The sequence below is a fragment of the Bos mutus genome, chromosome X, assembly GCF_027580195.1.
Source record: "Bos mutus isolate GX-2022 chromosome X, NWIPB_WYAK_1.1, whole genome shotgun sequence".
Taxonomy (NCBI): Eukaryota; Metazoa; Chordata; class Mammalia; order Artiodactyla; family Bovidae; genus Bos; species Bos mutus.
This window is the reverse complement of record NC_091646.1, coordinates 64,357,133-64,429,221: the sequence shown is the minus strand read 5'-3', so window position 1 is coordinate 64,429,221 and position 72,089 is coordinate 64,357,133. Positions and strand designations below refer to the sequence as shown.

Here is a 72,089-nt window from a genome sequence, read left to right as displayed (position 1 = left end):
CTTTTGATGAATTTGTGGGGCAGAAAGTGATCTCCCTGTCTTATTCTTCCACCATCTTAGGACCACCTCTAGAGAAATTTTATACTTTGTTTTCAAAGTTTTAATTTGAAGTAAAAATGAAACATACAAATAGTCTAATAAGCAATTCATTTATATGTGTGTGTGTGTGTAGAGCTCAGGAAATAGATGTAGGTTTAAGCTACAAATTTGAGAATCATGAGCTTATATCCAATAGTTGAAGATATAGAAGTAGATAAGGTAGTCTAGAGAAAGCACATAGACTGAAATGAAAGGCTTAGGGCAACACCCAGGGAACACCATGATTTATGGAATTATCAGAGGAATTATCAGAAAAAGATAAAGAGTAATCAGAAAAAGAGGAGTTAAAAAAAATGTGAAATGACAGAAACCAAAAGAAGAAAGTTTTTCAAGAATAAGAAGTAGTTGGCAGAACCAAATGCTGAGCAGAAGTCAGATATTATGAGGTTATATATAAATTTACTGTATTTAGCAGTGAAAATATCACTAGGGATTTTTATGAGAAAAAATATTTGAAATGAATTAGGTTATGGCTTTCAGTTCAGTCAGTCACTCAGTCGTTTCTGACTCTTTGCAATCCCATGAACCACAGCACACCAGGCCTCCCTGTCCATCATCAATTCCCAGAGTTTACCAAAACTCATGTCCATTGAGTCTGTGATGCCATCCAACCATCTCATCCTCTGTCCTTCCCTTCTCTTCCCACCCTCAATCTTTCACAGCATCAGGGTCTTTTCAAATGAGTCAGTTTTTCACATCAGGTGGCCAAAGTATTGGAGTTTCAGCTTCAACATCAGTGCTTCCAATGAACACCCAGGACTGATCTCCTTTATGATGGACTGGTTGGATCTCCTTGCAGTCCAACAGACTCTCAAGAGTGTTCTCCAACACTACAGTTCAAAAGCATCAATTCTTTGGCTTTCAGCTTTCTTTATAGTTCAACTCTCACATCCATACATGACTACTGGAAAAACCATAGCCTTGACTAGACAGACCTTTGTTCGAGAAGTAATGTCTCTGCTTTTTAATATGCTGTCTTGGTTGGTCATGACTTTTTTCCCAAGGACTAAACGTCTTTTAATTTCATGGCTGCAAACATCATCTGCAGTGATTTTGGAGCCCCAAAAAACAAAGTGAGCTGCAGTTGCCACAGTTTCCACTGTTTCCCCATCTATTTGCCATGAAGTGATGGGACCAGATGCCATGATCTTCGTTTTCTGAATGTTAAGCTTTAAGCCAACTTTTCACTCTCCTCTTCCACTTTCATCAAGAGGCTCTTTATTTCTTCTTCACTTTCTGCCATAAGGGTGGTGTCATCTGCATGTCTGAGGTTATTGATATTTCTCCTGGCAATCTTGATTCCAGCTTGTGCTTCCTCCAGTCCAGCATTTCGCGTGATGTACTCTGCATATAAGTTAAATGACCAGGGTGGCAATATACAGCCTTGAGGTACTCTTTTTCCTATTTGGAACCAGTCTGTTGTTCCATGTCCAGTTCTAACTGTTGCTTCCTGACCTGCATACAGATTTCTCAAGAGGCAGGTCAGGTGGTCTGGTATTCCCATTTCTTTCAGAGTTCTCCACAATTTATTGTGATCCACACAGTTAAAGGCTTTGGCATAGTCAATAAAGCAGAAATAGATGGTTTTCTAGAACTCTCTTGCTTTTTCGATGATCCAGCAGATTTTGGCAATTTGATCTCTGTTTCCTCTGCCTTTTATAAAACCAGCTTGAACATCTGGACATTCACGGTTCTTGGCACAGGAGCGGCCGAGAGGAGCTACCCCACGTCCAAGTTCAGGGGCGGCAGCCGAGAGGAGCTACCCTGCATCCAAAATCAGGGGCTGTGGCCAAGAGGAGCTACCCCACATTCAAGGTAAGGAGCAGTGGCTGCACTTTGCTGGAGCAGCCGTGAAGAGATACCCCAAGATATCCAAGGTAAGAGAAACCCAAGTAAGACGGTAGCATTGATAGAGGGCATCAGAGAGCAGACAGACTCGCCAATATGATCACATGGACCACAGCTTGTCTAACTCAATGAAACTAAGCCATGCCATGTGGGGGCACCCAAGACAGACAGGTTATGGCTTTGCTCACTGCTAAATTATAACTTTATTTAGATGGAGTGAAAATTGTAATTGGTCATTTATGTTTTAAAATGAACTACTTCTCTTGAAAGCAGGTTTCAGTAAACTAAAAATAATAAGAAGGCCTGAACATTAGGTGTGTAATAGGGATGAATGCATTATCAAAAATGGAGAAAGGAGCAGCAGAAAGAGTATATGCCAGACCTAAAACCAGCTTTCTATACTCCCTATAGCTTGCTATACTCTCTTATGGCAAAAAGCAAAGAATAATAATAATAAAAAAACTATTGATGAATGTGAAAGAGGAAAGTGAAAAAGCTGGCTTAAAATTCAGCACTCAGAAAACTAAAATCATGACATTCGGTCCCATAACTTCATGGCAAATAAATGGGGAGCCAACAGAAAAAATTATTGGACTTCATTTTCTTGGGCTTCAAAATCACTACAGACTGTGACAGCAGCCATGAAATTAAAAGATGCTTGCTCCTTAGAAGAAAAGCTATAAAAAACCTAGACAGCATATTAAAAAACAGAGACATTATTTGCAGATAAAGGTCCATATAGTCAAAGCTATGGTTTATCCAGTGGTCACACGTAGGTTTGAGAGTTGAACCATAAAGAACGCTGAGTGCTGAAGAATTGATGCTTTTGAACTGTTGGAGAAGACTCTTGACAGTCCCTCGGACTGCAAGGAGATCAAACTAGTTAATCCTAAAGGAAATCAGTCCTGAATTTTCATTGGAAGGACTGATGCTGAAGCTGAAGCTCCAATACTTTGGCCACTTGATGTGAAGGACTGACTCATTAGAAAAGACCCTGAAGCTGGGAAAGATTGAAGGCAGGAGGAGAAGGGGACGACAGAGGATGAGATGGTTGGATGGCATCACCAACTCAATGGATGTGCGTTTTAGCAAGCTTTGGGAGATGGTGAAGGACAGGGAAGCCTGGCATACTGCAGTCCATGGGGTCACAGAGAATCAGACATGACTGAGTGACTGAACAACAGCTCTAGCTTGCAACTTAGGATCTTTAAACTTTGCATGTTAGATTTTATAATGAATTAGCATCTATGCATTCTGAATCTTTATTCAATCCTATGGGATACTTGAGTCGTGAATATGCTCTTACATATTCTGAGACAGCTTTCCAAAGTAAGTATGGTGGTACCTTTGCAGTGTCCCCTAGATACCATTTCATGTGTAACTACTACTATATCCCCAAATGTAATCCACATATTGACAAGTCTCTACCCAGTGTGGCAGCATCCAGACTTGGGGAATAATGTGGACTAACAAGTGTAAAATGACTGTAGAAAAATTCAAATCTGAATAGAATTAAATGTTGAATAAAATGATATAGTAGGAAAATTATGATGAACAGGGCAAGAACTGGATTCAAGACCTGCTTATTTTGGAGTTTTCTGGGTGTCATTGGGCAAAGTCTTTCACTTTCAGGGCTTCAGATTCTTCATTTTAGCACAAAAGTCATATACTAGGTGATCCTTAGGTTCTATTCTGGAACTATGATTCTCTGACTCTTCAGTTTAGCTGAAGAAGTTCTAAGTAAAATGTAAGAAAGGAAAAGTTAACAAAAAGCTTAACACATGACAGTGTCATATTGCTAAATAAATGAAAAAGTATTGCATACATCTTGTATAACCCAGGACCAAGAACTATTCCAGTCACAGAGGCTAGTCTGTTTTTGCCCCAGTCTCTTTATTCTTCCTTTCACACAACTTTACCCAAAGCACAGCCTTTCCCATTGACTTTATAGAAGGATGGCCACAGACATATATGACTGCTAAATACTAATGATAATAGTTGCTATAAATTAAGTGCTAACTGTAAGCTGCTGCTACTGCTGCTGCTAAGTTGCTTCAGTCATTTCCGACTCTGTGCAACCCCATAGACGGCAACCCACCAGGCTCCCCCATCCCTGGGATTCTCCAGGCAAGAATACTGGAGTGGGTTGCCATTTCCTTCTCCAATGCATGAAAGTGAAAAGTGAAAGTGAAGTCGCTCAGTCATGTCCGACTCTTAGTGACCCCATGGACTGCAGCCTACCAGGCTCCTCCATCCATGGGATTTTTCCAGGCAAGAGTACTGGAGTGGGGTGCCATTGCCCATTCTGGACTGTAAGCTAGGTACTTGCAATAAGCCTGTTGTTATTTCCATTTGAAAAGAAGGAAACTAAGGTACATGGAGGTTAATAAACTTACCCACAATTAGTATGTGACAGAGTCAGTATTCAAAATTAGACAGTTTAACACTAAATTCTATGATCTTCTTCAAGATGCTAAATTACCAATGAAATGTTATTCATTTGGTTCCTTAATAGACTACATTCGGGCATTCTTGTGGCCTTGAAAAACAAGATAGTGGGCCAGGGGAGAAAAGAAAACATTTTATTTCACTGTGTGGGCATAAACTACTAATTCTTATGTTTTCCTGCAGTCATGGAACAAAAGTAAAAAAAAAAAAACTTAAAGTTACCACAGAGTATTAGATTCTGTATAGAACACTGGGTTTTTTCTATAAAGTTAGCCACTGCTTTCCTTTCCTGGGTCTTATTTTCCAATGCCACCCTCCTTGAGTGTAAAAGGAGACAGACAAATAATACAATTTGATATAGATAGCATAAGCTTTCGTGTTACTCTCATCAAGAAACAGTAAGCTTTAGAGCAGAGCTGGATTTACACAGGCACAAAATAATTTATTAGTCAATAGTGATGGTTTGAGAGGTGCAAAAAGATCCCTTGCCCCTTTTATCTTTTGATTGTAACATTACTGTTTGAAATTATATCAATTCTTTTTTTTAATATAAATTTATTTATTTTAATTGAAGGCTAATTACTTTACAATATTGTATTGGTTTTGCCATACATCAACATAAATCTGTCACAGGTGTACACATGGTCCCCATCCTGAACTCCCCTCCCACCTCCCTCCCCATACCATCCCTCTGGGCCATCCCAGTGCACCAGCCCCGAGCATCCTGTATCATGCATCGAACTTGGACTGGTGATTCGTTTTACATATGATATTATACATGTTTCAATGCCATTCTCCCAAATCGTCCCACCCTCACCCTCTCCCACAGAGTCCAAAAGACTATTCTATACATCTGTGTCTCTTTTGCTGTCTCGCATACAGGGTTATCGTTACCATCTTTCTAAATTCCATATATATGCATTAGTATACTGTATTGGTGTTTTTCTTTCTGACTTACTTCACTCTGTATAATAGGCTCCAGTTTCATCCACCTCATTAGATCTGATTCAAATGTATTTTTTTAATGGCTGAGTAATACTCCATTCTGTATATGTACTACAGCTTTCTTATTTAAACAAAATTATTTTCCCTTTAATCCTTTACCCCTTAAGTACAAATACTGTTTTAAGCTATAGCCAGTAACTAATATTTCAATGTTAATTGGTTCATTGCATTACTTATTCTATTTCTAGCAAGAGAATGTAGCAGGAGGGCTATGAAAGGCTTTCAGAGAAACCGTCATTAAGAATATACAACTTAAATATAACTTTGATGGGTGAGTATTACTTTGGGGGGCAGAGACAATGGGGTAGATATAGTACTATGAGATTAAAAGCTTCATGAAGCAGAGAGTATGCCTGTCTATATACCACCTTATCATCATTACCTAAAACAATGTCTAACATATTAAAACCATGTTAAAATGTTACATTAATTAAATAATATTTATTATATTTAGAGAGAAAGTTGCATTCTAAGGCCCAGATGGGGGTTGTTTTGTACTTGAATTATACAAAGTAAGCTAACGAAGAGAAGGGCCCCAAGTCCTGTGCGTACTTCAAAGAACGACTGCTATAGGTGGAGGAGAATAGGAAAGGCTAAATTAGTGTAATAAAACATTTCCTCTGTGACAATCTACAGGGATGGGGTGGGGTGGGAGTTGGGAAAGAGATTCAAGAGGGAGGGGACACATGTATATCTTTGGCTGATTCATGCTGATGTATGGTAGAAACTAACACAATATTGTTATGTAGTTATCCTCCAATTAAAAAATAAAATAATTAAAATAAGACAAAAAAGTTCTTATGGATACCCATCCGTCTTTCCCCTGAACCCACGACTCAACTATTCCATGCTTTTTCCTGCCATTAAGTGTATATGTCTTTGGGTAGGTTCATATAGAACTTTCTTTTCTCATCATGGAGGCAGCCAGGTCAAGTAGAAAGATTATTAGAGTGAGAGGGTGATTTCTAGCTACATTTCAAAGTCAACTATGGTGTTCTTTATCCTCAGGCAAGTTACTTTACCACTTTGTGCCTGTGCCTTACTAAATGAGATCATGAATATGAAGATTCAAATTATTTGAAAAGTTTTCTGTGAGTAGAATCCTCCATCATTGGGGCCAATGTGTTGGGCCATGAAGAAGCAGGTAATTTCTTATTGTTAATCTTTCTGGAAAGGTAATACTCTGCAACCATCTCTGCTGGCTTAATTTCTAGAAAGAAACATGAAATTCAGATGAAACCAATGGAGAAAAATAGTGGTGAGATTATTCTGTATCCAAGCCTTTGTTATCTAAAACCAGCAGCTGTGTCTAGCAAGCACTGACAAACAGAGGTGGAAAGCATTCATGGTCCCGTAGTTGGAAAAAAGAGGATGTGGTCTTCAGTCTAGAAGGATTACCATTTGCCTAAAAGATATTTGCAGAGCTAGTATTTCAAGAAGGGCTAAAAACTTTAAATGAAATAAATGGAGCTTGACACTCATAAAGCAATTTTAAGAGTCATAGTCTCTAAACAATATAGTCTAACTATAGGCCTATGAAGGGAAACTGAAGAAATCCTCAAGAGGCCATTGACCAAGCCATGGGTGCTTGCAGTGGGATTTCAAGAGTAAGACTCTCTGCCCACTACTGGTGTCACCTCTGTTTCAGTGAAGTTTAAAGAAGATGTTTGTGAAGGGATCCATACTCATGGATTGAACCCATGTCTTTTATGTCTGCTGCATTGACAGGCAGTATCTTTACCATTAGTGCCACCTGAAAAGCCCCAAGTTTGTTAGATTTTTCTTAAAAATCCATTGTGGTGAATAAAAAGCTTTTTTTTTTTTTTTTTTAAATTTTATTTTATTTTTAAACTTTACATAATTGTATTAGTTTTGCAAAATATCAAAATGAATCCGCCACAGGCATACATGTGTTCCCCATCCTGAACCCTCCTCCCTCCTCCCTCCCCACACCATCCCTCTGGGTCGTCCCAGTGCACCAGCCCCAAGCATCCAGTATCATGCATCGAACCTGGACTGGCAACTCGTCCCAAATCTTCCCACCCTCTCCCTCTCCCACAGAGTCCATAAGACTGTTCTATACATCAGTGTCTCTTTTTGCTATCTCGCACACCAGGTTATTGTTACCATCTTTCTAAATTCCATATATATGCATTAGTATACTGTATTTATGTTTTTCCTTCTGGCTTACTTCACTCTGTATAATAGGCTCCAGTTTCATCCACCCCATTAGAACTGATTCAAATGTATTCTTTTTTAATGGCTGAGTAATACTCCATTGTGTATATGTACCACAGCTTTATCCATTCATCTGCTGATGGACATCTAGGTTGCTTCCATGTCCTGGCTATTATAAACAGTGCTGCGATGAACATTGGGGTACACGTGTCTCTTTCCCTTCTGGTTTCTCAGTGTGTATGCCCAGCAGTGGGATTGCTGGATCATAAGGCAGTTCTATTTCCAGTTTTTTAAGGAATCTCACACTGTTCTCCATAGAGGCTGTACTAGTTTGCATTCCCACCAACAGTGTAAGAGGGTTCCCTTTTCTCCACACCCTCTCCAGCATTTATTATTTGTAGACTTTTGGATCGCAGCCATTCTGACTGGTGTGAAATGGTACCTCATAGTGGTTTTGATTTGCATTTCTCTGATAATGAGTGATGTTGAGCATCTTTTCATGTGTTTGTTAGCCATCTGTATGTCTTCTTTGGAGAAATGTCTGTTTAGTTCTTTGGTCCATTTTTTGATTGGGTCATTTATTTTTCTGGAGTTGAGCTGTAGGAGTTGCTTGTATATTTTTGAGATTAGTTGTTTGTCAGTTACTTCATTTGCAATTATTTTCTCCCATTCTGAAGGCTGTCTTTTCACCTTGCTAATAGTTTCCTTTGATGTGCAGAAGCTTTTAAGGTTAATTAGGTCCCATTTGTTTATTTTTGCTTTTATTTCCAATATTCTGGGAGGTGGGTCATAGAGGATCCTGCTGTGATGTATGTCAGAGAGTGTTTTGCCTATGTTCTCCTCAGGAGTTTTATAGTTTCTGGTCTTACGTTTAGATCTTTAATCCATTTTGAGTTTATTTTTGTGTATGGTGTTAGACAGTGGTTTAGTTTCATTCTTTTACAAGTGGTTGACCAGATTTCCCAGCACCACTTGTTAAAGAGATTGTCTTTAATCCATTGTATATTCTTGCCTCCTTTGTCAAAGATAAGGTGTCCATATGTGCGTGGATTTATCTCTGGGCTTTCTATTTTGTTCCATTGATCTATATTTCTGTCTTTGGGCCAGTACCATACTGTCTTGATAACTGTGGCTTTGTAGTAGAGCCTGAAGTCAGGTAGGTTGATTCTTCCAGTTCCATTTTTCTTTCTCAAGATTGCTTTGGCTATTCGAGGTTTTTTGTATTTCCATACAAATTGTGAAATTATTTGTTCTAGCTCTGTGAAGAATACTGTTGGTAGCTTGATAGGGATTGCATTGAATCTATAAATTGCTTTGGGTAGTATATTCATTTTCACTATATTGATTCTTCCAATCCATGAACATGGTATATTTCTCCATCTATTAGTGTCCTCTTTGATTTCTTTCACCAGTGTTTTATAGTTTTCTATATATAGGTCTTTAGTTTCTTTAGGTAGATATATTCCCAAGTATTTTATTCTTTCCGTTGCAATGGTGAATGGAATTGTTTCCTTAATTTCTCTTTCTGTTTTCTCATTATTAGTGTATAGGAATGCAAGGGATTTCTGTGTGTTGATTTTATATCCTGCAACTTTACTATAGTCATTGATTATTTCTAGTAGTTTTCTGGTGGAATCTTTAGGGTTTTATATGTAGAGGATCATGTCATCTGCAAATAGTGAGAGTTTTACTTCTTCTTTTCCAATTTGGATTCCTTTTATTTCTTTTTCTGCTCTGATTGCTGTGGCCAAAACTTCCAAAACTATGTTGAATAGTAATGGTGAAAGTGGGCACCCTTGTCTTGTTCCTGACTTTAGAGGAAATGCTTCCAATTTTTCACCATTGAGGATAATGTTTGCTGTGGGTTTGTCATATATAGCTTTTATTATGTTGAGGTATGTTCCTTCTATTCCTGCTTTCTGGAGAGTTTTTATCACACCCCAAGACACATATTAATCAAATTAACAAAGATCAAACACAAAGAACAAATATTAAAAGCAGCAAGGGAAAAACAACAAATAACACACAAGGGAATTCCCATAAGGATAACAGCTGATCTTTCAATAGAAACTCTTCAAGCCAGGAGGGAATGGCAAGACATATTTAAAATGATGAAAGAAAATAACCTACAGCTCAGACTATTGTACCCAGCAAGGATCTCATTCAAGTATGAAGGAGAAATCAAAAGCTTTTCAGACAAGCAAAAGCTGAGAGAATTCTGCACCACCAAACCAGCTCTCCAACAAATACTAAAGGATATTCTCTAGACAGGAAACACAAAAACAGTGTATAATCTCGAACCCAAAACAATAAAGTAAATGGCAACGGGATCATACTTATCAGTAATTACCTTAAACGTAAATGGGTTGAATGCCCCTACCAAAAGACAAAGACTGGCTGAATGGATACAAAAACAAGACCCCTACATATGTTGTCTACAAGAGACCCACCTCAAAATAGGGGACACATACAGACTGAAAGTGAAGGGCTGGAAAAAGATTTTCCATGCAAATAGGGACCAAAAGAAAGCAGGAGTAGCAATACTCATATCAGATAAAATAGACTTTAAAACAAAGGCTGTGAAAAGAGACAAAGAAGGTCACTACATAATGATCAAAGGATCAATCCAAGAAGAAGATATAACAATTATAAATATATATGCACCCAACACGGGAGCACCACAGTATGTAAGACAAATGCTAACAAGTTTGAAAGGAGAAATTAACAATAACACAATAATAGTGGGAGACTTTAATACCCCACTTACACCTATGGATAGATCAACTAAACAGAAAATTAATAAGGAAACACAAACTTTAAATGATACAATAGATCAGTTAGACCTAATTGATATCTATAGGACATTTCATCCCAAAACAATGAATTTCACCTTTTTCTCAAGCGCACATGGAACCTTCTCCAGGATAGATCACATTCTGGGCCATAAAGCTAGCCTTGGTAAATTCAAAAAAATAGAAATCATCCCAAGCATTTTTTCTGACCACAATGCAGTAAGATTAGATCTCAATTACAGGAGAAAAACTATTAAAAAATCCAACATATGGAGGCTGAACAACACGCTGCTGAATAACCAACAAATCACAGAAGAAATCAAAAAAGAAATCAAAATTTGCATAGAAACAAATGAAAATGAAAACACAACAACCCAAAACCTGTGGGACACGGTAAAAGCAGTCCTAAGGGGAAAGTTCATAGCAATACAGGCACACCTCAAGAAACAAGAAAAAAGTCAAATAAATAACCTAACTCTACACCTAAAGCAACTAGAAAAGGAAGAAATGGAGAACCTCAGGGTTAGTAGAAGGAAAGAAATCTTAAAAATTAGAGCAGAAATAAATGCAAAAGAAACAAAAGAGACCATAGCAAAAATCAACAAACCAAAAGCTGGTTCTTTGAAAGGATAACTAAAATTGACAAACCATTAGCCAGACTCATCAAGAAACAAAGGGAGAAAAATCAAATCAACAAAATTAGAAACGAAAATGGAGAGATCACAACAGACAACACAGAAATACAAAGGATCATAAGAGACTACTGTCAACAATTATATGCCAATAAAATGGACAACGTGGAAGAAATGGACAAATTCTTAGAAAAGTACAACTTTCCAAAACTGGACCAGGAAGAAATAGAAAATCTTAACAGACCCATCACAAGCATGGAAATTGAAACTGTAATCAAAAATCTTCCAGCAAACAAAAGCCCCGGTCCAGACGGCTTCACAGCTGAATTCTACCAAAAATTTAGAGAAGAGCTGACACCTATCCTGCTCAAACTCTTCCAAAAACTTGCAGAGGAAGGTAAACTTCCAAACTCATTCTATGAGGCCATCATCACCCTAATACTAAAAAGCTTTTTAAAACTTAACCTTTCATTATAGTATTAAGAGAACTGCAGACTTTTAAACACAGGAATCCTGATTCTTTTCTAAAAAATAAACATAATGCAATATTTTTCTCATTCTGTTTGTTTTATTTTACTATCATTTTCTTCTATGTGGTCAAGATGGAAGAAATAATAGAAGGTAGATTAATAGAACAGATCACATTACACAGTTATGAAAGCTAGGTCACAAACTTGTCTGTGAGTTTCCTCATCTATGATGAAAAAGCTATATGATTAATTGACTTACTCTGTTTGGGCTGCTAAAAAAAAAAATCCCATAGATTGGGTGGCTTATGCATTTATTTCTCACAGTTCTGGAGGCCAAGACTTCTAAGATCAAGATGCCATCAGTTTTGGTATCTGATGAGAGCCCACTTCCTGGCTCTTAGATGGCCATCTTCTCACTCATAGAAGGGGCCAGGGAATTCTTTGGGTCTCTTTTACAAGGGCATTAATCCTCTAATGATTTAATCACCTCCTAAAGGCCCCATCTTCAAATACCATCTCATTGTGGATTAGGTTTGAACAGATGAATTTGGAAGTTACATAAACACTTAAACATTCAGTCTATAGCCTTAATTAGATGATTCACAATATTGGTGAGGATAACATATTATTTTTTTCAGATAACACACTGTTTTAGGGCAATGGTTTTCAGTGTGTGGTCCATGCATCACATGGGAACTTATTAGAGATATGTATTTTGGGGCCTTACACCAGATCTACTGAAACAGAAACTTTGTGGATGGTACAGCTCTCCAGATGATTCTGAGGCATGGCCAAGTTTGTGAAGAACTGTGTTAAGGTAGGAGTCGTAAATTCTGTCTGGTTGCTTTGTGCCTAGGTAGAGGTAGTTACTTTGAGCTAGGCCTTAAAGAATGAGTCAGAATTCTGTATACCATATTTCTTCCTTTAGCTAAAAATAATTTGATGCATTTTTAAAACTAACAAATTTGCTATTGTGATGTTATAGGAAATAGCATTAGCTTTGTAGTTTCATATAGTTTACCTTTGTGCAGAATGATTTGGCATTATATATTAAAAACCTAGAAATTCCACTTTTGTTTGTTTGCTTTTTTTAAATTTTATTTTATTTTTAAACTTTACAAGACTTTATTCAAAGGAAATAGTTACTCAAATGTACAAATGTGAGGATACATGAATATTTGCCAAGCATTGTTTATAACAGTGAAAAAATGGTAATCTGCCTCAATGTTACTAAATAAATTATAACACATAAATCTGATGCAATTCTAAGTAACCATTTGTGCAGAGAGAGCAAATTAGTCAAGATGGTATGTTCAGGCTCTCTTGCCCTATGTTTTGCAAATAATGACTGTGTAACAGCTGAGATCACTTATAGTATTTTACATGTATGTCATGAGGTTTATGTAACAAGTGAGATCAATTATACCACTGTGCATGTGCATCACTAGGTACTCCTTTGGTCACAGGCTACTTTGTGCAGTAGGTATATATGAACTCCACCTAGAAAGCAGTGGCATTATTGCTGCATCATGGCTGTGTCTGTTGGGTCACCCACGACAGGAGAGAATATAGCATGTCTATTGCTACAGCTTTGGCATCAGCCAGGAGAGAATAATATTATGGCCGCTGAGCAGCCAGGAGAGAGGTTGTGTTGTGTTAGGTTATGCTATAGCTGCTGCTATGGCTGCTGCCTCGGCCAGGAGAAAATAAACATATCTATAGTTCCTCTGGCTCCTCGTGTCTCCTTCCAGCCTCTTAGCTTGTGACATACCTAGCCTGGGTTCAACTAAGAGTATGTATGGACAGTGTGAACAGCCAGACAGCATCAGGAACAGGATCAGCTATACAATTGTAGAAGTCAGCATGATGAAGAGCAATACACCATTAAATGGCTATTTAGATGTCTATTTATTGACAAGACACTACATTTTAAATTTTTTTTTTTTATTGGAGTATAGTTGCTTCACAATGTTGTGTTAGTTTCTGCTGTACAGCAAAGTGAGTCAGTTGTATGTATACATATATCCCTTCTGTTTTAGATTTACTTCCCGTTTAGGTCACCACAGAGCACTGAGTAGTTCCCTGTGCTATACAGTAGGTTATTATTAGTTATCTATTTTATACATAGTAGTGTATATATGTTAATCACAATCTCCCAATTAATCCCACTCCCCCTTACCACTCCCCTTTGGTATCCATAAGTTTGTTCTCTACATCTGTGATTCTATTTCTGCTTTGCAAATAAGTTCATCTGTGCCATTTTTTCTAGATTCCACATATGTGTTCATATAAAATATTTTTCTCTTTTCTGTTTTTTTTTTTTTCTTACTTCACTCTGCATGGCAGTCTCTAGGTCTCTTTATGTCTCTGCAAATGGATATTTCATTCCTTTTAGTATCTGAATATTGCATTGTATATATATACCACATCTTTTTTTTTTAATTTTTAATTTAATAATTTTAAAACATGTGTTCCCCATCCTGAACCCTCCTCCCTCCTCCCTCCCCATACCATCCCTCTGGGTCGTCCCAGTGCACCAGCCCCAAATCTTTTTATCCATTCCTCTGTCAAAGGACATTTAGGTTGCTTCCATGTCCTAGCTATTGTAAATATTGTTGCAATGAACATTGGGGTACATGTATCTTTGTGAATTATTGTTTTCTCCAAGTACATGTTTAGGAATTAGATTGCTGGGTCACATGGTAGTTCTGTTTTTAGTTTCTTTGAGGAACCTCCATACTGTTCTCCATTAGTGGCTATACCAATTTACATTCCCACCAACAGTGAAAGAGGGTTCCTTTTTTCCACACCCTCTCCAGCATTTATTGTTTGTAGATTTTTTTAATGATGACCATTGTGACCAATGTGAGATGATACCTCATTGTAGTTTTGATTTGCATTTGTCTAATAATTAGTGATGTTGGGCATCTTTTCATGTGCTATTTTTGCCATCTTTATGACAGGGCACTACAATCAGAGCAACTATGATTGAATATAAACTATGATTATAAAACATATATGTATATGAGTTAAAGTGGTAAAAATATCTTTATATACATCAGCTTGCAGATTTACAGCCACAGAATAAAATGTAAATGGTTATATACTAGAATGTTTGCATTGGAATTATTTGTGATAGATAGGTATATATTTTTATTTGTTTTTGCTTACATATATTTTCTAAAGTAAGGGATTCTCTGGTGGCTCAGTGATAAAGAATCTGGCTGCCAGTGCAGGAGCTACAGGAGATGTGGGTTCAAACCGGAGTCAGGAAGACCTGTTGGAGGAGGAAATGGCAACCCACTCGAGCATTCTTGCCTGGAAAATCCCACGGACAGAAGAGCCTCTGGTGGGTTTGCAAAGAGTCGGACGTGACTGAGTGTGCACGCTCACACACAAACACGCATTTTCTAATGTAAAACTCTATTCTTTGTGTGGGCTTCCCTGATAGTTCAGTTGGTAAAGAATCAGCCTGCAGTGCAGGAGACCCCAGTTCGATTTCTGGGTTGGAGACCCCAGTTCGATTTCTGGGTTGGGAAGATCCTCTGGAGAAAGGATAGGCTACCCACTCCAGTATTCTTGGACTTCCCTTGTGGCTCAGCTGGTAAAGAATCTGCCTGCAATGCAAGAGATCTGGGTTTGATCCCTGGGTTGGGAAGATCCCCTGGAGAAGAGAAAGGCTACCCATTCCAATATTTTGGCCTGGAGAATTCCATGTACTGTATAGTTCATGGGGGTCAAAAAGAGTTGGACATGACTGAGTGATTTTCACCCACTTTACATTCCTTGTGTAAAGAAATAATACACATTTCAAAACAAAGACTTTTAAGCAGACTTTATACACAGTTATTATTTGAGACTTGGAAATGTTCATTCTGTTAAAAAAAATGCATTTGTCCTGGAATATTCCTTTTGCTGTAATAATATACTGTCAAGTTTAGTGTTCTAAACTCTGGCATTTGTTTGTTTCTGAAAGTTTGAAGTAGTAGAAATTTTCCAAAAATTTGATTTTCTTCTTAGAAGTTCCTGGAAAATTAGAAATTGTTCTGTAGATGGAGACAAGAGACCTTGGTCTAACATTTGCTGCTAATTTTCTTTTCAAATTTGAAAATTTTAATTTCCCTGTTTTTGGTCTTAGTTTTCTCATCTATAAGAAGTTCTGAGATCAGAAGATCTCAATGGCTTGTAATAGTTTTAATATTCTAGGAATCTGCAATTAACTTAGAAACCAAACTATTTTCAGAGAATTATAAGAGAAGTATGATGTCTAAAAAAATAAAATAAATTCAAACTCTCTAAAATGCCATTTTAAATGTGTTTCTGATGTTACCAGGAAGTTATTGATACTTTTATTCTTTATTATGATTTCTCCATTAATGAAATTTTAAAATAAATTATGTGCTAAAATATCAAAAGATATTTGAATGTTGGCATACTTATGACACCTGGTGGTCAAGTCAAACATCACAGCTAAATTCAAATTCTCCAGATACTTATTTTTATCTTCTGGGTAAGACATTTTGCCCCTGATTCATCCATTCATCCTGTACTATTCAGTCATTCATTCAATAAACACTTAGTGGGCCTCTAATATGTACAAGACAATTACTAGACACTTTATCATGGAAGAAAGGAAGAAATAAGAGAATACATTTTTTATATGTCTGTGGTAGATTGCAGGCTATTCAAAGGAACATAATTAACTGCATGTAAAGGCAAATAATTGCAGCATGCTAGTGAGTGGGCTGCCATCTATGGGGTCGCACACAGTCGGACACGACTGAAGCGACTTAGCAGCAGCAGTGTGTGAAGTGCACTAAATATAATTATCAAAATTAGGGATACTCTGAGGTTGTAGAAGTGATCTGTGGTTTGGAGAGGTCAGGAAAACCTTTCTTGGAGGAAGTGAGCCTTACCTTTCTTGAGGCCTCAGTTTTCCTTTTTGTAAAATACTGGTAATATTTTATTGTTGCACAGGATTGCTGTGAAAGATCTATTGAGAGTGTATATAAAGTATAGCACCTTGTCCAAAGTAGGCATTCAGCGATTTTTAGCAATTATTATAACAAAATCAACGTTGATCAAGGAAGAGTTCATGTATATTAACTGTTCCTTAAGTTTTATTTCAAGAATAATTTTGTTCTACCTTATATGGCTTTTTATTAGTTGAACACAACTGAGAGTACACGCACGCACACACACACACACACCACACATAGAGAACATAAGACCAATTATTTTAGTTAGTTCAGTGACTAAACAAACCACAAAAAAGATAGTATTGGCCCTAGCTACATTTTGTTAAACTAACTGGTCGATTAGCAAAACAATCAACTCAGTGGTGGGGGGCAGGGAACAGCACATTTAAAGTAGCTGTTTATCGGAATGAACTGATTGATTGCAATCAACAATCAGTTAGTAAATACAGTTTATCAGAGAGCCCCATGTAGTCAACACAAATGAACCAAATAGGTTGTTTTGCACTGTATGAACTGTGCATGGGTGGACTGACTTTTTCATTTTTTTTTGACTTTTACATTTTTTAATTGGTTGTGTTTAGGCATTGTCCTTGACCCTATATTGCTTTCAATAGTCAATGTTAAGTCTGTCTTATTTTCCTTTTAATTTTATAAATGTGAAGCAAACTAACTGCTTTTACAAGTGATGAAAATCACAAGAGAGTATTAAGAAAGCATTTATCCTTTTGTCCTGCAATCAAATGCATGTTATATTTCCTAAAAAATCAAACATAGGGGTTCCTAAACTGTCATTTTCATGGGTAAAATAAGCTGTATTGTAGTCTCTTTTGACTAAAAGGAAAATGTTCTGATCCAAAGCCAAGTATAAGAACTATTTCATATCTGGGATGGATATTTAACCTGGATAATGGAAGATTTGAGAAATGACAGAATTGCTATCCTTAGATATTTCAAGAGTTTCATGCATAACAGGAAGTAGGATTTATTTAGTTTTGGTAGGCAAAACTGGTTGAAATGCCAGGGATGTGGGTTTTTGGCTTACTAGAGGGAAGGATTTCTAACAATTATGATTGCTAGAAATGTAACTGTCCACATTAACAACTTTTTCACTGAACTTGCCCTAAGAGCTGAAGTAGAGGCAACCCCTTTTGCTACATCTACCACCAGATATCCTTTAGTCCTTCACACACTCTGGTAGTTGCTTGCAATGGTTGCAAGGATAGTCTCAATAAACATGAACATCTGAAGCTACTGAAATTGTATTAATAAACACAGATCTCTAAAGTTACTGAAGCTTCAAGAAAGTGCAAAGTTATATAAACAGAGCTAATTGTGCTTTTAGACAAATTCTGAAAGAGACAATGGTTATCTGAGTTGCATTATTTTTTCCAAACCCTTATCTTCCCAAGGCCTAGTGACCAGCCAGCTCTTTCCCACGCCTTTATCCCACGTTTCATTCCTAAATGTTCATAGACTCATTTAAGCAGTCATCTAATCCCTGGTAAGGTTGCCACTCAAAATAGGCTGATGATAGGGCAAGACAGATCTCAAATTTTGACAATACAGATAGAATTGTAAAACCAAATGGAAAACAAGAATCTTAAAATATATGTTTAGGGACTATTTGTCAGTGAAGACTTGCTTGTTGGTTATCTCTGCAAGCTTGATTACTTCTTCTTTTGACTACTAAGAAAAAAACCTGACTGAGGCTACTGCCAATATAGTGATTTTTTTTTTTTTGATTCCCCAAAATATCTTCGACAATACTGTTATCCAGTTGTAGATTGGCAAGCTATTTTCAGTTTACATAGAAAAGATCTTTTGAATTTATCAAAGTTCACACTTGGATACCTCTTTGCTAGACAAGTTTATTTGTATACCCAAACATGGACTGATATGCCCTTGACTATATTTATAGACTATTTTCTGCAGAAATACTCATTCTGATGCTTTCCCTAAGGAAGGATGGGAAGCAACAGCACAAACAGTACAAGAGCAAAGTACACTGATCTTCAAATATCATTTCAGTACTCCCTCTATGCAGCTACTTACATCCTAAGATTTATCCCTAGTCTACGGGCCAACAGTATAGCCTTGTGGATTCTGTGTCACTTCATCAGCAAGAATAATAAAGCCATTATTTCCATAATCAACTTCTCTGTGGCTAATTGTGCTCACGTGCTGTCCTTACCCTTCTGGATTTACTATTAAATCAGCCACCATTGGCGTTTCCAGAGAACCCGTTTCTTTCTGTACTTTTACCTGAATTATCTCAATATCTATGCCAGCATTTGTTTCTTGACATGTAACAGCCTTCAGAGATACTTCTTTCTCCTCAGGCCCTTCAGGACCAGAGGCTGGAATAGGTACGATCTGAGCATCAGTGCTGCAATCTGAGTGATGGTAGGGACTGCCTGTTTGCCACTTGGAATTCTGAGAAATGTTGGATTAGATAACAACACTGAACACTCTGAGCCCTGACTTGCTGATTTAGGGTTTCAATACATTAGCATAGCATCTACTATTGGCATGATAATTGTAGTTGAACTTGGAAAGTTTGTATTCTCTGTTGTAATTATTACTTATTGTACAGGGAGAACAGGAAAACTTTTACAAGAATTCCAAGTTCTTCCTCAAACCACCAAAGATAAAAAAGGCTTTGTGTATGGTCCTTATATGTGTGGTAGTATTCACTGTGTGTTTCACACCTTACTACCTCAGTTTCTCATTCTTTATGGTGGTGAAGCAATAAACTCTTTTAAAACTGCTCCTTTCTTAAGAGCACTCTATTTTTCCATATAATTTCCCTGTCTCTTGTAAATCTAAATTGCGGTTTTGATCCAGTTGTGTATTATTTTAAGATCTCAGAATTTTCTGATGGATTTTCAGAAAGTGGTAGTTTGGTTCTTCAGTCATGTGTGAAATGCAAGGATAGTGCTTTGGAAATTCAGCATAGGAAAGAGGGTTTTAAAACTATCTCTCTTGAATTTTGGGACGCTTCCAAAGTAATGTAAGAAAAGAATTACTTTTAAAATTAAAAGAATAATCTATATGCTCTATGAATTTATCTATGTCATCTTGAAGATCTTTCTTTAAAAAAGTTTTATACTTAAATGTGCCTCAAACATGGCACTCTTCCATTCATCCTCAAAATGATGATTCTTAAAAAAAATTAATGCTTATATTTTCTGTCAAAATGGAAGCATTGTTCTATGGAGCATATGTATGACAAAATATCTTTCCTTACAGAAAAGGATAAATAAAATCAATTGTACACCTGTTCCTCAACAATGGGTACAAAATTTTCACCTTCTCTTGTAAGAAGCAAAATGCAAATTGAAAACAGATGGACACAGATGAATTGTCTACACATTTTTAAATGCACAGGAGAGTAACACAATCCTAGCCTTACCAAATAAAATATACAGAGGTGGAGTGGCCAAGGTGACAGAGAAGGAAGACCTGATCTCACCTTCTTCCACAGTTCAGTTAAGTTCAGTTCAGTTGCTCAGTCGTGTCCGAATCTTTGCGACCCCATGAATAGCAGCACGCCAGGCCTCCCTGTCCATCACCAACTCCCGGAGTTAACTCAGACTCACGTCCATCGAGTCAGGGATGCCATCCAGCCATCTCATCCTCTGTCGACCCCTTCTCCTCCTGCCCCCAATCCCTCCCAGCATCAGGGTCTTTTCCAGTGAGTCAGCTCTTCGCATGAGGTGGCCAAAGTACTGGAGTTTCAGCTTTAGCATCATTCCTTCCAAAGAAATCCCAGGGCTGATCTCCTTCAGAATGGACTGGTTGGATCTCCTTGCAGTCCAAGGGACTCTCAAGAGTCTTCTCCAACACCACAGTTCAAAAGTATCAATTCTTCGGTGCTCAGCTTTCTTCACAGTCCAACTCTCACATCCATACATGACCACTGGAAAAACCATAGCCTTGACTAGACAGACTTTTGTTGGCAAAGTAATGTCTGTGCTTTTGAATATGCTATCTAGGTTGGTCATAACTTTCCTTCCAAGGAGTAAGCGTCTTTTAATTTCATGGCTGCACTCACCATCTGCAGTGATTTTGGAGCCCAGAAAAATAAAGTCTGACACTGTTTCCACTGTTTCCCCATCTATTTCCCATGAAGTGATGGGACCAGATGCCATGATCTTCGTTTTCTGAATGTTGAGTTTTAAGCCAACTTTTTCACTCTCCTCTTTCACCTTCATCAAGAGGCTTTTAAGTTCCTCTTCACTTTCTGCCATAAGGGTGGTATCATCTGCATATCTGAGGTTATTGAGATTTCTCCCAGCAATCTTGATTCCAGCTTGTGCTTCTTCCAGCCCAGCGTTTCTCATGATGTATTCTGCATAGAAGTCAAATAAGCAGGTGAAAATATACAGCCTTCATATACTCCTTTTCCTATTTGAAACCAGTCTGTTGTTCCATGTCCAATTCTAACTGTTGCTTCCTGACCTGCATACAAATTTCTCAAGAGGCAGATCAGGTGGTGTGGTATGCCCATCTCTTTCAGAATTTTCCACAGTTTCTTGTGATCCACACAGTCAAAGGCTTTGGCATAGTCAATAAAGCAGAAATAGATGTTTTTCTGGAAGTCTCCTGCTCTTTTCATGATCCAGCAGATGTTGGCAATTTGGCCTCTGGTTCCTCTGCCTTTTCTAAAATCAGCTTGAACATCTGGAAGTTCACGGTTCATGTATTGCTGAAGCCTGGCTTGGAGAATTTTGAGCATTACTTTACTAGCGTGTGAGATGAGTGCAATTGTGTGGTAGTTTGAGCATTCATTGGCCCTGCCTTTCTTTGGGATTGGAATGAAAACTGACCTTTTCCAGTCCTGTGGCCACTGCTGAGTTTTCCAAATTTGCTGGCCTATTGAGTGCAGCACTTTCAGAGCATCATCTTTCAGGATTTGAAACAGCTCAACTAGAATTCCATTACCTCCACTAGCTTTGTTCGTAGTAATGCTTTCTAAGGCCCACTTGACTTCACATTCCAGGATATGTGATTCTAGGTGAGTGATCACACCACTGTGATTATCTGTGTCATGAAGATCTTTTTTGTACAGTTCTTCTGTGTATTCTTGCCACCTCTTCTTAATATCTTCTGCTTATGTTAGGTCCACACAATTTCTGTCCTTTATCAAGCCCATCTTTGCATGAAATGTTCCCTTGGTATCTCTAATTCTCTTGAAGAGATCTTTAGACTTTCCCATTCTGTTGTTTTCCTCTATTTCTTTGAATTTCCTCAATTTCTGACAAAAATGTGGTCCACTGGAGAAGGGAATGGCAAACCACTTCAGTATTCTTGCCTTCAGAACCCCATGAACAGTATGAAAAGGCAAAATGATAGGATACTGAAAGAGGAACTCTCCATGTCAGTAGGTGCCCCACATGCTACTGGAGATCAGTGGAGAAATAACTCCACAAAGAATGAAGGGATGGAGCCAAAGCAAAAAGAATACCCAGTTGTGGATGTGACTGTTGATAGAAACAAGGTCTGATGCTGTAAAGAGCAATACTGCATAAGAACCTGGAATGTCAGGTCCATGAATCAAGACAAATTGGAAGTGGTTAAACAAGAGATGGCAAGAATGAACATCGACATTCTAGGAATCAGCGAACTGAAATGGACTGGAATGGGTGAATTTAACTCAGATGACCATTATATCTACTACTGCTGGCAGGAATCCCTCAGAAGAAATGGAGCAGCCATCATGGTCAACAAAAGAGTTCAAAATGCAGTACTTGGATGCAATCTCAAAAATGACAGAATGATCTCTGTTCATTTCCAAGGCAAACCATTCAATATCACAGGAATCCAAGTCTATGCCCCAACCAGTCACGCTGAAGAAGCTGAAGTTGAACGGTTCTATGAAGACCTACAAGAACTTTTAGAACTAACACCCAAAAAAGATGTCCTTTTCAATATAAGGGCCTGGAATGCAAAAGTAGGAAGTCAAGAAACAGCTGGAGTAACAGGCACATTTGGCCTTAAAATATGGAATGAAGCAAGGCAAAGACTAATAGAGTTTTGCCAAGAAAATACACTGGTCACAGCAAACACCCTCTTCCAACAATACAAGAGAAGACTCTACACATGGACATCACCAGATGGTCAACACCAAAATCAGATTGATTATATTCTTTGCAGCCAAAGATGGAGAAGTTCTATACAGTCAGCAAAAACAAGACCAGGAGCTGACTGTGGCTCAGATCATGAACTCCTTATTGCCAAATTCAGACTTAAATTGAAGAAAGTAGGGAAAACCACTAGACCATTCAGGTATGACCTAAATCAAATCCCTTATGATTATACAGTGGAAGTGAGAAATAGATTTAAGGGCCTAGATCTGATAGATAGAGTGCCTGATGAACTATGGAATGAGGTTCGTGACATTGTACAGGAGACAGAGATCAAGACCATCCCCATGGAAAAGAAATGCAAAAAAAGCAAGATGGCTGTCTGGGGAGGCCTTACAAATAGCTGTGAAAAGAAGAGGAGCGAAAAGGAAAGGAGAAAAGGAGAGATATAAGCGTCTGAATGCAGAGTTCCAAAGAATAGCAAGAAGAGATAAGAAAGTCTTCCTCAGCGATCAATGCAAAGCAATAGAGGAAAACAACAGAATGTGAAAGACTAGAGATCTTTTTTTACACAAGCACACCACAGTTACAAATACTTACTGGTCAATTATTGATGAGAACAACCTGAACACTAACAGAAAAGATATTTTACAACTAAAGATGTAAAGAAGCAGCCACAAGATGGAAAGGAGGAGTGGACACACAGTATAGTCAAGAGTCATATCCCTGGGTAAGTGACCCCCAAACAGGAGAATAACTGCAATTGCAGAGATTATCCACAAGGAATAAGGGTCCAAGCCCCACACTGAGCTCCCCACGCCAGAGACATTTCACGGGAAAGATAAGCCTCTATAATATTTGGCTTTCAAGGCTAGTGGGGCTTACTTTCAGGAAAACTTAAGTGCTGTGGGAAATACAGACTCCCCTCTAAAAGGACACACACTAAATCTCACAAGCTCTGAGACCCAGGACACAAGTAACAATTTGAAAGGAACTTGGGTTATATTCACTTGCTGATCTTGGAAATTCTCTCAGAGAAGGCAATTGGGACTCACTCTAGGGTTATATACAGTGGTGACAGTCATTTTTGGACCTGTTGTCCTGTTGTGGGTGAGGCTAGGTTTTGTGTGTTGTGGTGAACAGGGCCAGTTCCAAGGGATCTCAGGGGTGTCCTGATGTTGGACCAACATCAGCAATGTTGGAAACACCATTTTGAGATTCTTTCTCTAACAGGCTGTTTGATGTAGAACCTCCTCTTAGCTCCCCTGAAACTGGCCCTACTCACCACAACACCCAGAACACAGCCTCACCCCCAACAGGACAACAGGTCTGTGAATTCAAGACCTCAGAGCTAGAGTACTCAGTATCAAGCTCGACCTACCAGTGGGCATGAACTAGCCCTTGGGTCCAGTCTTACTCCTCAGCAGTGGGAATTAGGCCTAGGATGATTGGGTCCTAGACCTTCTCACTTGTGGGTGGACACCAATTCTGGGACCTTTTCATACTGCACCCAGAGACCCCAGGATCCTGTGGGCCAGAACTAGCCCCAGAACTCTTTTGTTCCTAGCTCTATCTACTATTGGGTGGATACCAACTCTAGGACTCCATCCCATAGCCAGAGACCCCAGATCTTAGCTCTGCACATAATGTGCTGGTAGTATTTTTGGGGATCAAAACTTACCCACTAGTGGGAAGGCAGCAACATTAGGATACCCAGAGCACCAGATCCACCCATGAGGAGGTTGACACCAGCCCCAGGACAGCTTCAGCGTCTCAGCCACCTGCCTTCGGCCATGGCCCAGCCCAACAGCAGGTGGATACTAGGTATGGGATCCCAACCCTGCAGTCAACTACCTGGCACCATATACATGACATGGCACCATATACCAGTGGACTGGCACCAGTTTGGGAACTTTCCCGGTCATGCAGCTAACCATGGAAGGACCCTGCCCCATATACCAGAAGCTGGCAATCTCCACGCAAGGCAGGGCCTGGCAGCCAACTAGGTTAGGAGACAGCCATGCTTACAAGTTTCTATAGCTGTCAGCTTATCATAGCAGAAAGACCCACATAACCCATACAGAGGCCACTCCAAAAGCATATAGCTCTGGTGACACGAAGGAAGTATGCTGTTAAGCCCCATAGCATGTCTCCTACATAAAGCCATTTCTCTAAGATAGGGAAATGTAAACAGCTTACTAAATACATAGAAATGAAAGAAAATTAGACAAAATAAAGTGATATAGGAATATGTTTCAAATGAAGGAACAAGGAAAAAAAATCCCAGAAGAACTAATTGAATTGGAGATAAGCAACTACCCAATAAAGCATTCCTAGCAATAATCTTAAAGATGCTCAAAGAACTCAGGACAAAAAAAAACAGTTGGACACAGTTAGAACAGTAAAAAAAAGAGTTAGACAATATAAAGAGGAACCAAACAGAGATAAATAATGCAGTAACAATTAAAAAACACACTTAGATGAGTCAACAGTAGATTAGATAATATTATACTTAGGGATAGATCAGCAAACTGGAAGACATAATAGAGGAAATTATTTTAGCCAAACAGAAAAAGAAAATAGTAAAAAATATGGGAATATTTTAAAAGACCTCTGAGATGGCATAGGGATGAGATATGGTTATATAAATATATTAAATATATATATATATATATATATATATATATATATCATGATAAGCACAACTGAAAATCCATAATAGATGCAGAACGCCAAAAACTGAAAAGAATCCAAACATAACACTGAAGATAGTTACCAAATCATAAGGGAAGACAGCAAAAGTAAAATAAAGGAACACAAAGGAATATGTCTATCGGGAATTACTTTAGATATAAATGGACTTTACTTTCAAATTAAAAGAGAAGAGTGGCTGAATGCATATAAAAATAAAGCCCATATATTGGGCTGAGCAAAGAGTTCCCTTGGAGCCTCAAAAAAACTTTTTGGCCAACTCAGTATATGCTACTTATAAGAGATTCACCTAGGTTTTGAAGACACACATGAACAGAAAATGAGAAAATGGAAAAACATATGCCATGGAGTGGAAATGGAAAGAAAGCAGAGGCAGCAATATTTCTATCAAACAAAATAGACCTTAAAACAAACACTATAATAAGACAAAGAAGGACATTACATAATGATAAAGGGATATATACAAGAAGAATATATAACACTTGTAAGTACATATGTGCCCAGCATAAGTACATAAGTGCCTAAAGCAAATATTAACAGACATAAAGTAAGAAATTGACAATAACATAATAAACATAGGAAACTTTAACTTCCCACCTACACAGTGGACAGATCATCCAGACAGAAAATCAGTAAACACTGGCCTTAAAATTACAGAGTAGAACAACAAGAGAATAGAAATTCTTTTCAAGTGCACATGAAACATTCTCCAGGACAGATCACATGCTAGATGACAAAACAAGTCTTGGTAAATTTAAGAAAACTGAAATCATATCAACCATATTTTCTAACCACCATTCTATGGACTAGACTATAAATCAACTACATGGAAATAAACTGCAAAAATCACAAACATGTGAAGGCTTAAATAATGTGCAACTAAACAATCAATTGGGGAGGGCAGTCCTAAGATGGTGGAGGAATAGGATCAGGAGACCACTTTCTCCCCCACAAATTCATCAAAAGAACATTTGAACACTGAGTAAATTCCACAAAACAACTTCTGAATGCTGGCAGAGGACATCAGGCACACATAAAAGCAGCCCAGTGTCTTCGAAAGGAGGTAGGAAAAAATATAAAAGACAAAAAAGAGACAAAAGAGGCAGGGACAGAGCTCTGTCCTGGGAAGGGAGTCTTAAAAAGACAGACGTTTCCAAACACCAGGAAACACTCTCACTGCCGAATCTGTGGAGAGCCTTGGAACCACAGAGGGCAACATAACTGGGAGGAAAAATAAATAAATAATTAAAACCCACAGATTACAATCCCAACGATAACTCCCCCAGTGGAGAAGCAGCGCAGATGCCTGCACCTGCCACTAGCAAGCGGGGGCTGGACAGGGAGGCGCGGGCTGCATTGCTTAGAGTAAGGACCGGGCCTGAATGCCCTGAGGGCAATCTGAAGGAACTAACTTGGGCTAGCAAACCAGACTGTGGGATATCTACCATGCAAAAAGCCCTAACCTAAGACACCGCCAAGCCCACTCACAGAACAAAGGACTGAACAGAGCTAGCCTGCTGCAGACGATCCCCCTCCGGTGACAGGCAGCCAGAGCCAAGAGGGGGCAATTGCGGCCCCAGAGACACATTATCTACCAAACTGTAAGCAGGCTTCTTTGCTAACTAAGACTTCTTGGGGTTCTGGACAGTCAACATCCACCTGAGATGGTGTGCCGGCTGTACACCCAGAAAACTGAGCGGCAAGGATGGGGGAGGCGATAAGTCACAGTAACCGTGCTCGTCAAACACCTCATCACCTGAGCTGCTTGGACCTGGGAAGGGCACAAAACGGAGGCCCAACCGAGTCTGCACCTCTGAGGCCTACCCGAGTACCTGAACCTGAGCGGCTTAGACCTGGGAGGTGCATGTAGCCCAGGGTGGGCCTGGGATGGTTCCCAGTGGAGCAACCTAGAGCCTGAGCAGTGTGGGCAAGGAGGGCACACACGCCATGAGCTGGGGCACGCTCATTGTGGCTGAGACACTGCGAGCACACGCCAGTGTTATTTGTTTGCAGCGTCCCTCCCTCCCCACAGGGCGACCGAACAAGTGAGCCTAAAAAAGTGTTCAACACCACCCTCTTGTGTCAGGGTGGAAGACCAGCAAACAGAAGAAGTTAAAACTGAGCGAACCTCCTTGGAAGTGACAGATGCAACAGATTAAAATCCTGTAGTTAGTACTGACTACATCAGATCAGATCAGTCTCTCAGTCATGTCCGACTCTTTGCAACCCCATGAATCCCAGCATGCCAGGCCTCCCTGTCCATCAACAACTCCCAGAGTTCACTCAGACTTACGTCCATTGAGTCAGTAATGCCATCCAGCCATCTTATCCTCTGTCGTCCCCTTCTCCTCTTGCCCCCAATCCCTCCCAGCATCAGATTCTTTTCCAATGAGTCAACTCTTCGCATGAGGCGGCCAAAGTACTGGAGTTTCAGCTTCAGCATCATTCCCTCCAAAGAAATCCCAGGGCTGATCTCCTTCAGAATGGACTGGTTGGATCTCCTTGCAGTCCAAGGGATTCTCAACAGTCTTCTCCAACACCACAGTTCAAAAGCATCAATTCTTCAGTGCTCAGCCTTCTTCACAGTCCAAATATCACATCCATACATGATCACAGGAAAAACCATAGCCTTGACTAGATGAACCTTTGTTGGCAAAGCAATGTCTCTGCTTTTGAATATGCTATCTAGGTTGGTCATAACTTTCCTTCCAAAGAATAAGCGTCTTTTAATTTCATGGCTGCACTCACCATCTGCAGTGATTTTGGAGCCCAGAAAAATAAAGTCTGACACTGTGTCCACTGTTTCCCCATCTATTTCCCATGAAGTGATGGGACCGGATGCCATGATCTTCGTTTTCTGAATGTTGAGCTTTAAGCCAAATTTTTCACTCTCCACTTTCACTTTCATCAAGAGGCTTTTAAGTTCCTCTTCACTTTCTGCCATAAGGGTGGTGTCATCTACATATCTGAGGTTATTGATATTTCTCCTGGCAATCTTGATTCCAGCTTGTGTTTCTTCCAGTCCAGCGTTTCTCATGATGTACTCTGCATATAAGTTAAATAAACAGGGTGACAATATACAGCCTTGACGTATTCCTTTTCCTATTTGGAACCAGTCTGTTGTTCCATGTCCAGTTCTAACTGTTGCTTCCTGACCTGCATGCAGGTTCTCAAGAGGCAGGTTAGGTGGTCTGGTATTCCCATCTCTTTCGGAATTTTCCACAGTTTATTGTGATCCACACAGTCAAAGGCTGTGGCATAGTCAATAAAGCAAAAATAGATGTTTTTCTGGAACTCTCTTGCTTTCTCCATGATCCAGTGGATGTGGGCAATTTGATCTCTGGTTCCTCTGCCTTTTCGAAAACCAGCTTGCACATCAGGAAGTTCATGGTACATAGGAGGGGCCTATAGATCTCGAGAAATATAAGCCGGATCAAGGAACTATCTGAAAACGAACTGACCCCACACTACCCACAACACCAGATAAAGTCCTAGATATATTTTTACTATTTTTACTATCATTCTTTTTTACTGATTTTTTAAAATTTTAAGTCCTCTATTATTCCTTTAATCTTTATCTTTATAACCTACTATTACTTCAAAAAAAAGAGAGAGCCTATTTTTTAAAGTAAACTTCAGTATATATATATATATTATAAATTTTTGTGACTTTTTTTTTCTTTAATATTGTTTTTTTGAAAAGTCAACCTCTACTCTAGATTTTTAATCTTTGCTTTTTGGTATTTGTTATCAATTTTGTACCTTTAAGAACCCAGTCTTCAGTACCCATTTTTATTTGTGAGCGAGATTACTGGCTTGACTGCTCTCTCCCCTGTTGGACTCTCCTTTTTCTCCACCAGGTCTCCTCTATCTCTTCCCTCTCCCTTCTCTTCTCTATCCAACTCTGTGAATCTCTTAGTGTGTTTCGGACGGTAGGGAACACTTACAGAACTGATTATTGGCTGGATCTGTCTCTCTCCTTTTGATTCCCCCCTTTATCCTCCTAGCCACCTCTGTATCCTTCCTCCATCTTCTCTTGTCTGTATAACTCCGTGAACATCTCTGAGCAGTCCAGTCTGTGGAAAGCACAGAAGGAGTGATTACTGGCTAGCTTGCTCTTTCCTCTTTCGATTCCACATCATCTCATTCGGGTCACCTCTAACCCCCTCATCCCTCTACTCTTCTCCATGTAACTCTGTGAACCTCTCTGGGTGTCCCTCATTGTGGAGAAACTTTTCATCTTTAACCTAGATGTTTTATCAACGGTGCTGTATAGATGGAGAAGTCCTGAGACTATTGTAAAAATAAGACTAAAACCCCAGAAGCAGGAGGCTTAAGTCCAAATCCTGAGAACACCAGAGAACTCCTGACTCCAGGGAACATTAATTGACAAGAGTTCATGAAATGCCTCCATACCTACACTGAAACGAAGAACGACCCAAGGGCCAACAAGTTCCAGAGCAAGACATACGATGCAAATTCACCAGCAACACAGGAACACAGACCTGAGCTTCAATATACAGTCTGCCCAAAGTTACTCCAAACCCACTGACATCTCATAACTCATTACTGAATACCTCATTGCATTCCAGAGAGAAGAAATCCAGCTCCACCCAACAGAACACCATCACAAGCTTCCCTAAACAGGAAACATTGACAAGCCACCTGTACAACCCCAGCCACAGCAAGGAAACTCCACAATAAAGAGAACTGCACAAACTGCCAGAATACAGAAAGCCCACCCCAAACACAGCAATATAAACAAGACGAAGAAACAGAGGAATACCCAGAAGGTAAAGGAACAGGATAAATGCCCACCAAACCAAACAAAAGAAGAGATAGTAAATATACCTGATAAAGAATTCCTAATAATGATACTGAAAATGATCCAAAATCTTGAAAACAAAATGGAATCACAGATAAATAGCCTGGAGACAAGGACTGAGAAGATGCAAGAAAGGTTTAACAAGGACCTAGAAAAAATAAAAAAGAGTCAATATGTAATGAATAATGCAATAAATGAGATAAAAAAAAAACACTCTAGAGGGAATAAATAGTAGAATAATTGAGGCGTAAGATAGGATTAGTGAGGTAGAAGATAGAAAGGTAGAACTAAATGAATCAGAGAGGAAAAAAGAAAAACAAATTAAAAGAAATGAGGACAATCTCAGAGACCTCCAGGACAATGTTAAATGACCCAACATTTGACTCACAGGAGTCCCAGAAGAAGAAGACAAAAAGAAAGACCATGAGAAAATACTTGAGCAGATAATAGTTGAAAACTTCCCTAAAATGGGGAAGGAAATAATCACCCAAGTCCAAGAAGCCCAGAGAGTCCCAAACAGGATAAATCCAAGGCAAAACACCAGAAGACACATATTAATAAAATTAACAAAAATCAAACACAAAGAACAAATATTAAAAGCAGCAAGGGGAAAACAACGAATAACACACAAGGGGATTCCCATAAGGATAACAGCTGGTCTTTCAATAGAAACTCTTCAGGCCAGGAGGGAATGGCTTAACATACTTAAAGTGATGAAGGAAAATAACCTACAGCCCAGATTACTGTACCCAGCAAGGATCTCATTCAAATATGAAAGAGAAATCAAAAGCTTTACAGACAAGCAAAAGCTGAGAGAATTCAGCACCACCAAACCAGCTCTCCAACAAATGCTAAAGGATCTTCTCTAGACAGGAAACACAAAAAGGGTGTATAAACTCGAACCCAAAACAATAAAGTAAATGGAAACGGGATCATAATTATCAATAATTACCTTAAAAGTAAATGTGTTGTATGCCCCAACCAAAAGACAAAGACTGGCTGAATGGATACAAAAACAAGACCCCTATATATGTTGTCTACAAGAGACCCACCTCAAAACAAGGGACACATACAGACTGAAAGTGAAGGGCTGGAAAAAGATATTCCACGTAAATAGAGACCAAAAGAAAGCAGGAGTAGCAATACTCATATCAGATAAAATAGACTTTAAAACAAAGGCTGTGAAAAGAGACAAAGATGGACACTACATAATGATCAAAGGATCAATCCAAGAAGAAGATATAACAATTATAAATATATATGCACGCAACATAGGAGCACTGCAATATGTAAGACAAATGCTAACAAGTATGAAAGGGGAAATTAACAATAACACAATAATAGTGGGAGACTTTAATACCCCACTCACACCTGTGGATAGATCAACTAAACAGAAAATTAACAAGCAAAAACAAACTTTAAATGATACAATAGACCAGTTAGACCTAATTGATATCTATAGGACATATCACCTCAAAACAATGAATTTCACCTTTTTCTCAAGGGCGCACGCAACCTTCTCCAGGATAGATCGCATCCTAGGCCATAAAGCTAGCCTTGGTAAATTCAACAGAAGTTGAAATTCAAGCATCTTTTCTGACCACAATGCAGGAAGATTAGAAATTACAGGAGAAAAAACTGCAACATAACATATGGAGGCTGAACAACACACTGCTGAATAACCAACAAATCACAGAAGAAATTAAAAAAGAAATCAAAATATGCGTAGAAATGAACAAAAGTGAAAACACAACAACCCAAAACCTGTAGAACACTGTAAAAGCAGTGCTAAGGGAAAGTTCATAGCAATAGAGGCATACCTCAAGAAACAAGAAAAGAGTCAAATAAATAACCTAACTCTACACCTTAAGCAACTAGAAAAGGAAGAAATGAAGAACCCCAGGGTTAGTAGAAGGAAAGATATCTTAAAAATTAGGGCAGAATTAAATGCAAAAGAAACAAAAGAGACCATAAAAAAAAATCAACAAAGCCAAAAGCTGGTTCTTTGAAAGGATAACTAAAATTGACAAACCATTAGCCAGACTCGTCAAGAAACAAAGGGAGAATAATCAAATCAATAATATTAGAAATGAAAATGGAGAGATCACAACCGACAACACAGAAATACAAAAGATCATAAGAGACTACTATCAGCAACTATATGACAATAAAATGGACAACTTGGAAGAAATGGACAAATTCTTAGAAAAGGACAACTTTCCAAAACTGAACCAGGAAGAAATAGAAAATCTTAACAGACCCGTCACAAGCACAGAAACTGAAACTGTAATCAGAAATCTTTCAGCAAACAAAATCCCAGGTCCAGACGGCTTCACAGCTGAATTCTACCAAAAATTTAGAGAAGAGCTAACACCTATCCTACTCAAACTCTTCTAGAAAATTGCAGAAGAATGTAAACTTCCAAACTCATTCTATGAGGCCACCATCACCCTAATACCAAAACCTGACAAAGATGCCACAAAAAAAGAAAACTACAGGCCAATATCACTGATGAACATAGATGCAAAAATCCTTTACAAAATTCTGGCAATCAGAATCCAACAACACATTAAAAAGATCACACACCATGACCAAGTGGGCTTTATTTCAGGGAGGCAAGGGTTATTAAATATCCACAAATCAATCAGTGTAATACACCACATTAACAAATTGAAAAATAAAAGCCATATGATTATCTCAATAGATACAGAGAAAGCCTTTGACAAAATTCAACATCCATTTATGATAAGAACTCTCCAGAAAGCAGGAATAGAAGGAACATACCTCAACATAATAAAAGCTATATATGACAAACCCACAGCAAACATTATCCTCAATGGTGAAAAATTGAAAGCATTTCCCCTAAAGTCAGGAACAAGACAAAGGTGCCCACTTTCACCACTATTATTCAACATAGTTTTGGAAGTTTTGGCCACAGCAATCAGAGCAGAAAAATAAATAAAAGGAATCCAAATTGGAAAAGAAGAAGTAAAATTCTCACTGTTTGCAGATGACATGATCTTCTACATAGAAAACCCTAAAGACTCCACCAGAAAATTACTAGAGCTAATCAATGAATATAGTAAAGTTGCAGGATATAAAATCAACACACAGAAATCCCTTGCATTCCTATACACTAATAATGAGAAAATAGAAAGAGAAATTAAGGAAACAATTCCATTCATCATTGCAACAAAAGAATAAAATATTTAGGAATATTTCTACCTAAAGAAACAAAAGACATATTATATATATATATATATATATATATAATATATATAAAACACTGATGAAAGTAATCAAAGAGGACACTAATAGATGGAGAAATATACCATGTTCATGAATCGGAAGAATCAATATAGTGAAAATGAGTATACTACCCAAAGCAATCTATAGATTCAATGCAATCCCTATCAAGCTACCAACAGTATTTTTCCAAGAGCTAGAACAAATAATTTCACAACTTGTATGGAAATACAAAAAACCTCAAATAGCCAAACCAATCTTGAGAAAGAAGAATGGAACTGGAAGAATCAACCTGCCTGACTTCAGGCTCTACTACAAAGCCATAATATAAAGACAGTGTGATACTGGCACAAAGACAGAAATATAGATCAATGGAACAAAATAGAAAGCCCAGAGATAAATCCACACACCTATGGACACCTTATCTTTGACAAAGGAGGCAAGAATACACAATGGAGAAAAGACAATCTCTTTAACAAGTGGTGCTGGGAAAACCGGTCAACCACTTGTAAAAGAGTGAAACTAGAACATGTTCTAACACCATACACAAAAGTAAACTGAAAATGGATTAAAGATCTAAATGTAAGACCAGAAACTATAAAACTCTTAGAGGAGAACATAGGCAAAACACTCTCCAACATAAGTCATAGTTGGATCCTCTATGACCCACCCCCCAGAATATTGGAAATAAAAGCAAAAATAAACAAATGAGACCTAATTAAAATTAAAAGCTTCTGAACAAAAAAGGAAACTATAAGCAAGGTGAAAAGACAGCCTTAAGAATGGGAGAAAATAAGAGCAAATGAAGCAACTGACAAACAACTAATCTCAAAAATATACAAGCAACTCCTACAGCTCAATTCCAGAAAAATAAGTGACCCAATAAAAAAATGGGCCAAAAAACTAAACAGACATTTCTCCAAAGAAGATATACAGATGGGTAACAAACACATGAATAGATGCTCAACATCACTCATTATCAGAGAAATGCAAATCAAAACCACAATGTGGTACCATCTCAGGCTGGTCAGAATGGCTGCTATCCAAAAGTCTACAAGCAATAAATTCTGGAAAGAGTGTGGAAAAAGAGACCCCTCTTACACTGTTGGTGGGGATGCAAACTAGTACAGCCACTATGGAGAACAGTGCGGAGATTCCTTAAAAAACTGGAAATAGAACTGCCTTATGACCCAGCAACCCCACTGCAGGGCATACATACCAAGGAAACCAGAATTGAAAGAGACACATGTACCCCAATGTTCAATGCAGCACTGTTTATAATAGCCAGGACATGGAAGCAACCTAGATATCCATCAGCGCATGAATGGATAAGAAAGCAGTGGTACATATACACAATGGAGTATTACTCAGCCATTAAAAAGAATACATTTTAATCAGTTCTAATGAGGTGGATGAAAGAGGAGCCTATTATACAGAGTGAAGTAAGCCAGAAAGAAAAACACCAACACAGTATACTAACACACATATATGGAATTTAGAAAGATGGTAATGATAACCCTGTATATGAGACAGCAAAAGAGATACAGATGTATAGAACAGTCTTTTGGATGCTGTGGGAGAGGGAGAGGGTGGGATGATTTAGGGGAATGTCATTGAAACATATATAATATCACATAAGAAATGAATACAGAATGCTTGGGGCTGGTGCACTGGGATGACCCAGAGGAATGGTACTGGGAGGGAGGTGGGAGGTGGGTTCAGGATGGGGAACACATGTACGCCCATGGCAGATACATTTTTATGTGTAGCAGAACCAATACGGTATTGTAAAGTAATTAACCTCCAATTAAAATTCATTTTAATATTTGGCAAAACTAATACAATTATGTAAAGTTTAAAAAATAAAATAAAATTTAAAAAAAAAAAAAAAAAAAATTAAAATTAAAATAAATAAATAAATAAACCATTAATGGATCACTGAAGATCTCAAAGAGGAGATTAAAAAAATACACGAAGAAAAGTACAAATGAAAACACAATGATCCCAAATTTATGGGATTCAGGCAAAAGCTTTTATGAGGGGGTAGTTTATAAAAGTGCAAGCTTTTCTCAGGAAACAAACAAACAACAAATCTCAAATTAAACCACCCAAGCTTACACCTATTGGAACTAGGAAAAGAAGAACAAAGAAAATCCAAAGTTAGTAGAAGGAAATAAATTATAAAGATCAGAGCTGAGGTAAATTAAATAGAAGCAAAAATCATAGAAAAGATCAATAAAACTAAGAGCTATTTCTTTGAAAAGATAAATCAAATCAATAAATTTTTTGTCAGATTCAAGAAAAAAGAGAGGACCAAAATCAATGAAATGAGAAATGCAAAAGAAGTACAAATTATACCAAAGAAATACGAAGTATCATAAGAGCTTACTATGAACTATATACCAATAAAATGAACAACATAGACGTGTACAAATTCCTAGAAATGTACAATCTTACAAGACTAAAAAAGGAAAAAATTGAAAATATGAACAGAACAATTATCAATAAGGAAATTGAATCAATAATTAAAAAATAACTGTCTTCTGAAGTCCAGGAACCTTTGTCTTCATGAATGAATTCTCTTAAACATATAGAGAAGAGTTAATATCTACTTTTCTCAAACTAGTCAATAAATTTGCAGAGGAAGAATTGCTTTTGAATTCATTCTAAGAGGCCAACATCACTCTTGTTACCAAAACCAGAAAAGGATATCACACAAAAAAGAAAATTACAGGCCAATATCTCTAATAAACATAGATGCAAAAAATCTCTACAAAACATTAACACAACAAATACAATGATATATTAAATAGGCCATGCATCATGATCAAGTGGGATTTATTCCAGGAAGAGAAGATGGCTCAATATCTGCAAAATAATATGATATATCACATTAAGAAATTGAAGAATAAAAATCATATGATCATTTCAACAGATGCAAAATAAGCTTTTGACAAGATTCAATAACCATTTATGATAAAAAGCTCTCCAGAAAGTGAGCATAGACAGAACACACACAATATAATAAGTATGTATATGAAAACCTACAGCTGACATTATACTCAATGGTGAAAAGCTGAAAGTATTTCTTCTAAGATCAGGAAAAAGACAACAATGCCCACACTTACCACTTTTATTTAACATAATATTGAAAGTCCTAGCTACAGGAATCAGGAATCCAAATTGGAAAGGAAGAAGTAAAACTGTTACTGTTTACAGGTGACATGATACTCTATACAAAAATTCTAAACATGTCACCAAGAAAACTACTAGAACTCATGAAAGAATTCTCTAAAGTATAGGCTACAAGATTAATACCCAGGAATCTGTTGCATTTCTATACACTAAAAAGGAATTTTAAGAAAAAAAGAGAAAGCAATCTTATTTACCATGACATGAAAAAGAATAAAATATATAGGGAAAATTCTAATTAAATAGGCAAAAGGCCTGTACTCCAAAAGCTATAACTCATTGATGAATGAAATTGAAGAAGACACAAACAGGTGCAAAGATATACCATGCTCATGGATAGGAAGGATCAGTATTGCTAAAATAACCGTACTACCCAAGCCAATGTACAGATTGAATGCAATCTCTATCAAATAACAATGTCATTTTCACAGAATTAGAACAAATATTTCAAAAATATGTATGGAACACAAAATATCCTGAATGGCCAAAACTTTCATGCTCCCTGATTTCAAACTGTACTATAAAGCTATACTACACTAAACTATAAATCAAAATTCTATGATATAGACACATAAATTAATGGTAGAGAATAGACAGCCCATAAATAAACTTCACACTTATATGGGGCAATTAATATATGACAAAGGAGGTATAAATATACATTGGGAAAGGATCACTCTTCTGGGAAAACAGGACAGTTACATGCAAAACAAACAAATGGGGTTACTTTTCACATGATATACAAAAACAAAGCCCAAATGGATTAAATACTTTAATATAACCACCTGAAATCATAATACCTCTAAAAGAAAACATAGATAGTATTCTGTGAAATCTGTATTAGCAAGATTTTTTGGATATGTCTCCCCAGGCAAGGGAAACAATAGGAAAAAATAAATTTAACTATATCAAACTAAAAAAAAAAAAAAGCAAACAAAAAAAATCCTTTTGAACAGCAAGGGAAACTATCAATGAAATGAAAAGGCTACATAGCAAATGGGGGGAGATATTTGTAAGTGTGTATCTAGTAAGACACTAATATCCAAGATATACAAATCACCATCAAAAAACTAAACAATTGGATTAAAAAATGGGCAGAGGACCTGAATATACATTTTCCCAAAGGCAACATACAGATGACCAAGAGACACATTAAAAGATGCTAAACATCACTAATAATCAGAGAAATGCAAATAAAAACTAAAATGAGATATCACCTCACACCTGCCAAATGGCAATTATCAAGAATTACAAAAATAAAAGTTTTGGCAAACATTTGGAGAAAAGTATACCCTTGTGCACTGTTGGTTGGAATTTAAATTAACACACTCACTATGGAAAAAATTATAGAAATTTCTCAAAGAGGTAAAAATAGGAACTATCCTACAATCTAGCAATACCACACCTGGATATTTATCCTAACAAAACAAATACAATAATTATATATGATATATGCACTGATATTTCTTGCAAAATTATTTACAATAGCCATTATAAGGAAGCAAACCCAGTGCCCAGCAATAAATGAATGAATATTGAAGATGTGGTACATGTATGCAATTTAACATTAGTTATAAAAAGAATGAAATCTTACTATTCACAATTACATGAGAGGACCTTAAGTTCAGTTCAGTTCAGCCTCTCAGTCATGTCTGACTCTTTGCGACCCCAGGAACCGCAGCATGCCAGGCCTTTCTGTCCATCACCAACTTCCAGAGTTCACTCAAACTCATGTCCATCGAGACGGTGATGCCATCCAGCCATCTCATCCTCTGTTGTCCCCTTCTCCTCCTGCCCCCAATCCATTCCAGCATCAGAGTCTTTTCCAATAGGTCAACTCTTCAGAAGAGGTGGCCAAAGTATTGGAGTTTCAGCTTCAACATCAGTCCTTCCAATGAACACCCAGGACTGATCTCCTTTAGGATGAACTGGTTGGATCTCCTTCCAGTCCAAGGGACTCTCAAGAGTCTTCTCCAACACCAAAATTCAAAAGCATCAATTCTTTGGCACTCAGCTTTCTTCACAGTCCAACTCTGATATCCATACATGACCACTGGAAAAACCATAGCCTTGACTAGATGGACCTTTGTTGGTAAAGTAATATCTCTACTTTTTAATATGCTATCTAGGTTGATCATAATTTTCCTTCCGAGGAGTAAGTGTCTTTTAATTTCATGGCTGCAATCACCATCTGCAGTGATTTTGGAGATCAAAAAAGTAAAGTCTGACACTGTTTCCACTGATTCCCCATCTATTTCCCATGAAGTGATGGGACCAGATGCCATGATCTTTGTTTTCTAAATGTTGAGCTTTAAGCCAAATTCTTCACTCTCCTCTTTCACTTTCATCAAGAAGCTTTTGAGTTCCTCTTCACTTTCTGCCATAAGGGTGGTGTCATCTGCATATCTGAGGTTATTGATATTTCTCCTGGCAATCTTGATTCCAGCTTGTGCTTCCTCCAGCCCAGCATTTTGCATGATGTACTCTGCATATAAGCTAAATAAGCAGGGTGACAATATACAGTCTTGAGGTACTTCTTTTCCTATTTGGAACCAGTCTGTTGTTCCACGTCCACTTCTAACTGTTGCTTCCTGACCTGCATATAGGTTTCTCAAGAGGCAGGTCAGGTGGTCTGGTATTCCCATCTCTTGCAGAATTTTCCACAGTTGATTGTGATCCACACAGTCAAAGGCTTTGGCATAGTCAATAAAGCAGAAATAGGTGTTTTTCTGGAACTCTCCTGCTGCTGTTTTGATTACCCAGTGGATGTTGGCAATTTGATCTCTGGTTCCTCTGCCTTTTATAAAACCAGCTTGAACATCTGGAAGTTCACAGTTCATGTATTGCTGAAGCCTGGCTTAGAGAATTTTGAGCATTACTTTACTAGTGTGTGAGATGAGTGCAATTTTGTGGTAGTTTGATCATTCTTTGGCATTGCCTTTCTTTGGGATTGGAATGAAAACTGACCTTTTCCAGTCCTGTTGCCACTGCTAAGTTTCTCAAATTTGCTGGAATATTGAGTGCAGCACTTTCACAGCATCATCTGTCAGGATTTGAAATAGCTCAACTGGAATTTCATCACCTCCATTAGCTTTGTTCATAGTGATGCTTTCTAAGGCCCACTTGACTTCACATTCCAGGATATCTGGCTCTAGGTGAGTGATCACATCATCGTGATTATCTTGGTCTTGAAGATCTTTTTTGTATAGTTCTTCTGTCTATTCTTCCCACCTCTTCTTAATATCTTTTGCTTCTGTTAAGTCCATAGCATTTCTGTTCTTTATCAAGCCCATCTTTGCATGAAATGTTCCCTTGGTATCTCTAATTTTCTTGAAGAGATCTCTAGTCTTTCCTATTCTGTTGTTTTCTTCTATTTCTTTGCATTGATCACTGAGGAAGACTTTCTTATCCCTCCTTGCTATTCTTTGTAACTGCATTCAGATGGGTATATCTTTCCTTTTCTCCTTTTCCTTTAGCTTCTCTTCTTTTCTCAGCTATTTATAAGACCTCCTCAGACAACCATTTTGCTTTTTTTGCATTTCTTTTTCTTGTGGATGGTCATGATCAATGCCTCCTGTACAATGTCACAAACCTCCATCCATAGTTCAGGCACTCTATCAGTCTAATCCCTTGATTCTATTTGTTCTTTCCATTGTATAACCATAAAGGATTTGACTTAGGTCATACCTGAATGGTCTTGTGGTTTTCCCTACTTTCTTCAATTTAATCTGAATTTGGCAAAAGGAATTCATGATGTGAGTCACAGTCAGCTCCCAATCTTGTTTTTTGCTGACTGTATAGAGCTTCTTCACCTTTGGCTGTAAAGAATACAATCAATCTGATTTTGGTATTGACCATCTAGTGATATCCATTTATAGAGTCTCATAAACCTCATAATATTTATTAATATCAACTTTATAGAGACTAGCCTTTTGCACATCTAACTAAAGTTTAACATTAAGAAAGAAGAAGTGAAGTCACTTAGTCATGTCCGACTCTTTGTGACCCCATGGACTCTAACCTACTAGCCTCCTCCATCCATGGGATTTTCCAGGGAAGAATACTAGAGTGAGCTGCCATTTCCTTCTCCAGGGGATCTTCCCAACCCAGGGGTCAAATCTGGGTCTCCTGCACTGCAGGGAGACTCTTTACCATCTGAGCCACCAGCAAAGACATTAAGACAACAAGACTGGACATCAGGTTATCTGAAACTCAGTCCCTATCCTAACATCACTTACTATAAGTGTGATCACTTACTATATAGTACTCTGCTATATGTAAATAATAATTAACTGGTCCTGATTCATTAAAATATATAATCTCAGTCTTGTGCAAGTCACTTCTGTGTTAGATGACTAATTCCATGGAAATGAATACTTATTCTCATTTAAATCTTTGAATGCTACTACCAGTAATCATGTCTTTATGTCTTGGTTTGACTCAGTTTACAAATTTGATGTTTAACTAACATGCATAGTTTGAATCAGGGTATCCAAAGGCAGAGGGCTAGCATGAGTCAGGTTTAAAAACAGGAATAGAAAGAAAGGAAGGAAAGAAGGAAGGAAGACACCTAACTTGGGAAGAAGATAAATAATAAGGTTGTAGAAAGGTTGAAGAAGATAAATAATAATGTTGCAGGGCTCCCTAACCTTGAGCCCAAACTAACCTTGAGTCAGCAAAATGGTGATAATTAACTCATTGAAAAAGATTATTTGCAGTCCTCCAGGCCTAGGTTCTGTTCTGTTTCTGTTTTCTCTCTGGCCCTGACTCTGTTACTGATTGACATGTACTGGTGGCTGATTTACTGATTACATAATTATGGAAGAAACTGTTTCTTTCACAGAGGAAAGAGCATTGGCATGCAGTTAGGATATCCAAGTTCTCAACCATACTCCGTTGCTCCTTTGCTGTAACCTGCCACAAATTATTAGTACTCTTTGGGCTTCAATTTTTTCTGCCAAATGAGAGGGTTGGATTTTATGATATATGAGATCCCTTCTAGTTCTGTCATTCATTGTCTCTAAGAAGGAATATCAGACTTTCTGAGAAAGTACAGGTACATTAATGCAAGTGTGTGGGACACTGGGGGAATAGTAAGGCACAAATTATCTGGGGTAGATTAGTGAAGGCCAAAGAAGGTTATAACTTGAAAGAAGCAAAGATTAAAGGCTGATATGCTTTATGATTGCTGATAATACACCCAGGCCCCTTTGTTTATCCTTCACTTATGTGGACACCTATGGACCATGCAGATTAGTACCATAGTCAGAGGACAGCTAGTAAAGATAAGAATAGGCACCAGAACTAAATTCAGTTAAAATGAGAAGTAAGAAACATCTAACCCCTTCCCTTGCTCTTCCCAGAAAGTTCAATTAGAAATTGGTTCAAGGAGAGGAATCAAGATGGCAGAATAGGAGGACATGGAATTCACCTCTCTTCACAAGTACATCAAGAATATACCTAAAAATGGAACAATTCTCACAAAGCACCTGTTGAACACTAGCGGAAGACTTTGTACATCTAAAAGAATAAGAAAAATCCCCATACCACTGAAAAAAAAAATTAAAGAGGAAACAAGAAGGATCCATCACACTTTGTGGAAGCTGAAAGTGAAGAGAAGTTCCCACACTCAGAAAAGCCTCTTCACAGTGGGGAAATAAACTGGGGTGGAAAGGAAACTTCAGGCAGGCTGGAGGGGAACACAGAAATCAGTCAGTCTGTGGGAGGCTGAACAGTGTAAGAAGTGTGCTTATGGTTCATACCACAACCTGGCATACCCCAGCCTGAGCCATGTGTCTCCTGATAAGAAGGGAGTTTGGGTGCTGGGAAGTGGGGTTTGAAGAGCAGACCCAGTGAAAGTAAAGCTGTTGGTGTCCTAAAGGACAGCTGAAGTGACAGCCTGAAGGGATGGGAGTGAGGAGATCCACAACTGAGAGAGTTTATGGAAGAAGCCTGGGCCACCGTAGAAGCAATATGTCATTGTTGACTGGTGTTCAAGGGGCAGGGCCACCATTGCAACCTCTTTACCCACCAACTGGTCCCTTCCTTCATGGGCACTGGGAAGGACACCTGTTTGAGTAGGCTCACTCCTCAAGCCAAAGCCTCCTCCACACATGCAGGCTCTGGGGTTCTGATCATCTCCATCCTGAAAGCCTCCTTTGGCCATGCAAGCTCCAGTGGACCTGCGAGGCTTTTTGAGAGTCAACCCTGGGCACCCCAGCCTGAAATGGTAATCTGGCAATGCTAGTACAGGCAGAGTGTTAAAACATGGGGTTAAGAGAGCAGATCTGGGGAGACGACTGCCATTGGCTGTGTGGAGATAACCTAAAGGGATGGAAATGAGGGGTTCTGGGAAATGAAGTGAGGGGCTCCACTGCCAAGAATGCTCCTAAAGGAAACATTGTCTGCCTTGGAAATATAACACGATTTTTTAGTGGTGCACAAGGGGCATAGCCACTATCCTGGTCTCTCTCCCCACACACCAGCTCTTGCATCCATTGGCGCTAGGAAGGACTCCCATCAAAGAAAGTGTGCCACAGTCTGTTGCAACTTCCTGCCAGTCTCTGCCACTTCAGGTTCTTTATGCACACCCCAATTGTGCCTGCCTTATTCCTCCCTGGCCTGAGTGAGTAACTGTGTCCCAGTAAGTTGCTACTTTTGCTCCTGATCCCCTGGGTGGAGAACATACTCCTGAAGGTAGTCCATAGGCAGAGGTGGGGGAAAAGACAAAGCTGAATCCTAGGGGTTGTGCAACCAAAGAAGAGCAACAGAAATCTCTCTGTGCAGCTTCACAAGTGGTGAATTAAATCTCTGAAGTCAGCATGATAAACCCTGCCTCTTGGGAATATCTGAATGGACAACAAATGCTCCCACAACTGAGACTGGTCTAGTCTTAGCATCTGTGGAAGTTGAGGACAAGTACACAAGGGAGCTGGGTCAGATCAAAGTTGGAGCTGACCCCACAGTGCCCACAGTACATCCAGAGACCTACCTAAAGGTACTGGAAGACCTCCTGGGGAGGTGAGGCTTAGTTGTGACACTGACAGCAGAGGACTCAGGAAAATAATATTATCACTATTATGTATGTTTCATTGTGTTCTTCTGTTTTATTATTTTCTTTAAAATTTTCAATATATTTATATTTTATTAATTTTTACTTTGCTGCATTTTCTCTTGTTTTTTTTTGTTTGTTTGTTTGTTTGTCTTACCTTTTTAATCTTTTATTTCAAATATTTTTGTGTTTTTTTGCCTTTATTCTTTTATTTTTTTGTTTTTCTCGTTCTTTGTTTTCTTGCTTTTTGTTTCCTTTATTTTTTGTTTGCTTCTTTTTTTTTTTTTTTTTTTGGTTTCATTTTGTTTTGATCATTTATCTTCAGTTCTGTTTGTCTGATTGTTTTCTTCTTTAGCTGTTACTTTTATTATTGATGTTTATGTTTGGTTTTATTTTTCTGTTTGCTTTCTTTTTCTGGCCATGTTATGTGGCTTGTAGAGTCTTTTTTCCCCTGCCAGAGGTTGGGCTTTAGCCTACAGGGTGGAAGTGGTGAGTCAACGGCTCTGGACCACCAGTGAATTCCCAGGCCCAGGAAATATGAATTGGTGTGGGGTCTCCCAAAGGTCTCCATCTCAGCACCAAGACCTGGCACCACCCAATAGCCTACAGGCTCCAGTGGAGGATGCCTCACATTAAACAACCAGGAAGATAGAAACACAGCCCCATCCAGCAGCAGACAGGCTGAGTAAAGCTGTATGGAGCTAACAGAGACCCCCAAACACACAAACCCAAGTGGTCCTGCCAATCAGAGGGACAAGGCTTAGCTCCAGCCACCAGAGTACAAGAACCAGTCCCTCCCAACAAGAGGCCAACACAAGGCCATGAACCAATCACAAGCACCAGGAGGCAGACTGTAGAAGAGGAAATATGACCCTGCAACCTGTTGCAAAGTATACCACAAACAGTAACTTAGACAAAATGAGATGACAAAGAAATATGTTACAGATGAAGGAGCAAGGTAAAAACACACAAGACTTAATAAATGAAGAGGAAATAGGCAATCTACCTTAAAAAGTATTCGGAGTAATTATAGTAAAGATGATCCATTATCTTGGAGATAGAAAAAAGACATGGCTCAGGAAGATAAAAGACATTTTTAACAAGGGCCTAGAAAAACTAAAGAACAAGCAAACAGTGATGAAAAACACAATAACTGAGCTGAAAAGTGGACTAGAATGAATCAATAGCAGAATAACTAAGGCGGTAGAATGGATAAGTGAATTGGAAGGTAGAATGATAGAAATAATTGCTACAAAGTAGAAAAAAGAAAAAAATGAAAAGTAATGAGGGCAGTCTCAGAGACTTCTGGGATATTTTAAACACAGAGACATTCAAATAATAGAAGTCCCAGAAGAAAAAAAGGACTTTGAGAAAGCATTTGGAGATTATAAATGAAACTTCCATAACATGGGAAAGGAATTAATCAGCCAAGTCTGGGAAGTGCAGAGAGTCCCATACAGGATAAACCTGAGGAGAAACACACTGGGACTTATATTAATCAAACTAACAAAAAATAAATACAAAGAAATATATTAAAAGCAACAAGAGAAAAGCACAAGGGAATCCCCATAAGGTTAAGAGCTGGGGATTTTTGGCAGAAACTCTGTAGACCAAAAGAAAATGGTTTAATATATTTAAAGAGATTAAAGAGAGAAAAACTACAACAAATATTAATATACCCAGCAAAGATCTCATTCAAATTTGATGGAGAAATCAAAACCATTACAAACAAGTGAAAGCTAAGATAATTTAGCACCACCAAATCAGATTTACAAGAAATGCTAGGCAGGAAGAAAAAGATCTACAAAAACAAAGTCAGAACAATTAAGAGGAACATACATATCAATAATTACCTTAAATGTAAAGGGATTAAAGTTTCAACCAAAGGACACAGACTGCCTGGATGAATATAAAAACAAGATCTGTACATGTGCTGTTTAGAAGAAACACACACTTCGGATACATACAGATTGAAAATGAGGGGATGGAAAAAGATATTCCATGCAAATGGAAAAAAAAAGAAAGTGGAAGTAACTATATCAGACAAAGTGAAAATTAAAGTCACTCAGTTATATCTGACTCTTTGCCATACCATGGACTATACAGTCCATGGAATTCTCCAGGCCAGAAAACTGGAGTGCCTTTCCCTTCTCCATGGGATTTTCCCAACCTAGGGATCAAAGCCAGGTCTACCACATTGCAGGCAGATTCTTTACCAGCTGAGCCACAAGGGAAGCCCAAGAAAACTGGAGTGGATGGCCTATCCCTTCTCCAATCCAGGAATCAAACCAGGGTCTCCTGCATTGCAAGAGGATTCTTTACTAACTGAGTTAAGAGGGAAGCCCATATCAGATAAAATAGACTTTAAGATAAAGACTGTTACAAGAGACTGGGCTTCCCAGGTGGTGCTAGTGGTAAAGAACCTGACTGCCAGTGTTAGAGACAGAAGAGACTTGTGTTCTATCTCTGGGTCAGGAAGATCCCCTGGAGAAGGAAATGGCAACTCACTCAAGTATTCTTGCCTGGGAAATCTCATAGACAGAGAAGCCTGGTGGGCTACAGTCCATACAGTTGCAAAGAGTCAGACATGACTTAGTGGTTAAGCACAAGAGATTAGGAAGGACACTATGAAATAATCAAGGGATAAAGCCAAAAAGGACATATAACAATTGTAAAAATATATTCAACAGACATAGGTACACCTCAATACATAAGGCAAATGTTAAAAGTCATGAAAAGAGAAATCAACCATGATATAATAATAGTGGGAAACATTAACACCCTGCTTACAATAGTGGACAGATCAGACAGAATACAAATAAGGATACAAGCTTTAAATTACACATTAGACCAGATAGACTTAATTGATATTTATAGAGCATTCCATCTAAAAACATCAGAATACACTGTCTTCTCAAGTGCACATAGAACATTCTCCAGAATAGATCTCATCTTCGATAACAAATCAAGCCTTGGTAAATTAATGAAATTAAATCATATCAAGCATCTATTCTGATCACGATGCTATGAGATTAGATATCGATTACAGGGAAAAGACAAAAAAAAGAAAACTGTAAAAACATGGGGGAAAATAACTAAATAACTAAGAGATCACTGAAAAAATCAAATAAATATATATCTAGAAACAAATGACAATGGAAACAAGATAATAAAAAACCTATGGGATGCAGGAAAAACCGTTTCAAGAAGGAACTATGTAACAATTCAATCCTACCTTAAGTAATAAGAAAAAAAAAAAAAAACCTTCTAATAAACCTCCTAACCTTACACAGAAAACATTAGAGAAAGAACAACAAAAACAAAAGACCCAAAGTTAGTAAAAGGAAAGAAATCACAAAGATCAGAACAGAAATAAAAAGAAAAAAAAAAAACAATAGCAATGATCAATAAAAGTAAAATCTGGTTCTTTGAGAAGATAAACAAATGGATAAACCATTAGCCAGACTCGTCAAGAAAAAAAAGAGAGAGGACTGAAATCAGTAACATTAGAAATGAAAAAGGAGAACACATAACTGACACCACAGAAATACAAAGGATCATAAAAGACTACTACAAACAACTATATACCAATAAAATGGACCACTTGGAAGAAATGGACAAATCCATAGGACAGTACAAACTTCCAAGACTCGACCAGAAGAAATAGAAAATATGAACAGACCAATCACAAGCATGGAAAGTTATACTGTGATTAAACATCTTCCAACAAACAAAAGCCCAGGACTAGATGTTTCTAGAGTTAAATTCTATCAAACATTTTGACAAGAGCTGACACCTATTCTTCTCAAACTCTTCAAAAAAAAAAATACTATCACAGAGAAGAACACTCCCAGGCTCATTCTACAAGATCACCATCAGCATGATTAAAAAAATCAGACAAAGATATTACTGTAAAAGAAACTTAGAAGTCAATGTCACTGATGAACACAGACAAAAATTCCTCAAGAAAATACTAGCAAAGTGAACTAACAACACATTAAAAGGATCACGTACTATGGTCAAGTGGGGTTTATCCCAGGGATGCAAAAGTGGATTCTTCAATATATGCACATCAATCAATGTGATACACAATATTAACAAACTGAGGGATAAAAACCACAAGATCAACTCAGTGGGTGCAGAAAAAGCTTTTGAAAATATTCAACACCAATTTATTATATACAAAAAAATAACTCTCAAGAAAATGGGCATAGAGGGAACCTATCTCAACATAATGAAGGCCATATAAAAGAAACCCACAGCAAACATCATTCTCAATGGTGAAAAACTGAAAGCTTTTCCCCTAAGATCAGAAATGAACAAGGATGTCCACTCTCACCAGTATTATTCAACATAGTTTTGGAAGTCCTAGCCAGGACTATCAGACAACAAGAAGAAATAAAAAGAATCAAAAATGGAAAAAAAAAGAAGTAAAATTGTCATTGTTTGCAAATGACATGATACTGTATATAGAAAATTCTAAAGATGCCACCAGAAAACAACCAGAGCTAATAAATGAACCTAGTAAAGTGTCAGGATACAAAACTAATACACAGAAACCTCTTGCATTCCTATAACCTAACAACAAATATCAGAAAGTGAAATCATGGAAACAACCCCATTTACATTCCAACAAAAGAATAAAATACCTAGGAATAAACCTACTTAAGGAGGTAAAAGACCAATAGTCATAAAACTGAAAGATACTGATGAAAGAAATCAAAGATGACACCATCAAATAGAGAAATATACCTGTTCTTGGACTGGAAGGATAAATATTGTGATAATAACTATCTTTCCCAAATCAACATAAAAATTCAATGTAGTTCAGTTCAGTCGCTCAGTCGTGTACGACTCCTTGTGACCCCATGAACCACAGCACATCAGGCCTCTCTGTCCATCACCAACTCCCGGAGTCCACCCAAATCCATGTCCATCGAGTCGGTGATGCCATCCAACCATCTCATCCTCTGTTGTCCACTTCTCCTGCTGCCTTCAATCTGTCCCAACATCAGGGTCTTTTCAAATGAGTCAGTTCTTCACATCAGGTGGCCAAAGTATTGGAGTTTCAGCTTCAACATCAAACTTTCAAATGAACACCCAGGAATGATCTCTTTTAGGATGGACTGGTTGGATCTCCTTGCAGTCCAATGCACTCTCAAGAGTCTTCTCCAACACCACAGTTCAAAAGTATCAATTCTTTGGTGCCCAGCTTTCTATTTAGTCCACTCTCACATCCATGCATGACCAGTGGAAAAACCATAGCCTTGACTAGACAGACCTTTGTTGGCCAAGTAATGTCTCTGCTTTTTAATATGCTGTCTAGGTTGGTCATGGAGAAGGCAATGGCACCCTACTCCAGTACTCTTGCCTGGAAAATCCCATGGACAGACGAGCCTGGGGGCTGCTGTCCATGGGGTTGCACAGAGTCTGACACGACTGAAGCCACTTAGTATCAGCAGCGGCAGGTTGGTCATAACTTTCCTTCCGAGGACTAAGCGTCTTTTAATTTCATGGCTGCAGTCACCATCTGCAGTGATTTTGGAGCCCAGAAAAATTAAGTCTGACACTGTTTCCACTGTTTCCCCATCTATTTGCCATGAAGTGATAGGACCAGATGCCATGATCTTAGTTTTCTGAATGTTGAGCTTTAAGCCAACTTTTTCACTCTCCTCCTTCACTTTCATCAAGAGACTCTTCAGTTCTTCTTCACTTTCTGCCATAAGGGTGGTGTCATCTGCATATCTGAGGTTATTGATATTTCTCCTGGCAATCTTGATTCCAGCTTGTGCTTCATCCAGCCCAGCCTTTCTCATGATGTACTCTGCATATAAATTAAATAATCAGGGTGACAAGATACAGCCTTGACATACTCCTTTTCCTATTTGGAACCAGTCTGTTGTTTCATGTCCAGTTCTAACTGTTGCTTCCTGACCTACATACAGGTTTCTCAAGAGGCAAGTCAGGTGGTCTGATATTCCCATCACTTTCAGAATTTTATACAGTTTGTTGTGATCCACACAGTCAAAGGCTTTGGCATAGTCAATAAAGCAGAAAGAGATGTTTTTCTGGAACTCTCCTGCCTTTTTGATGATCCAGTGGATGTTGGCAATTTGATCTCTGCTTCCTCTGTCTTTTCTAAAACCAGCTTTAACATCTGGAAGTTCATGGTTCATGTATTGCTGAAGCCTGGCTTGGAGAATTTTAAGCATTACTTTATTAGCATGTGAGATGAGTGCAATTGTGTAGTAGTTTGAGCATTCTTTGACCTTGCCTTTCTTTAGGATTGGAATGAAAACTGACCTTTTCCAGTCCTGTGGCCACTGCTGAGTTTTCCAAATTTGATGGCAAATTGAGTGCAGCACTTTCACAGCATCATCCTTCAGGATTTGAAGTAGCTCAACTGGAATTCCATCGCCTCCACCAGCTTTGTTCGTAGTGATGCTTCCTAAGGCCCACTTGACTTCACATTCCAAGATGTCTGGCTGTAGGTGAGTGATCACACCATCATGATTATGTGGGTAGTGAAGATCTTTTTTGTACAGTTCTTCTGTGTATTCTTGCCACCTCTTCCTAATATGTTCTGCTTCTGTTAGGTCCATACCTTTTCTGTCCTTTCATTGTGCCCATCTTTGCATGAAATGTTCCCTTGGTATCTCTAATTTTCTTGAAGAGTTCTCTAGGCTTCCACATTCTATTGTTTTTCTCTATTTCTTTGCATTGATCATTAAGGAATGCTTTCTTATCTCTCCTTGCTATTCTTTGGAACTTTGCATTCAAATGGGTATATCTATCCTTTTCTCCTTTGCTTTTCACTTCCCTTCTTTTCACAGCTATTTGTAAGGCCTCCTCAGACAGCCATTTTGCTTTTTTGCATTTCTTTTTCTTGGGAATGGTCTTGATTCCTGTCTCCTGAACAATGTCTTGAACCTACATCCATAGTTCATCAGGCACTTTGTCTATGAGATCACGTCCCTTAAATCTACTTCTCACTTCCACTGTATAGTCATAAGGGATTTGATTTAGGTCATACCTGAATGGCCAAATGGTTTTCTCCACTTTCTTCAATTTCAGTCTGTATTTGGCAATAAGGAGTTCATGATCTGAGCCACAGTCAGCTCCCGGTCTTGTTTTTACTGACGGTATAGAGTTTCTCTATCTTTGGCTTCAAAGAATATAATCCTTCTGATTTTGGTGTTGACCATCTGGTGATGTCCATGTGTAGAGTCTTCTCTTGTGTTGTTGGAAGAGGGTGTTTTCTATGACCAGTGTGTTCTCTTGAGAGAACTCTATTAGCCTTTGCTCTGTTTCATTCGGTACTCCAAGGTCAAATTTGACTGTTATTCCAGGGGTTTCTTGACTTCCTACTTTTGCATTCCAGGCCCTTATATTGAAAAGGACATCTTTTTTGGGTGTTAGTTCTAGAAGGTCTTGTAAGTCTTCATAGAACTGTTCAGCTTCAGTCTCTTCAGCATCATTGGTTGGGGCATAGGCTTGGATCACCATGATATTGAATGGTTTGCCTTGGAAATGAACAGAGATCATTCTGTTGTTTTTGAGATTGCATCCAAGTACTGCATTTTGGACTCTTATGTACTATGATGGCTACTCAATTTCTTCTAAGGGATTCCTGCTCACATAGTATAAATAATGGTCATCTGAGTTAAATTCACCCATTCCAGTCCATCTTAGTTCACTGATTCCTAGAATGTTGATGTTCACTCTTGTCATCTCCTGTTTGACCACTTCCAATTTGCCTTCATTCATGGACCTAACATTCCAGGTTCCTATGCAACATTGCTCTTTACAGCATCCAACCTTGCTTCTTTCACCAATCCCATCCATAACTGGGTGTTGTTTTTGCTTTGGCTCCATCCCTTCATTCTTTCTTGATTTACTTCTCCACTGATCTCCAGTAGCATACTGGGCACCTACCAACCTGGGGAGTTCCTCTTTCAGTGTCCTATATTTTTGCCTTTTCATACTGTTTATGGGATTCTCAAGGAAAGAATACTGAAGTGGTTTGCCATTCCCTTCTCCAGTGGACCACATTCTGTCAGACCTCTCTCCACCATGACCTGTCCGTCTTGGGTGGCCCCACAGGGCATGGCTTAGTTTCATTGAGTTAGACCAGGCTCTGGTCCATGCGATCAGATTGGTTAATTGTCTGTGACTGTCGTTTCAGTCTGTCTGCCCTCTGATGCCCTCTCTCAGTGCCTGCTGTATTACTTGGTTTTCTCTTACTTTTGATGTGTGGTATCTCTTCACGGCTGCTCCAGCAAAGCGCAGCCACTGTTCCTTACCTTGGACTTTGGGTTCAAGCAATCTTTGTCAAATTACCAATTCCATTTTTCACATAATAAGCAGGAAAAAAATCACAGTTTTTATGGAAATACAAATAACCAAAATTAGCCAAAACTATCTTGAGAAAGAAAAACACAGCTGGAAGTATTCACAACTATCACTTCAAACTACACTATAAAACTACAGTCATCAAGACAGTATAGCCCTGTCAGAAAAATAGAAATATAGATAAATAGAACAGGATTAAAGCCCAGAGGAAAATCCAATGCTCAGTGGTCACCTAATCTATGACAGAGTTGGCAAGAATATACAACGGAGAAAAGACAGTCTTCTCAGTAGGTGTTTCTGGAAAACTTGACAGCTAAAATTAAAATAATGAAATTAGAACAGACTCTAACACTATACATAAAAATAATCTCAAAGTGACTTAAAGACCTAACTAAAGGTAATGTCAGCACTCTAAATCTTTTCGAGGAAATCATTGGCAGAACACTCTTTGATATAAATCACAGAAGTTCTTTTTTGACCCACTTTCTAGATTAATGAAAATAAAAACAAATATAAAGAACTGGTATCTAATTAAACTTAACAGCTTTGCATAGTCAGTTCAGTTCAGTTTAGTTGCTCACATGTCTGACTGTTTGTGACCCCATGGACTGCTGCTCATCAGGCCTTCTTGCCCATCATCAACTCTTGGAGCCTGCTGAAACTCATGTCTATTGAATCGGTGATTCCATCCAACCATCTCATCCTCTGTCGTCCCCTTCTCCTCCTGCCTTCAATCTTTCCCAGCATCAGGGTCTTTTCAAATGAGTCAGCTATTTGCATCAGGTGGCCAAAGTATTAGAGTTTCAGCTTCAGCATCAGTTCTTCCAATGAATATTCAGGACTGATTTCCTTTAGGACTGACTGGTTGGATTTCCTTGCAGACCAAGGGACTCTCGAGAGTCTTCTCCAACACTACGATTGAAAAACATCAATTCTTCGGCCCTCAGCATTCTTTATAGTTCAACTCTCACATCCATACATGACTACTGGAGAAACCATAGCCTTGACTAGATGGACCTTTGGTGGCAAAATAATGTCTCTGTTTTTTAACATACTCTCTAGGTTGGTCATAACTTCTATTCCAAGGAGCAAGTTTCTTTTAATTTCATGGCTGCAGTCACCATCTGCAGTGATTTTGGAGCCCCCCTCCCAAAATAAAGTCTCTCACTGTTTCCATTGTTTCCCCATCTATTTGCCATGATGGGATGGGACCAGATGCCATGATCTTCATTTTCTGAATGTTGAGCTTTAAGCCAACTTTTTCACTCTGCTCTTTCACTTTCATTAAGAGGCTCTTTAGATCTTCTTCACTTTCTGCCATAATTGTGGTGTCATCTGCATATCTGAGGTTATTGATATTTCTCCCGGCAATCTTGATTCCAGTTTGTGGTTCATCAAGTCCAGCATTGCTCATGATGTACTCTGCATATAAGTTAAATAAGCAGGGTGACAATATACAGACTTGATATACTCCTTTAAAAAATCATTTTTGCCAGAGATAAATCCACGCACATATGGACATCTTATCTTTGACAAAGGAGGCAAGAATATGCAATGGATTAAAGACAATCTCTTTAACAAGTGGTGCTGGGAAAACTGGTCAATCACTTGTAAAAGAATGAAACTAGAGCACTTTCTAATACCATACACAAAAATAAACTCAAAATGGATTAAAGATCTAAATGTAAGAACAGAAACTATAAAACTCCTTGAGGAGAACATAGGCAAAATACTCTCCGACATACATCACAGCAGGATCCTCTATGACCCACCTCCCAGAATATTGGAAATAAAAACAAAAATAAACAAATGGGACCTAATTAAACTTAAAAGCTTTTGCGCAACAAAGGAAACTATAAGCAAGGTGAAAAGACAGCCTTCAGAATGGGAGAAAATAATAGCAAATGAAGCAACTGACAAACAACTAATCTCAAAAATATACAAGCAACTCCTACAGCTCAACTCCAGAAAAATAAATGACCCAATCAAAAAATTTGCCAAAGAACTAAATAGACATTTCTCCAAAGAAGACATACAGATGGCTAACAAACACATGAAAAGATGCTCAACATCACTCATTATCAGAGAACTGCAAATCAAAACCACAATGAGGTATCATTTCACACCAGTCAGAATGGCTGCAATCCAAAAGTCTACAAGCAATAAATGCTGGAGAGGGTGTGGAGGAAAGGGAACCCTCTTACACTGTTGGTCTGAATGCAAACTAGTACAGCCACTATGGAGAACAGTGTGGAGATTCCTTAAAAAACTGGAAATAGAACTGCCTTATGAACCAGCAATCCCACTGCTTGCATATACACTGAGGAAACCAGACTTGAAAGAGACACGTGTACCCCAGTGTTCATCACAACACTGTTTATAATAGCCAGGACATGGAAGCAACCTAGATGTCCATCAGCAGATGAATGGTAAGAAAGCTGTGGTACATATACACAATGGAGTATTACTCAGCCATTAAAAAGAATACATTTGAATCAGTTCTAATGAGGTGGATGAAACTGGAGCCTATTATACAGAGTGAAGTAAGCCAGAAAGAAAAACACCAATACAGTATACTAATGCATATATATGGAATTTAGAAAGATGGTAACAATAACCCTGTATACGAGACAGCAAAAGAGACACTGATATATAGAACTGTCTTTTGGACTCTGTGCGAGAGGGAGAGGGTGGGATGATTTGGGAGAATGGCATTGAAATATTGTATAATATCACATATGAAACGAGTCACCAGTCCAGGTTCGATGCATGATACTGGATGCTTGGGGCTGGTGCACTGGGACGACCCAGAGGGATGGTATGGAGAGGAAGGAGAGAGGAGGGTTCAGGATGGGGAACACATGTATACCTGTGGCAGATTCATTTTCATATATGGCAAAACCAATACAATATTGTAAAGTTAAATAAAATAAAATTTAAAAATATTTAAATAAAAGATTAAAAAATGCAAAAAAAAAAATCATTTTTGCCTAGTCACTGAAACCATAAACAAGAACAAAAGGTAAACCTCAGAATGGAAGGATATATTTGCAACTAAGCAACTGACAAGGGATTAATATACAAAATATACAAACAGCTCATGTATTTCAATATCAAAAGAAGCAAAAACCCATTTGAAAAATGACTGAAGAACTAAATAGACATTTCTATTAAAAAGTCATACAGATCGCCAACAAACATGAAAAGATTCTCAGTATCACTAATCATTAGAAAAATCCAAATCAAAACTACAGTGAGGTAACACCTCACAGCAGTCAGAATGGCTATCATCAAAAAATCTACAAAGAATAAATGCTAAAGAGGATGTGAAGAAAAGGTAACCCTCTTATACTCTTTGTGGGAATGTATATTGATATAGTTATTATGGAGAACAGTATTGAGGTTCCTTTAAAAGTAAAAAAAATAAAATAAAAAGAACTACCATATGACTCAGAAAACCCACTCCTGGGCATATATCCTAATAAAACCATAATTCCACAAGATACATGTACTCCAATGTTCATTGCAGCATTAATTTCAATAATCAGGATGTGGAGGCTACCTAAACGTTTATCAACACACGAATCAAGAAAGAAGATGTGGTACATATATATAATGGAATATTATTCAGCCACAAAAAGAAACTAATTTGTACCATTTGTAGAGAGAGGTGGATGGACCTAGAGACTGTCATAGAGAGTGAAATAAGTCAGAAAGAGAAAAACAAATACCGTGTAATATTGCATATATGTGGAATTTACAAAAATGACATGGATGTACTTATTAACAAAGCTGAAATAAAGACAGAGATGTAGAAAAAAAATGTGTGGATACCAAGTTGGGAAGTGTGGTGGGTTGAACTGGAAGACTGTGACTGATGTATATACCCTACCATATATAAAATAGATAACTAATGAGAATGAAGTTTATAACACAGGGTAATCTACTCAATGCTCTGTAGGTACCAAAATATGAAGGAAACCCTTCCTGTACATAGGAAACCCATCCTATGTATAAAAGAATGTATACATATAGTGGACTCACTTTCTTGTACAGCAGAAACAAACTCAATTTTGTAAAGCAACAATTCAGTAAAAATTAAAGAAATTTCTTCAAAACATTAATGCAAAAAGTTGGTAGCAAAACATTGTGCACATTACAATTTTAGTTTTGTTTATATAATTAATGGGGGAAAAAGCACACCAGAGTTGTAATAGTGATTATCTCAGAGCACAAATAACTTTCCTTTCTGTGCTTTTATGCATTTTAAAAATTGTTTTACTATAATATTCTTAATGGACTCCAGTTCAGTTCAGTTACCTAGTCATGCCTGACTCTTTATGAACCCATGCATTGCAGCACACCAGGCATCACCAATTAGCTTGCTCAAACTCAAGGCCATCGTCAGTGATGCCATCTAAACATCTCATCCTCAGTCATCCTCTTCTCTTCCTGCCTTCACTTTCCCAGCATCAGTGTGCTTTCCAGTGAGTCAGTTCTTTGCATCATGTGGCCAAAGTATTGGAGTTTCAGCTTCAGCAACAGTTCTTCCAAAGAATATTCAGGACTGATTTCCTTTAGGATTGACTGGTTTGATCTCCTTGCAGTTTCAGGGATTCTCAAGAGTCTTCTCCAACATCACACTTCAAAAGGATCAATTCTTCACCATTCAGCTTTCTTTATAGTCCAACTCTCACATACATACATGACTATTAGAAAAACCATAGCTTTGACTGGACAGACCTTTTTTGGTAAAGTAATGTCTCTGTTTTTTAAGAGCCTGTCTAGGTTGGTCGTATCTTTTCTTCCAAGGAACCAGCGTCTTTTAATTTCATGGCTGCAGTCACCATCTGCAGTAATTTTGGAGCCCCCCCCCAATAAAATCTGCCACTATTTCCATTGTTTCCTCATCTATTTGCCATGAAGTGATGGGACCAGATGCCATGATCTTAGTTTTTTGAATGTTGGGTTTTAAGTCAGCTTTTTTTGCTCTTCTCTTTCACTTTCGTCAAGAGGCTCTTTAGTTCTTCACTTTCTGCCATAAAGGTGGTGTTATCTGCACATCTGAGATTATTGATATTTCTCCTGGCAATCTTGATTCCAGCTTGTGGTTCATCCAGCCTGGTATTTTTCATGATGTATTCCGCATACAAGTTAAATAAGCAGGGTGACAATATACAGCCTTGACGTAATTCTTTCCCAATTTGGAACCAGCCCATTGTTCCATGTCGAGTTCTAACTGTTGCTTCTTGACCTGCATACCAATTTCTCAGAAGATAGGTAAGGTGGTCTCGTATTCCCATCTTTTGAAGAATTTTCCACAGTTTATTGTGATCCACACAGTCAAAGGCTTTGGTGTAGTCAATAAACCAAAAGTAGATTTTTTTTTCTGGAACTCTCTTGCTTTTTTGATGATCCAATGGATGTTAGCAATTGATTTTTGGTTCCTCTGCCTTTTCTAAAACCAGCTTGAACATCTGGAGGTTCATGGTTTATGTACTGTTGAAGTCTGGCTTGGAGAATTTTGAGCATTACTTTGCTAGTATGTGAGATTAATGCAATTGTGTGATCGTTTGAACATCCTTTGACATTGCTTTTCTTTGGGATTGGAATGAAAACTGACCTTTTCCAGTCCTGCGATCACTGCTGAGGTTTCCAAATATGCTGGCATATTGAATGCAGCACTTTCACAGCATCATCTTTTAGGATTTGAAATAGTTCAACTGGAATTCCATCACCTCCACTAGCTTTGTTCATAGTGATGCTTCCTAAGGCCCACTTGACTTCGCATTCCAGGATGTCTTATCCGGGTCATTAAGATCTTTCTTTTTAATAGTTCTGTGTATTCTTACCAACTCTCCTTAGTATCTTGCCACTTCACCTTAATATCCTCTTCTTCTTTTAGGTTCATACCGTTTCTGTCCTTTATTATGCCCTTCTTTGCATGAAATGTTACCTTAGTATCTCTGATTTTCTTGAACAGATCGCTCATCTTTCCCATTCTGTTGTTTTCCACTATATATTTGTTTGCTTTGTTTACTCTGGAAAGTTTCTTTTCTCTCCTTGCTATTCTTTGGAACTGTTCATTCAAATGGAAATGTCATTCCTTTTCTCATTTGCCTTTCATTTCTCTTTTCTCAGTTATTTGTAAGACCTCCTTTGACAACTGTTTTGCGTTTTTGCACGTCTTTTTCCTGGGGATGGTCTTGATCACCACCTCCTGCACAAGGTCACAAACTTTCATTTATAGTTCTTCAGGCACTGTATCTACAGGGCGAATCCCTTGAATCTATTTGTCACTTCCACTGTATACTCATAAGGGATTTGATTTAGATCATACCTGAATCTTCTAGCAGATTTCTCTACTTTCTTCAATTTAAATCTGAATTTTGCACTGAGGAGTTCATGATTTGAGCCACAGTCCACTTCTGGTCTTTTCTGTTTGTTTGTTTTGGCTGACTGTATAGTGTTTCTCCATTTTTGGCTGCAAAGAATATAATTGATCTGATTTCCGTATTGACCATCTGGTGACGTCCATGTGTAGAGTCATCTCTTTTGTTGTTAGAAGTGGGTGTTTGTTATTACCAGTGCCTTCTATTGGCAAAACTCTGTTAGCTTTTGCCATGCTTCATTCAAGGCAAAAGACCAAACTTGCCTATTACTTCAGGTATCTCTTGACTTTCCTACTTTTCCATTCCATTTGTTGTTGTTGGTGGTGGTGCTGTTAGTTCTAGAAGGTCTTGTAGATCATCATGGAACTGTTCAATTCATCTCCTTCAGCCTTAGTGCTTGGGGCATAGACTTGGATTAGTGTGATATTGAATGGTTTGCATTGGAAATGAACAGAGATCAGTCTGTCATTTTTGAGACTGCAACCAAGTCCTGCATTTTAGAACCGTTTGTTGACTATGAGGGCTACTCCATTTCTTCTAAGGGATTCTTGCCCACAGTAGTAGATATAATGGTCATCTGTATTAAATTCGCATATTTTGGTCCATTTTAGTTCACTGATTCCTAAAATGTTGATGTTCACTATTGCTACTCCTGTTTGACCATTCCCAATTTACCTTGATTCATGGACCTAAAATTCCAGGTTATTATGCAATACTGTTCTTTACAGCATCAGACATTACTTCCATCACCAGTCACATCCACACCTGGGCATTTCCACTTTGGCTCTGTCTCTTCGTTCTTTGTGGAGTAATTTCTCCACTCTTCTCCAGTAGCATATTGGGCATCTACTGACCTGGGAAGTTTCATCTTTAGGTGTCACATCTTTTTTATTTTCATACAGTTCTTGGGGTTCTCAAGGCAAGAATACTGAAGTAGTTTGCTATTCCATTCTCATTCTCACGTTTTATCAGAACTCTACCATGACCACTCAGTCTTGATAGCCCTACAGGGAATGGCTCATGGTTTCATTGAGCTAGACAAGGATGAAGCAGGGCAAATGCTAATAGAGTTCTACCAAGAGAACACACTGGTCATAGCAAACACTCTCTTCCAACGACACAAGAGAAGACTCTACACATGGACATCACCAGATGGTCAACACCAAAATCAGATTGATTATATTCTTTGCAGCCAAAGAAGGAGAAACTCTATACAGTCAGCAAAAACAAGACCAGGAGCTGACTGTGGCTCAGATCATGAACTCCTTATTGCCAAATTCAGACTGAAATTGAAGAAAGTGGAGAAAACCACTCGGCCATTCAGATATGACCTAAATCATATCCCTTATGACTATACAGTGGAAGTGAGAAATAGATTTAAGGGACTAGATCTGATAGACAGAGTGCCTGATGAACTATGGATGGAGGTTCATGACATTGTACAGGAGACAGGAATCAAGACCATCCCCAAGAAAAAGAAATCCAAAAAAGCAAAATGGTTGTCTGAAGAGGCCTTACAAATAGCTGTGAAAAGAAGGGAAGCAAAAAGCAAAGGAGAAAAAGAAAGATATACCCATTTGAATGCAGAGTTCCAAAGAATAGCAAGGAGAGATAAGAAAGACTTCCTCAGCCATCAATGCAAATAATTAGAGGAAAACAATAGAATGGGAAAGACTAGAGGTCTCTTCAAGAAAATTAGAGATACCAAGGGAACATTTCATGCAAACATGGGCTCAATAAAGGACAGAAATGGTAGGGACCTAACAGAAGCAGAAGATATTAAGAAGAGGTGGCAAGAATACACAGAAGAACTGTACAAAAAAGATCTTCAGCGTTGGTCCGGGGCCCACTCCCCCCACTGCCCATGGGCCGGGCCGCCACGCCCCCGCCAGGTTCTTCTGCGGGGGCCCTGCATGTGGAGCTGTCATCTCAGCAGTGACATCTTCAGAACATTGCTGCCTGGAACATTGTTAATAGCCATCAGCTCCTTGATACCTACTTCACACTTCACTTGTGTAACAGTGAAAAGGTATACAAAGAATTTTATAGGAGTGAAGTGATTAAGAATTCCTTGAATACAATATGGTGGAGTCTTGATTTTGGAATAATGCCAGACTGTCTGGATACATCTGTGTCTTGTTTTGTGGTAAAGATATGGGGTGGAAAGGAGGACATCTACCAGCTGTTGACTGAATGGAAATCTGTTTGGACTGGTTTAAATACCTGGGTCAGCAGATTCATGCCCGCAACCAGAATGAAATAATTCTGGGGCTGAATGATGGCTAATATGGTGCTCCATTTGAACATAAGGGTTATTCAAATGCTCAGAAGAATATTCGTCATCAGGTGCATCAGAACTGTGTTTGAAATTCTTATGATGTCTTCTCTTTGCTGCAGCTTCATAGAGCCCAGTGTGCAATTAAACAGACTCAGGTAACTTCAGAAAATTGGAAAGGGAATTGACGAAAAAACTAAAACTCACATCTACAAGCAATGGGCTGAAAAAAGAAAGTGAGTGTCTGCAATTAAAAATTTTGGTGCTTCGAAATGAACTGGAAAGACAGAAGAAAGCTTTGGGACAGGAAGTAGTCTTGCTGCATAAAGAAAAAATTGCATTACAGAACAAAGGAAGTACATTTTCAGCTGAGCACCTCAAGCTTCAACTCCAAAAGGAATCCCTAAATGAGTTGAGAAAGGAGTGCACTGTGAAAAGAGAACTCTTTCTGAAGACTAATGCTCAGTTGACAATTCGTTGCAGGCAGTTACTATCTGAGCTTTCCTACATTTACCCTATTGATTTGAATGAGCATAAAGATTACTTTGTATGTGGTGTCAAGTTGCCCAATTCTGAGGACTTCCAAGCAAAAGATGATGGAGGCATTGCTGTTGCCCTTGGTTATACTGCACATATGGTATCCATGATCTCCTTTTTCCTACAAGTGCCCATCCTGTAATTCATAAGGGATCTAGATCAACAATCAATGATAATATTAATGACAAGCTGACTGAAAAGGAGAGAGAGTTTCGATTATGCGCAAAAGGAGGAGAGAAGTTGTAGTTTGATTACGGTGTCTATCTTCTGAAACAAAAATAGAGCACAGCTAAGATATCAACATGAACTAGGGACTCCAGACTTGAGGCAAACCCTTTCTAACCTGAAAAACTTCATGGAGCATGGACTAACGGTCAGGTGTGACAGACATCACACCTCCAGTGCAAACCCTGTTCCAAAGAGACAAAACTCCATATTTGGGGTGCAGATGTAGGTTTCTCTGGGGGAATCCCTTCACCAGACAAAGGATACTGGAAACGGGCCAGCTCAGAGAGTGAGAGAGTCCAGTACAGAACCCCTCCCCCCAGTCATAACTCTGCACTTGTCCAGCCTGTGACCCTTGTGCCCTCCACAGGAGAATCTGACAGAAAGACAGCATCTGTCTTCCTCCTTGGACACCTCCTTGGACCTCTCCAAAGAAAACAAGAAAAAAAAAGGGGGGGTAGATCTGGGTGACAGCTTAAATGGAGGCCACATGAGTGTGAAAACTAGCCAGGAGCAAGGACAAACCCTCTCGGGGCCTCCGGCCACAATCAACAGCACCCTCCTGCCCAGTGAGTAGGCCAGCTTGTCTGGCGCCCAGCTCCCCGGGGGCTTCCACCCAGTCTCGGAAGCTGTGCTCTGCTTCACCGTGGAACAAGCAGAAGAGATCATTGGAATGGAAGCCACAGGCTTCACCTCAGGCGATCAGCTGGAAGCATTTAACTGCATCCCCGTGGACAGTGCTGTGGCAGTGGAGTGTGATGAACAAGTTCTGGGAGAGTTTGAAGAGTTCTCCCGAAGGATCTATGCACTGAACGAAAATGTATCCAGTTTCCGCAGGCCACGTAGGAGTTCTGATAAGTGAAGCAAGCGGACAGATGGTAGGACCAGGATGGAGTCACTGCTTGAAATGAGGATAAAGCTGCACTGGTTACCCTTTGTAGTAATTATGACACAAAATGAATATTAATGGAGGATATTCCTCAGAAAAATAGACTTTGTGAATCAAGGAGGGACTCAGGATCATTGTCTATCAATGGGCCAGATAAAGTTAGATTTTGCTTGCAAGATTTTGCTTTTCAGGCCTGACAATTGTTTTAAGGCAAAAGTCACTCTCTAGCTTGAGTCACCTTATAAGCATTTGTCTGCTTTTTTATTTACACTTATATGTTATCCTCAGAGGGAAGATGATAATATATAGATAATATAATGAACTAGCCTTTAGATTTTCATTGGATTTGCCCTCACCATAGTTTATGAAACTTTTGGGAAAATTGAATATTCAGTGGTCTCCTATAAAAGGCCCATTGGCCTCTGCCCCCAAGCTCCACAGTCAACCCAGCTGTTATGCCATTGGGGCAGTAGATGCCTTGTGCATCCTGACCCCAGAGAACATCACATTTGCTGGTTCTTTAATGCAGTTGCCATGACCTTCCACCTCTTTCAGTCAGCCATAACTTTGATGCAGCCCTCAGATTATATGAAAAACCTCACCTCTGGAGGATCCTAGGGGACCCTCAAGGACACTCCCCCCAAGGTTACTATAGTCAGACTATATCAAGTTCCCTCTGGGGGCCAAAGTTTTTATGTGGGTAGATGCTGTTGTCAAAAACTGGGTGTGCTTTCTGGCAATGTTCACTGTATAGATATCCCTATATGTAAATCCCATGTCAATTTATTAAATTTCAGTGGAAAGGAGGCATTGTGTATGATGAAATATGCGTAGGGAGTCAGGCTGTCCAGTGTGAAAAATGCAAGGCAGTTGATTTAGTTGGATTCAGAGACTAGATGAGGGATAGAATACTATTGGTATGTGTGCAATTACATAAATATTAAATTATGTTTTTGAAGTCCACTTTCATTTCTGGAGCTCAGATTTCATTTGCTATTGCTGTATATTTTATATACCCAAGGGCATTACCTCAGGGTTGCAAGCAGTTTAAGGAGATTTTATGCTTATATCCATGTATTAAATAGAAGAATAAAAATTGAGTTTACTTGAAAAAAAGAATCTTCACGACCCAGATAATCACAATGGTGTGATCACTCACCTAGAGCCAGACATCCTGGAATGTGAAGTCAAGTGGGCCTTAGGAAGCATCGCTACAAACAAAGTTAGTGGAGGTGATGGAATTCTAGTTGAACTAGTTCAAATCCTAAAAGATGATGCTGTGAAAGAGCTGCACTCAATATGCCAGCAAATTTGGGAAACTCAGCAGTGGCCACAGGACTGGAAAAGGTCAGTTTTCATTCCAATCCCAAAGAAAGGCAATGCCAAAGAATGCTCAAACTACCGCACATTTGCACTCATCTCACATGCTAGTAAAGTAATGTTCAAAATTCTCCAAGCCAGGCTTCAGCAATACATGAGCCGTCAACTTCCAGATGTTCAAGCTGGTTTTAGAAAAGGCAGAGGAAGCAGAGATTAAATTGCCAACATCCACTGGATCATCAAAAAGTAAGGGAGTTCCAGAAAGACATCTATTTCTGCTTTATTGACTATGGAAAAGCATTTGACTGTATGGAACACAATAAACTGTGGAAAATTCTGAAAGAGATGGAAATACTAGACCACCTGACCTGCCTCTTGAGAAACCTGTATGCAGGTCAGGAAGCAACAGTTAGAACTGGACATGGAACAGCAGACTGGTTCCAAATAGGAAAAGGAGTACATCAAGGCTTTATATTGTCACCCTGCTTATTTAACTTATATGCAGAGTACATCATAAGAAATGCTGGGCTGGAGGAAGCACAATCTGGAATCAAGATTGCCGGGAGAAATATCAATAACCTCAGATATGCAGATGACACCACCCTTATGGTAGAAAGTGAAGAAGAAATAAAGAGCCTCTTGATGAAAGTGAAAGAGGAGAGTGAAAATGTTGGCTTAAAGCTCAACATTCAGAAAACTAAGATCACAGAATCCAGTCCCATCACTTCATAGAAAATAGATGGGGAAACAGTGGAAACAGTGTCAGACTTTATGTTTCTGGGCTCCAAAATCACTGCAGATGGTGATTGCAGCCATGAAATTAAAAGATGCTTACTCCTTGTAAGCAAAATTATGACCAACCTAGACAGCATATTAAAAAGCAGAGACATTACTTTGCCAACAAAGGTCCATCTAGTCAAGGCTATGGTTTTTCCTGTGGCCATGTATGGATGTGAGAGTTGGACTATAAAGAAAGCTGAGCACTGAAGAATTGATGCTTTTGAACTGTGGTGTTGGAGAAGACTCTTGAGAGTCCCTTGGACTGCAAGGAGATCCAACCAGTCCATCCTAAAGGAGATCAGTCCTGTGTGTTCACTGGAAGGACTGATGTTGAAGCTGAAACTACAATACTTTGGCCAACTATTGCAAAGAGCTGACTCATTTGAAAAGACCCTGATGCTGGGAAAGATTGAGGGCTGGAGGAGAAGGGGACGACAGAGGATGAGATGGTTAGATGGCATCACTGACTTGATAGACATGGGTTTGGGTGGACTCTGGGAGTTGGTGATGGACAGGCAGGCCTGGCGTGCGGCGATTCATGGGGTCACAAAGAGTCGGACACGACTAAGAGACTGAACTGAAATGAACTGAGACAAGGATATGATCCATGTGATCTGTTTGGTTAAATTTCTACGATTGTGATTTTCATTCTGTCTGTCCTCTGATTAATAAGGATTAAAGGCTTGTGGAAGCTTCTTGATGACAGGGACTCTCTGTGGTTAATCTGGGTCTTGCTCTGATGGGCGGGATCATGCTCAGTAAATCTTCAAAGCAATTTTCTGTTGATGGGTGAGGCTGTGTTTCCTCCTTGCACTTTGGCCTGAGACCAAATTATGGTATGGGTAATGGTGGTAAATGCCAACCTACTTCAAACGGATTTATGCCAGCATGCTGCAGCTCCCAGAATTGTTGTATTCAGAGCATCTACCCCTGTAGCAGGCCACTGTTGAACCACGCCTCTGCCTGAGGTCCTGGACACTCACACACAAGTGGCTCAGTCCCTTGTGGGGTCACTGCTCCTTTCTTCTGGGTCCTGTAGTGCAGGTTTTCTTTGTATCCTCCAAGAGTCTGTTTCCCTAGTCCTGTGGAAGTTCTATAATCAAATCCCACTGGCCTTTAAAGTCAAATTCCCTGGGTGTTCTCAGTTCCTTTGCCAGATCCCCAGTTTGGAAAATCTCTGCAACAGATTAATTTCCAAAATATACAAATAAGTCCTAGGGTTTAAGACAGTAAGTACCATTATAAACAACTAATGGAATATAATGGAATAAGTAATATTGATAACATCAGTTTGCAAAGAGACTTAATCATATTAAATCAAGACCTGGCTGGTTCATTTTTCTGTTGTGAATTTTATCTGCATAAAAACTCCAATTTTAAAAAATAACTATCTCTGTATAGAGATAACCAAGAGTACTGCTAAGAGTTGTTTCTTCTCTTATTTTCAAATATTTGAAAAGCATTGAATTTAAAATACTTCAAAATCAATGCATCATCCTAAGTGTTCTTGATATGCATTACTAAAATAAAAATACCAATAACTTTATCAATTGCTTAATACATACCAGAGACTTTACATACACTATTTTACTTACTTCATGTACCTGAAGGTGTTGAAAAATATTTGAATATGTGATGATATTCTATTTTTGTGATTCAATGTTATAATTATATTAAGATGGTTGGTATTATTATCATGCTGCTTTTACTGATAGAAACAGTAAAGCTCCATGTCTATGCTCTTCCTGTTACAAAATATTTGCTTCCTATGTTTTGGAATTAGGCACCCCTGGATCCAAATTTCAGCTTCACCACTTTCTGCTCAGGTATCCTGGGACATTAAGGTATCCAAGTTAAATTTCCTCCTTTGTAAAATACTCTTAACAAAGGTTATTGTGGGTAGAGTTTAAATGGTATACCTGCACAATAATAAGTGGGCAATAAATATTAGTGGCTTTCCTATTTACTTCTGTTATTCCTAGGTGGTTTTTCAGTACATCTAACACAGTTAAAATTCCATTCACATGATTTTCAGAAGTGTCTTGGACTGAGTTAGAATTTCTGGATGACTATAGCACTTAAAGGTAGAGTCCTGCAACTGAACATTTATTATAGTGCCTCTGAAATACTTCTAGCTGTGAGTCATACCTCACCAACCATCCTGCAAGCTCCTAGAAAACAGAAGTCTTGTCCTGTACCTCTTTGAATTCTACCTGGAACTAGATGCAGAGTTGAAAATATAGCATAATGTTTGGGCAAAGGTCTATAAAGGGTGCTGTTACTACCTTTGACTGTATCATCTCAAGCAAATCATTTAACATTTCTGAGTCTGATTTTTCATTTTTAAAAATGGAGAAAAATAACATAATATCTACCTTATAGACTGAATGACAAAATGCACATAAAATATTAATTACAGTGACCAATACATAGTAAATGTATAAAAACTGGAGTTGTAATAATATTAGTATAAATTTCAGATATCAGTAAATACAGGATTGATTACTCTATTCCAAGCAATATACTATATTAATCATAGTCCTGTGAGGGTTTTTTATACTATGAAAGCCAGCACTTAAATATTTTTTTATTTATATTTTTCTTTATATGTTTTAATGTCATCTGAAAAATCATACTTTGCTATCACTGTTTTATCTATAAACATTATATTCTCATATTTATTAAAACATTTTATTTTTTCTATTTTTAAAATTTTAATTTTTAAAATTAGAGTATAATTACTTTACAATATTATGATAGCTTCTGCCATACATCAACATGAATCAGCTGTAAGAATACATATGTCTCTCTCTCTTGAACTGCATGTCCCATCCCACCCCTCTAGGTTGTCACAAAACACTGGCATTCTTGAGTCACAGAGCAAATGTCCACAGAGCAAATGTCCACTGGCTATTTTTTCACATGTGCATGTTATGGTAATGTATATGTTTCAATGCTACTCTCTCAAATCATCCCAGCCTTTCCCCACTGTGTCTAATAATCTGTTCATTACGTCTGTGTCTCCATTGCTGCCCTGCCAGTGGGATCATCAGTACTATCTTTCTAGATTCCATATATATGCATTAATATGTGATATTTGTTTTTTTCTTTATGAATTACTTCACTCTGTATAATAGGCTCCAGGTTCATCCAGTTCATTAGAACTGATTCATATATGTACCTTTTTGTAGCTGAGTAGTATTCCATTGTGTATATGTGCCACAACTTCTTTATCCAGTCATGGGTCAATGAACACCTAGGTTGCCATGGCCTAGCTATTGTAAATAGTGCTGGGATTAACATTGGGGTACATATGACTTTTTAAATTATGGTTTCCCCAGGGTATATGCCCAACAGTGGGATTCCTGGGGTACCAGTTCAGTTGCTCGGTCGTGTCCGACTCTTTGTGATCCCATGGACTGCAGCATGCCAGGCCTCCCTGTCCATCACCAACTTCCAGAGCCTGCTGAAACTCATGTCTATTGAATTGGTGATGCCATTCAACTATCTCATCCTCTGTCATCCCCTTCTCCTCCCGCCTTCAATCTTTCCCAGTATCAGGGTCTTTTCCAATGAGTCAGTTCTTTGCATCAGGTGGCTGAAGTATTGCAGTTTCAGCTTCAGCATCAGTCCTTCCAATGAATATTCAGGACTGATTTCCTTTAGGATTGACTGGTTTGATTTCCTTGCAGTCCAAAGGACTCTCAAGAGTCTTCTCCAATACCACAGTTCAAAAGTATCAATTCTTTGGCACTCATATGGTAGTTTTATTCCTAGTATTTTAAGAAATTGCCATATTGTTCTCCATAGGGCCTATATCAATTTTCATTCTCACCAATAGTGCAAGAGCATTCCCTTTTCTCTACATCCTCTTCATCATTTATTGCTTGTAGACTTTTTGATGATGGCTATTCTGACCAGTGTGAGATGATACCTCATTGTAGTTTTGATTTGCATTTCTCTAGGAATGTGCAATGTTGAGAATCTTTTCATGGGTTTACTAGCCATCTGGATGTCTTCTTTGGAGAAATGTCTCTTTAGGTCATCTGCCCACGTTTTGATTGTTTGTTTTTCTATTATTGAGCTGCATGAGCTGTTTGTATATGTTGGAGGTTAATCCTTCATCAGTAGTTTCATTTGCTATTAATTTCTTCCATTCTGAAGGGTTTTTCATCTTGCTTATAGTTTCCTTAAAAAAATCATTTAAGTTTAATTCAGACCCATTCATTTATTTTTGTTTTTGTTTCCATTACTCTAGAAGAAGAAAAAAAAAGAAGAAGAAAGTTAAGTAGCTCAGGTGTGTCTCACTCTTTGTGACCCCATGGACTGTAGCCTACCAGGCTTCTCCATCCATGGGATTTTCCAGGCAAGAATACTGGAGCGGGTTGCCATTTCTTTGGAGGTGGGTCAAAGAGGATCTTGCTGTGATTTATGTCAGAGTATTCTGTTTTCCTCTCTGAGTTTTATAGTTTCTGATCTTTTAGTTAGTTCTTTAATACATTTTGATCTTATATTTGTGTATGTTGTTAGGAGGGCTTCCCAGGTGGTCCTCATGGTAAGGAGCCTGTGTGCCAATGCAGTAGACATAAGAGATGCTGATTTGACCCCTGAGTTGGGAAGATCCCCTGGAGGAGGGCATGGTAACCCATTTCAGTATTCTTACTTAGAGAATACCATGGACAGAAGAGCCTGGTGGGCTATAGTCCTTGAAGTCACAAGGAGTTGGACAGGACTAAAGCAACTGAGCATGCATGCATGGTGTTAGAAGTGTTCTAATATCATTCTTTTACATGTAGCAAACCAGTTTTCCCAGCACCACTTATTGATGAGACTGACTTTTCTCTACTGTATAGTTTTGCCTCCTTTGTCAAAGATAAGGTGTCCACTAATGCACGGATTTATCTCTGGGATTTCTATCTTGTTCCATTGGTCTATATTTTTGGTTTTGTGCCAGTACCATACTGTTTTGATGACTATGGCATTGTAGTATAGTTTGAAGTCAGGAAGATTGATTACTTCAGCTCCATTCCTCTTTCTCAAGATTGCCTTGGCTATTTGGAATCTTTTGTGTTTTCATGCAATTTGTTCTGATTCTGTGAAAAATACCATTGATAGTTTGATAGAAATTGCATTAAATATATAGATTAATTTGGATGCATCCTCAGTCACTTTAGTCATGGCCAACTCTTTGTGACCCTATGGACTGTAGCTAGGCTCCTCAGTCCATGGCATTCTCCAGGCATAAATACTGGAGTGGTTCACCATTCCTTTCTCCAAGGGATCTTCCTGACCCAGGGATTGAATCCACATTTCTTATGTATCCTGCATTGGCAGGTGGCTTATTTACTACAAGCACCACCTATGAAGCCCAGATTGCTTTGGGTAGTAGAGTCATTTTCATTATATTAATTCTTCCAATTCAACAACATGGTATATCTCTCCATCTGTTTGTGTCATCTTTGATTTCTTTCATCACTATTTTATGTAGATGAAAAATTTCCATGTAGATTTTTTTCTCTTTAAGTAAACTTATTCCTAATTATTTGATTCTCTTGTTGCAATGGTGAATGGGATTGTTTCCTTAAGATCTCTTTCTGATCTTTCATTGTTAAGTGTATAGGTATGCAAGGGATTTCTGTGCATTCATTTTATATCCTGTGACGTCACTATATTCATTGATTGGCTCCAGTAACTTTCTGGTGGCATCTTTAGATCTTTTATGTAGAGAATTATGTCATTTACAAGCAGTGAGAGTTTTACTTATTTTCCAATCTGGATTGTAAAAATTTCTTTATCTTCTTTGATTGCTGTGGCCAAGACCTCCAAAATCTTGTTGAATACAGTGGTGAATATGTGTACCCTTGTCTTGTTCTTGATTTTAGCAGAAGCACTTTCAGTTTTTCCCCATTGAGTAGTATAAGGTTTCCTGTGGGTTTGGCATATGTGGCTTTATAACGTTGAAGTTTGTTCCTTCTGTGTCTACTTTCTGGAAGATTTTATTATTATTGTTATTATTTTTTATCATATATGGTTGTTGAATTTTGTCAAAGAATTTCTCTGGGTGTATTGGTATGATCATATAGTTTTATCTTTCAATTTGTTAAGATGTATCACATGGCTTTGCATATATCAAAGAATTCTTACATCCTTGGGATAAAGCCCATTTGCTCATGATATATGATCTTTTTAATGTGCTATTGGATTCGGTTTGCTAGAATTTTGTTGAATATTTTTGCATATATGTTGCAAAAATATATCAGCCTCTCATTTTCTTTTTTTGTATGGTGTCTTTGTCTGGTTTTGATATCAGGGTGATGGTGACTTTGTAGAATGAGTTTGGAAGTCTTCCTTCCTCTGAAATTTTCTGGAAGAGTTTTAGCAGGAAAGGTGTTAGATATTCTCTAAACTGTTGATAGAATTCGCCTGTGACACCATGTGGCCATGGGCTTTTCTTTTGCTGTTGTTGTAAGATTTTCAATACAGTTTCAATTTCTGTGTTTGTGATTGGTCTATTCATATTTTCTATTTCTTCCTGGTTCAGTTTTCGAAGGTTATACTCTTAAGAATTTGCCCATTTCTTCTGTGTTGTCTATTTTATTGACATATACTTGCTAATAGTAGTCTCTTAAGATCTTTTTTATTTCTGTGTTGTCTGTTGTAACTTCTTTTTCATTTCTAATTTTATTGATTTGGGTCTTCCTTTTTTTCTTGATGAGTCTGGCTAATGGTTAGTCAATGTGCTTTATCTTTTCAAGGAATCGGCTTTTAGTTTTACTGATATTTGGTATTGTCTACATTTCATTTTCATTTATTTCTGTTCTGATCTCTATGATTTCTTTCATTCTACTAATTTTGGGGGGTTTAATTCTTCTTTTTCTAGATGCTATAGGTGTAAGGTTAGGTTGTTTATTTTATGTCTCTCATGTTTCTTGTTTCTTGAGGTAGGCATGTATTGCTATAATCTTATTTCTTAGCTCTTAGCATTGTTTTTACTGTATTCCATAACTTTTGAGTAGTATTTTCATTGTCATATTTTAATAAGCATATTTTGACTTCTTTTTGATTTCTTTAGTGATCTGCTGGTTATTCAGAAGTGTGTTTTTTAGCCTCCGTGTGTGTGTTGTTGCAGTTTTTTTTTTTTCCTGCAGCTGATATCTCATTTTACAGTGTCATAATCAGAGAAGATGCTAGAAATGATTTTAATTTTTAAAAATTTACTAAGGCCTGATTTGTGATCCAAGATATGATCTATCCTGGAAAATGTTTCATGTGCACTTGAAAAAAAAGTGAGATTTCTTGTTTTTGGATGAAGTGCCCTATCAATATCAACTGGTCCAGAGTATCATATAAAGCTTGTATTTTCTTATTAATTTTCTGTCTGGATGATCTGTCTGTTGGTGTAAGTGAGTTACTAATGTCCATCACTATTATTATGTTACTGTCAATTTCCCCTTTAATAGTTGTTAACATATGCCTTACATATTGAGGTGCTCTTCTGTTGGGTGTATGTATGTGTGTGTGTGTGTGTATATATATATATATATATATAATTGTTATATTTTCTTCTTGGATTTAACCCTTGATCATTACATAGTGTCCTTCTTTGTCTCTTGTAACAGTCTTTATGTTAAAGTCTATTTTATCTGATATGAGTATTGTTACACCTGCTTTCTTTTCATTTCCATTTGCATGGAATATCTTTTTCTAGTCCCTCACTTTCAATCTGTATGTTTCACTAAGCTTCAGGTGTGTCTCT

At 38.3% G+C, this 72,089-nt stretch overlaps 3 pseudogenes; all 3 read left to right on the top strand.

The window, feature by feature from the left end:
* Nucleotides 1-18,416: 18,416 nt before the first annotated feature.
* LOC138986485 (putative P2Y purinoceptor 10) lies at nucleotides 18,417-19,465 on the top strand (annotated as a pseudogene).
* A 2,387-nt stretch (nucleotides 19,466-21,852) lies between these two features.
* On the top strand, nucleotides 21,853-22,731 carry LOC138986314 (craniofacial development protein 2-like; annotated as a pseudogene).
* A 4,223-nt stretch (nucleotides 22,732-26,954) lies between these two features.
* On the top strand, nucleotides 26,955-62,206 carry LOC102265897 (UV radiation resistance-associated gene protein pseudogene; annotated as a pseudogene).
* The last annotated feature ends 9,883 nt before the right edge of the window (nucleotides 62,207-72,089 follow it).